Consider the following 72,089-nt stretch of genomic DNA (forward strand, 5'->3'; position numbering starts at 1 on the left):
TAGTAGTTATGTACTGTTTTAACATTAATTAATTGCCTTTTATCTTGATAAAATTAGCAAAAGTTCTTCATTTCTTTTGTACCTTTGTTAGTCTTTCAAACTGAACAAGTTACGATTTTTTATGAATATAATTTTAATATGAAAAACAAAGAGAACCATTTATGGTAGATACATGTATGTACTGTTTTGAACAGCAATATACAAATATAGACTGGGGTTGAGGGCAACTTTGATTATATTAGCTCCATAGGGATGAAATATTGCCCGGCCCGAAGCGGAGGGCAATATGTTCGTCCCACGGGGGCTAATATAATCAAAGTTGCCCGAAAACACAGTCAACATTTGTTTTGTTATATGAAGAAATAAAAACCAAAATTTAAGAAAGTAATTGAAAACAGATTGCCGTAATTGTCTCAGTTCAACAAAGAATTCACGTATTCAATTTTGTGCAAAGTTCATTTCCAAAATATCCTCAGCATCAAACGGTCACTGGTGTTATTCCACCGACCAAAAGAATCAACACACAGATTTTCTACTTGATTTTACTTCACAGTAATTCGCAAATCCTTGTATCCTTTATGATAGCAAACTGTCGCATTGCGCGTCTGTTGTTTACTTGCTTTGACTGACTGTTTATTATGATGTCACCTTGTTTTGGAGTCGCGAAGAGTCATTCACGTCATCGTTTACAAACCAACAAACCAGAGGCGATTATTAGAAATACAGGGAATGGTCTCTAGATATTATTCCTAGCCGGTCAATATCAAGAAAATATTGACCGGTCAATACTTTTCGGACAAGCTAATATTACAATTATTGACTATTCATCTATATAGATTTATATAGTGAGAATATACTACTGAATATAACAATTAACCTTTTCTTTTCTTGATAAAATTCGCACTCTTTTCTTAATTTCGTTTGAATATTCATTTATGAATTAAACTTAACAAGTAACGATTATTTATGTAGCAGGTTGTTTGAAAAATAAATCGTTGTGCATTTGCAATGAACATATATTATTTTTTTTATTTTTTTTTAAGGTTACAAGACCTGTTCCAATGACTTTGTATATGTAGGCAACTGTATCAGAACCTACACGACACAATTTACAACACAGTTTACAGGTTTATGTTGATAACAAACAACTCACCACTTCCTGATGAAGTAAAAGAAAAACACAACGTGAACATCCGGAAGTCAAATAAGAAGGAATAAGATATAAAAATGTCACTCCATTTTGTTATCATTCAAAACTGGTGATCACATTTAAGAGAACAGGTTTCTATTCTTCAAATCAATAACCATCGCTTTTGTGCTTTTCTGTTGTTATTTTTTTTGTTTACCTTTGATTTTTTGTTTTCAGTTTGTTTAAGCACAATTCTGATGTGCCATTATATTGCTTAATGTTTGCTTATATTTGTTATCATAACTGTTGCTTTGCATGTACTTGTTACATGTAAGTAATAAAGTAGCAATAAAGGAAACATAAAGCTGGATACCTTACAGTAAATATATTACAAAGAGTTCACGATACATTTATTAATTATATTATGTTAAATCAAGGCCATTGAAGCTTGACTTATAAATAGTCATCTGAAGTTAAATCATTCCCCTTATTTACAAATGATCGTAACAGGATATATTAAAAGTGTTTAAAAATATAATCGAAAATGTTATGCCGATCAAAATCATGAAAAACAAAATAAAGTTCCCGAAAGTTTAAATATGTAACATGATAAAAAAAGTCAAACTTGGTTTCATTCGCAATTCCAACTTCTAAAGTACATTTCACCAATATAGAGCGTAGTTTCGAGTAGAACAGGAAATGTTTTCATTTTTCTGTTAACAATGATGAAGTAATTTTTTTATCATGATCATTTAAAATGTGGGTGTCATTCGTATATTTCTAAGCATTATACATGTCACAAGTCTTTGTAATGTAAATAAAGATGTGTATCTTGTTTTTGTTTACTTTAGTCAAGTATACCGATAACACTTTCTTGTAGGATTTCTTTTAATCTATAATTGGTTTTAAACAATAAGTTAACAATTTGTTACAATTATTTTTTTTAATGAATTTTGTTAACGTTAACAGAATTGCGAGCTCTGTATCCTGCTAATAACTCGACAACTGACAATCATTTTTTTTTCTGACAATTAAAGAGACCTCACAATGCAATTTAAACATGACAGCATACGCTTGAGGGGTCATGTACCTACAGAGCAATCACTTTGATTAATCAAGATTGAAAAACAATAACCTTCTATTACAAGATCGAGAGTGTTGACAGCTCAGTGTTTGAAAGATAAAGAGGGTAAATTTATTTCGTAATTGAAAAGATTGCAATCGGTACTGTCATTTCACAAGAGATTAAAAAGTTCAAGCCATCGAAAATAACCTGATACACAATAATATATATACTGAGTAATATACGGCGTTTGTGATGTTATAATGATGATGATGCTCATGTTGATGATAATGATCCATAAATCAAGTCATAAATTATATAAATCATGAATTATTATTATACTGTTGTTTTTTTCCAACACTTTTTTTTATGTTTTAAGATCACGTTTTCGGTCCGCAATTTTTTTTTTTGGTTATTATATATACCATTCTATGACATACATTATATAGCCTTTATGTTAATCGAACAAGGTTAACGTTATACCTTTGTTCAGATTATCTCTGAATCAGTTAAAGTGCGTGTTATCACCTACATACTTGTTGAATTACCGAGTTATAAAGTTAAAATATGAACGAAGATTAAATATTTCCGTGCAGATATTTGGCATTTCTATCTATCCGGGTTCTTAGTTCAATAAACTTATATTAAATAAATAACAACGCATCAACAACATTACTTCCAAACTGTATAGAATGATTTTTTTTTTCATAATAAGCATCAATATTAGAAAATTCTATCAATGTACTCACGAGGTATTGTTAACCGTGAATTGTAAATTCTTATTGCCATTACAGGTATATATCTAAACACAATGCCTAAATTAAATCATTCAGAATCAAAATAATTTCTTCAAATATCATATTTGTATAAGTTTATCTTTATAGCCTTTGTTTACTTTTTTTAAGCAGTATAAATGCAATCTGTTTCAAAGTCATATTATACTTAACTGCTAGCTTTTTTTCCACTGACCGTATCTCCATATTTGATGATAACTCCATCAGGAGCATGTTGACCCTTTATTATAAAATTCATTCAGCTTTATCAACTTGACTTGTACATCAATTAATTATTTACATTCCTTCTCTTTAGTTTATCCTATTGTGTAGTTCACTATTTTTCTTTTCGGAATAGTAGGCTCTTCAACATTATTTTTGTTGTATGATAGCGCTAAACGATTTTGACAACGACTCAACACTTTCAAGAAATCAGTTACGAAAAGCAAAACCATCAGTTGTATGTTCACTTTGCCTTAACCTCGATAGTACTGTAGTAAATATTCCTTAAATATGAAACATACATTTTTCAGATTACTTTATATATACTAGCGGAAAAAAGAAACTGTGCATTATAAACAATTAGTATAATTTTTCTTTATCAATTGTTTGTATTTATAAAATTTAAACAATAGATAATGACAATGTTTTTGACAATATCGGATGGTAACCTTCTGTGTGAACGGACTTGTTCATGGTTAGTGAGCACCTGTTGTTTGTTGAAGAATTTGTACTCACGAGTTTTACTTGCCAACACTGTTTAGAATAAAAACTGTATAGGATTTGTTTAAACTTTTTTTGGTTAAGGAAATCACTTTAGTTTCAACAAAATTTACCCCTTTACCATGCCACGACTCAACGAAAACCAACGTATTCGTGGTGTTGGGATGCTACAAGCTGGAATGGCACAAAATACTGTAGCAGGACACTTTGCAGTTCATCGGAACACCATCCAGTCATTATGGAGACGTTTTCAACAATATGGCAACACTCAGGATCGACCGCGCTCTGGGCGACTTTGTGTGACGTCAAGTCGACAGGACAACCACATGAGACTTGTGCATCTGAGAAACCGTTTCTAGACAGTTAGTTTGACTGCCCGTAGCATTCCAGGGCTTCGGCCAATTTGTCAAAGAACTGTGCGTAATCGTCTGCGCGAGCAAAACATCAGACCAAGACGTTCAGCGGTGCGCTCAGCACTGCTTCAACGTCATCGTATCGCCAGACTAGCGTGGTGCACACGATATCTGCGATTCAGAATATAGAACTGGGCCAATATTCTGTTCACTGATGAATCCAGATTTGATTTGGATAGCAGTGACGGCCGTTGTAGGGTGTATCGTCGCGTTGGGGAGCGTTACCTGGACGCTTGTGTTGTGCAACGTCGACAAATTGGTGGAGGTAGCGTTATGGTGTGGGGTGGAATATCAGCATGTGGAAGAACCCCTCTAAAAATTGTCAATGGAAATTTTACCGGCGTACTCTATCGCGATGAAATCATTCAGCGTCGTGTGATACCCTTCATACAGAGACACTCTGCAGCAAGACAACGCAAGGCCACACGTTGCACGTGTAGTAAGGGACTTATTTCTTCAACAAAATCTAGATGTCTTGCCTTGGCCAGCTGTTTCCCCCGATTTGTCGCCGATCGAGCACGTCTGGGATGAAATGGAAAGACGTTTACCAAATCAGCCAGTGACATTGGCTGATTTAGGCCAGGCTTTAATCAACATCTGAAACAACATCCCTCAAGCATTTCTGAACACTTTAGTGGCATCAATGAGGCGGCGCTGTCAAGCATGCATGAACGCAAATGGTGGTCAAACGCGTTATTAATTTTGTTAATTCAATTTCAAATAACAGTGACTTTCGAAGGTGCTGAAATTGACGTTATTCGACGTTGACATTAATGTGTTATGAGATGTTGTTACGAATATATGTGTTAACAGTATTACAAAAAAATAAAATCTGTTCATTGTTATTTTTAAATGTTTTTTTTCATATATCAAATAATGCACAGTTTCTTGTTTACGCTTGTATATCTCTCGAGCTAAATTGTGGCATTGTCATGGAAGGAAGATTGTAACTAAAATCTCTTTAACCAGCAAAGAACAAACGGCAATATGGTGCACACAACGTCGTTAACATTACTTTCTGCCTCGTATGCGCTAGTGTTAACAAAATGTCTTTAGGGTTTGAATCTGACTGTACATGTGCCATTGATCATCAAATGGATATTACCACCGGAAAAAATGCCGTAGACTGCCAGTGACAAAACAAAAGGTTATAATTACATTGATTTATTAGGTTACTCTATGTATACGCATGATAATAATTCTTCTTTAACTTTATTGAATGGACAATGAAACATGCATTCGACCTTTCAAGTTTGTTGTTCTTTTGAATTGCATATTTTTAATTATTTTGCCTGTACAATTTACACTTCAAACATATTGGCTGTACAATTAACTGTTCACATTGCAACCTTGCTGATGCACCTTCTCCCAGTATCTGAGAGTGGATGGATGTCGACATCCTCGCGGGCCACCATTGTGGATTCGTGCATAACTTTCACAGTTTGCTGGACAGCCACTTCCTCCAATATAACGCTTCATGTAGGCTCTGACACAGTTGGATGCACACGTGTAGTCATTAGCACACGCCTTAAAACCTTTTTCAAATACACAAAGAGAAACCGGTAGGTCAAGTATGTTGATCAAGAACCCATTTTAGATAAATCATTACAAGGTTTTGTCAGTCTTTGTCAGTAATTTGATATTTTCATCCGTATATATAATACTATAAAAATTGTTACAAGTAAAATATATATAAAACATTCAGTACAAATTAATAATTGGGAAAAAAAATTTGATTAATTACTTGGGTATTTCAATTTTTAGCTTTTGTTTGTTTGATTGTTTGTTTTTCATTTGTGTTTTGTTTTGTTTTGTTTTTGTTTATTTGTTTGTTTGTTTTTTTTCGGGGGGGGGGGGTTGTTGTTGTGTTTTTCTTACTTGTTCCAGGTTTTCCACAATCTTCCCAGTAATTCTCTTTGATTTGGAAGTAGCCACAGGAGTATGAGTACACGTCATAGCGACAACCAATGGGTCTGCATCCCGATTCCACCTTACATTGAAAGAAAGACACAAATTGTTTTATATGCTCGTTTTTCATTTTTTTTTTTTTTTATAAAAAGGTAAAGCATTTTAAAATTAATTAAACAAATTCAGGTAATATAAACATACGTTACAAATACACCGCAAACATGCCGAAGATATGGTAGCTGCAAAAAAAAAAAAGGCAGTTAAATTTTCAGAAAAGATATATTTAGGGAGTAAACACTTACAAATGCAGGTTTAAAGAATTTGTTTCGAGAATTTTGGTGTATTACATAGTTTGTTAGGACAATGAATAAACAAAATGATGTTGCTCTTGCCCGTTGGATTCTTTATTATCAAACAATTATAAAAACAATTTTCTCTGACTAAGCCTTAAACATCCAACCATTTCTAAAAGAGGCCAATCATCCCTAAACCGATTTACATATAGTAAAAACTACTTCCTGCTGTTTTTACTTTTGAAATGTTTATATTTGTTTTGTACCACTCTATCAACTTTCACGTTAAAACGAAATATGGTCATAACGAACAGTGTCAAAATTTAAATTAATTGTTCAACGGAAAAATTCAGAACAGGAAACAAAGCAAGCATAGACCTCTACAAAACTACAATAAAAGGATGTTAGTACAGGTGCCAGGGAGAAAGCATTCTCTGCTGACCGGTCATACATGTCTTTTGCATTTGCCGTGAGCGGAAAAGCGAAATATTCCGTAAACAATTCAGTTTGTAGCAGTGGCTTAACAATAAAAAAAACTGCAGTCAGCATTTGATCTAGCAAAGGATTGTATTTGCGAACAAAGTCGTTCTTTATTTAAAATGTTAAAATTCCTATACGTTGTTGGCAATTCATGAAGTTTAATCGAAAAGTTTAATATACAAGTATATAAAGAAAATGTGTAAACATAGTACATCGTTAATTTTTATCTAATTTTTTGCATTCAATAAACGTTATTAAGTATTCAATGATTTTTTTTTTATTATATTATATTGTTTGAATTAAAAAAACAAAAGACATACCTTCACAGAACGTGAACACAGTCGCTAGAATAACGATGGATCCAAGTAGGCGCTGCATGATTACTTGGTGCTTTAGACAGTTCTTCAGATTGCAAATCCCCTGTTTTATATATGTATGAAGGAAAAACCCATCTCATTTCCTTATTTTAATGGCATGTGATATTGAGCACGTGTTTTAAACAATACGTTAATATCAGCTCAATATGTTTTATGAAAATTGTGGAAATAAAAGTTAACAAAAATCCGGTAAGCAATTTATAATCATTCTTCGAAATACTCATAGCATTAAGACAGAAAAGTGAAATGAATCAGAATTAATAAAAAAAAGTAGAGGTACTTATTGGGATTGCTATTTTTGTCTAAAGTAGATGGTCATGAATTGCGGAAATAAAATTTACAAAAAATCCTGTTTGTAATACAGTGTATGACCTCGGAGCAATTACAACATCTACTCCAAGTTTTCTGAAGGCTACATTTTGATTGCATACTTTTATAGTAGATGATAATTGACAATTGTTTTTTAAATCCTTCACCGGATTTGGGGAAGATCTACTATCTTATTACAAGATTTATTTTTTTGACACGCGAAAACACACTGATGTTTTCCAATCCAATTAAGAAAAGTGTGTTAGGGTCTTTTAGCGTTCCAAGACTGCATAGAGGATAAACATTTGACAACCGACAGCCACTAGTTAAAGCGATAATAGTTTCTCCTTTTGAAGTATTTCGAAATTCTAGGAGTGAGTACATATTCTAGACATTGGACCAATTATAACATTTTTTTTATTAATTTGTGTCAACACACCATATTTTACGAAAATTATACTCTTTTATCATAGGATGTTTAAATCATGGTTTGTAAAGTACTAATGAGTAGAGTGCATTTGTATTTTTTTGTAAAAACTGAAAACTTAATTGTACTGCCACCAAGAAACAACCACTTAAATCAAGCACTCTAAAATTGTTAGAAAATACAGAAAAATTATTTTTTTTAGAAACTGTTGAAATTTAATGCTGTGATACCTAATAATGCCAGAATTTTATATTACAATATCCTTGAAAAAATTAGTATAAGTTACCTATTTCAGGTATTTATATCAATGATATAATTCAATCCTTTTTTCAGGTGTTATGTGGTTTATCCAGCTCAATCTTATGAGATGAATTCAAAACCATTAAAAAGCTCGTTAATTATGATTTCCTAAAGTTTGTTTAGAATTGTCCTAATATTAATTGGGATTGCAGACATAATGGATTGAATTTATCCCAGCTATTTCTTATTTATTAACGGTAAGAATTTTAAAACTAACCTTTCATTCATATTATTACAAAAAAATGCTTTAGATATCTCACATACGTACAATTTATGTCACGACAATGACTGCAAACATATGTAAACGATTTACGTTTGTACTATGAAACACTGACAATAAACAAAAATGTGTGAACCATCTCAAAAATCCATTAAACGAAATACAAATTCAAAGAAGAATTCGATGGCTTATACACAATTTCTTAAAGATTTATGCTATGTAGAGTTACTCCTCCTATGTTGTCAGAGTAGATAGAATTGTACAAATTGATATGAAATTATATTATAGAACTTTCAAATATCTTAATGTTGCTCAATTTTTGATTGACTAAAACGTGTTTATTTTGATTTTTAAACAAATGTTCCTGATATAATACAAAGTAATTGATTGAAATTGATAAACAAAATCTGCGATTTTGATTTTAAAGTAGTTTTTGTTTTAAAGCATCACATTGCCGGTTTTTGTGTTTTTTTACAAACATAAGTTACGCATTTCTTTATATAAAGAATATGAAAATGTTTAATTAATTTCATTTAGTTATATCTGGATACTCATTCATTAATAACTTTGTTATAACTTTTGTATGGTTAATTGCAGCGAATATTTTTTAACATTGTTCGATGTTCCAAACTGTTTCAAAGCATATCATCTGATTGACTAATGCATAATGTTTAATATTTTTGTTGTTTAGACGATAGTAATCTATGTTATAAAAACCAAATACGCTTTATGTCATTCATAAAATGACATTTGCGTAAGAGGTAATGTACTGCTTTAGTTAATTATGAACACAATTATCCAAACTGACGAAGGAGATTCTTGTTAGCAGTATCAAGGATAGTAGTAGTAAGTTCAGTATAAATACAAAGAGTTTGCAACACAGCTCTGCTAAGATATAGCTTAAATATATTAACAAACTTTCAGAAATGGGAAACAACCATATCGTTTGACGCTCTTCATTTCAACAAATTTAATAAATGAAGTGAAAGTTCGACATCGGTGATAAGATATTGCTTGCTATGAGAGATATCATGTGTTAGTAGCGCTTAAAACGTAACACAATATAAAAGACTCTCTGTTTTATATGTCGATACTATTATCAATATACCTAAAATCAGGAAAATCTTTAAGAGTAAGTGAAAAAAATAAATGTCTAGTAGATAAAAATACATCGTCTCAAGTCAGTCCGGAGTCTGCATAACTACATGTATCTCCTACCCGCTGCCTGTTTACCAAAATCACCGACACTTTGAGTATCTACACTCGAAAGGAGACGTCAATTTAAGGGTGTTATTTACTCAGGGTTTGAGCTCTCAAATTCTGACTGTTAAAAAGTTCAATGTAATGATTGAAATTTGTTCTAAACACAAAAAGTATTTATGAAATGAATTATTATTGACAAAACATTCAATAGTTTTACTTTATTATGGAATTATGCTCAAACAAAAATTGACTTTTAGCCAAACAGAGGAAATTCGGACTAAATTTTGCAGATTTTGTTTTCTGCTAAAAGTTTTTTGGCAGTAGTCTAATATTAAAAGTTAGGATTTTATATTTAAGTCTACGTAATTTTGCATATTTTCCGTTGGTTTTACCTCACTTATTCATTAAAATAATCTTATGGCACGAATAATAATAATATTGAAAAATGCTTAAAAACGATAAAAGACATCATATCTCAAAATTTTGATCATTGACCTCATATAAATTTTATGCCAACAGAATAAGGTCAATATAAGTAGTTCAATATCATAAATGTTTTTGTATTATCATCATTCAATTTTTTTGTAAAATTGAATCAAAAATGGGTAGGGATTTGAAAACTGATAGAGGAAATTCGGACTGAATTATTTTTAAAAATTGATGCTGAAAACTTTATGTTGTGTACTAATTTAGTGCCACTACCATTCGTAAACTGTATCTTATTTTTTTAAAGTGTTTATTTATTTGTAATATTTTTATAATTAAGAAAATCTCAATCGTAGTGTAAAATTTTATGGGATTTTTCTTGAATTTTCAATAAATATTCAATGGCCATTAACTCAAAGAGTAGGTCATTGACCTACTTTTCTGAAAGTGAAAAATAACAATACAAGCAAAGGTCTATAACACACAATAGATGGTTTTTCATTATCATCAGTGGATTTTTTTTTCATTCTGAGTAAACGTCATCCTTAATTGTTTTTTAAAAAATTGACGTACTATGGAAGAACGTTCCGGAGAAAACGTGGTACGGAAAATGCACGTGTTTTTTCTTCATCCAGGTAATTCATAATTAGCCTGATAAGAGAAACGTTGACACCAGTGTCAAGAAACTCACTTTTCACAGAGTGTACTTTTTTGTCGTAATCAATTATCAATTTAAAGAAAAGAAAGAAACGAAACAACAACAAAAATAGAGTCGCTTCAGCCATTATCAGAGGCAGGAACTCTTATAAAATATATGCCAAATGCAAAAAACGTATATGACGAAAAATGTGACAAATGTTAATGGCATTTTCATAAAGAGCGTTATTGAGGTAATGTACAAAATTATCGATATATATAAATCATAAATCGAAGATGTAAGAGTTCAAATCACATGAACAGTCCCCCCCCCCCCCCCCCCCCCAAATAATTTGAGATAAGAGAACAAGATCTTTCAAAATTTGGTGATATGTTTGCATACTCTTATATTCCACCTTGCCTATGAGGCCACGGGAGTGGCGTTACTAAAGGGCCATACATTTTAAATTTGGTAACTAATGACGCACGTCGAGGAATGGTCATCAGTCATCTGAGTGACTCGGGTAACCTTAAAACCTCCAATAATATACTTAACATTTACCATCAGAAACCATGAGGTTACAGGTTAGACAGACACAGCATACAGTGAACTACGTAAAAGTTTTTAGTAGGCGTTAACACAAGAAAAGCTTCAACGTAATGTTTTGACTGACCTTTGAAATAGAATGTTTTCAACAACAGAGATGAGAGAGTGTTAGAAAAAGACGGACTTTATCTGATCAGAACAAATCTCCTCAAGAGCCATGTTGAGCTGTCTTTACCTGAGCGTTGTTATTAAAAGAATGTTTACATACTTTCAATTGTATGATAGGGCTGATAGCCAAATACATGTAAAAGTAAGATTATAAAAAGTTAAAGACAAGTTTTCCTAATATCTTTGATAATGTTTTCTTCATTTTTTATTTATGTGTGTGTGCATATTGCAACAATTATATTGTAATTGAAATTTATTCACGTCAGAAATGTTTCTTGTCTAACGGTACAATTAGATTCTTACAAAGTTATGCATCTTAATGGTTATGCATTTCTTTTATCTACATATTTTTTCTCCACAAATCTGTGTTATTCATTTTATAAAATATAATTAAAAATAAGAGATTTAGTCCATAAAGGACTATTTGTTGCATATGTTGTGTATTACTTTAAGTGTTCTTTGTTGTGAGTCAAACCTTTAAATCAGGCTTTGTTAGCTTTGGAATTTGATAATACTAAGACGACTATCGATGAGACTTAGAGTAGGGATTATAAATAATATGATACTTGCAACACAGGTTTTTGTGCCCTGGGTACCGCTAGAACAAGACGTGCATTCGGTCCGTCCTACATTTCTTTTGGACATGTAGGTTATTTCCAGGGTAAGGTGGTAGCACAATATGTAGTTCGATATATATATATGGTAGGGTAAAACACTATGGAGTGACTGGATCAGCAAGTGCTGGTCAGCCATGGGTAATCTCCACCTTTTAAGTAAGGTCCAGTTCACCAGTCGGACGTTTGAAATTTTGTCCGCCTTAAAATCAATCAAGGGGTTCCCACCGCCACCGCGTTCTCATATGATCCTTTTTCCAAGGTGTGTCTGTGCTGCGAGGGATGTTTCCATTACTGAAGGAAACGTGAGAGGTAATTACCAACAAACAGATTGAATGTTCTTTCTGTGTACAGTCTAGTGGAACACTGACAAAACCAAGGACGGCATATAGTCCAGATAGCGATGATCCTGGGTTCTGATGTTAAACGATATACCAGTTTACCGCTTAAAAGCTCATGCTAGGCATTAAAATTATAAATATTGTTTATTTGTCTTTGAAAACCTTCTGCCGCAAAATATAATGCCTACTCATTTCTGTAAATATTTTATTTTCTTTTGACCACACTATTCAATATTGTTTATTTGGCATTGTAAAATATAATATTAAAAATATAATTGATATACGATGCACAATATTTAGACTAGAGGTGAAGTAAAATCGTTACCCGAAAACAAAGGAACGAACATCTTTAACACTTTACATATTAGTGGTATTGTATATTGAACCAGATTTATTTTGGTACATACTGTGTCTAATTCTCTTCTAAATTGTTATACCTCGCCTATTTGGTGAAATTGATATCAATTGGCAGCTGACTTGATATTTGTTCATTCAGAACTAAACTCGCACAGAAAAGAAACGATTTGGCTTATTAGATGCATTTAAGATTTCTTAAGTCCTTTCTATTTGACCATCCTTTGTCAAATCCTAGTCTCTTCATTACACCCTATAACATTTCCTGGTAGATATACTTACTCAACGTAGTTGTTCAAAATAATTCCATTGAGAGTATATATTTTTATGCTGATCCTACTGATTTGGGTCTTCCAAAGCGTGTCCATTACCTTACTCTAAATGTTTATCGGAGATTGAAAAAAATCTTGAATAGTCTGAAATACACATTCTTCTAAACGTAAGAGGATGTTATAAAATATTATAGTGCAAAGGATTTAAATCTATACATTTTTATGTTGTTTTAAAGTCGTTGCTTTTGTTAGTTGTTAGTTTCGTTAAGGGAGATTCCTAAACGATTGATAGTCCTGTATCAAACGTTTATCCAAGGATCAATGTTTTTTTTTTTAAATTATATTTTTTTCTTTAAGGTTTAACAGAAAAGAGACACGTTCATAGCAACTCAGTAATTTGTCAATTGTCATTTAGTTTTTGACAGATAATTTCTGTTGAACGTGAATCTTGCATAATAATGTAGTGCATTCTGTCATTCAGTTGTGTAATGTTTTTGTATATTGTATGTAATGATGATAAAATCTTATCGTTATCAAATATCAGAATTTTGGAAATGGTTTAAACATTCATGACATAATGTTACATTTATCGGTTTTAGAAGTCTCATTTATTGCAATATAAACAACGAATTATTATCACTTAATATTCGTTTTTGGTCGTGATATAAATTTAGTTGGTCACAGACTTGTTAAACAGTTTTTCTTGCATTGTGTGACCAGCACAATAACAACCTTGTACCAAGAAGAGTTATAGGATTGTTAAATATGAAACATTTACATGTTGGTATAGAAACGCTTGGGAATCATTTAAAATCGCTAAGGCCGAATTTTCAGTTTTTGGGGGGTTTTTTTGTTTTGTTTTTTTTTTTGCTTTTTCGTGGCGATGTAATTTCAAGGATGCGTCTGTTTTCAGTTTGAGTAAAAAAACCAAACTGTTCTTCTTTTTTCATTTGTTTTTGTCGAGCTTGTAAAGTTCGTGAGTAGCTACCAACAAATACCACAAACCTTGAGCTATCATTTATTCCAATCATTCCACAATAGATAGAATTAGACAGATATAAAGTCCGCAGAATGAAACCAAACATCCAAGTTTGGTCAAATGAAACAGTTGAAAAGTTTGTTTGTAACAACTTGTATGAATCGATTGGTTTATTGATATGTTTATTTTCAATCTTCTATTGCACAGCAAAGAGAATCCTCATTACGATGAATAGAACAATGTCCAATGCATTGGACGATCGGGAACCACAAATGTTGAAGTAGATGAGCGAAACACTCACTCCATGAATTTGTTCAGCGAAAGGCATCGTATATTTTTCATTTATCTGTTCACCGCCTTACTCATCTTTGTTGCAGTTGTGGTATGGTTTGCTAGAAAAATACTGACTTTATCCGATCAGAACAAATATCATCAAAATCCATGTTGAGCTATCTTAACCCAAAGGTAGTTATTAGAAAAAAAACTTTACATACTATGACTTATATGATAAGGCTGATAGCCAAATACATGTAACACTACGATTATGGGAAGCTAATGACCAGTTATACAATTATCTTTGATAATGTCCATCTCATTTCTTATTTATGACCTTTGTGTGAAAATTTAGATTTTGAAATTCAATTGTATTCAAAATTTATTCACAACATTACAGTTTGTTGTCTAACGAAACAATACCATGTGATCGATAAAACTACGAATACTCGATATGCTTTTTCCCACAAGTATATATGTTGTGTTATCAATGTTTGTAAATAAAATTAAATAAAAAAGATAAAGTTCACCATAAACAGGCTATTTATTGCATAAATTGTGCATTCCAGTACGTGTTCTGGTTATGACTCCGTCTTTCTTTTAATGCTTTGTTAGCCTCGGAATTGGATATTAGTAAGACGCCCAATGATGAGTCTGATAGTAGGAATATCGACAATATGATTCCTGGCACAAGTCTTTGTACCCCGAGTACTACCAGAGAAGGACATGAAATCAGTCCGTCCTGCTCTCCTGTAGGTTACTCCTAGGGTAGGGTGCTAGTACAATATGTAGTATCACAAAGATATGTTCCCGATATATATCGTAGGGAAAGCACTATAAAGTGCATTGGTCAGCAAGTGCTGGTCAGTCTTGGGTACCTTCGACCTCTTATGTTCACCAGTCGGCCACACTCTCACTAGCAGCTTGGCCTCTTGATATATCCTGGTCTTCTGATAGGTTGTAGTGAGTCTACGTGAACAAATATAGGGGTTGTTCTCTTTTGGAGTAATCAAAGTGCGGTGCTGTTATCCGACGGGAGCCGCTGCGCGAGCAGACGGATCAGATACCCATATATCAGTTTCTAGAGTTTCTAGAGGACAACAGCTAGCATGCATACATAAGTTTCACACTTCTATGTTTTTGGGAGACCAGTACCTTAACTTAACTCGTTTTAGTGTACTAATATTATAACCCAGTAACACAGCAGACTTGATGAATATATTCAAGGGTAGAAAAGAAAACTGTCAGAAAGCGAAATCGCTAATAATTTTGAAATCTTCCATAACGATACATGTAGCTAATATGAATGTAAGTTTCTTGCTTGACTATAGTTTGATGTTTACTATAGCACCCACAAGATACTGTCGCGCCATAACATACCTAGCTATGAGACTCGAACTATATGATGCTTTCGATCATTATGTATTCATCAAAAATATTTAGATTTGAGAACTCATTCTTAGTGGATGCATATTTCATTTCAAATAGTTACATCTTATTTAATCCAAATTAAATGAAAATCATCAAGCCCTAGTTGATAATACCAACATCTGTGAAAGCTTGAGTAAAATCTGCAGCACTGTTAAAATCTACTTTGTAGTTGCGCCAACCAAGAAGTACGGAAATGTTAAATATGACATCACATTAAAGAAACAAGTCATGAAAAATGCTCAAAAGTAAATTTCTACCGGTTATTATACAAACACATTAAACCACATTAAAAATGACTTCTGCTTGCAACTGTGAAGTCAAATAAATTCAACAATGTTAGATATTATATACCTGTATGCTGGCTATTAGGACGATAACAAGTTTATTGTCCCCAAAGACAGCAACTTTTTTACGAGGCGAGCCGAGGAAAATAATTGTTGTCGAGGGGAACAATAAACTTGATATTGTCCTCATAGCCAGTAAATTGGTATCTTATTCTACCAGAGAAAACTCTATCTGGCGGCGATGCAGAATTTCTTGATGACAAACAGAATAGATTTATCGGACTTTGAATTCAAAGTAGCGATCAGATTACGTCAGATGTGTTTAAAGTTTATAGAGAAGGGAAATCGAATGCTGCCGTTATATAGTTTCGATGACAGATAGCACGGACACTATTTCAGGGTTAGATAAAAAAGCATGATTATTCATGGCAATTTTACATAGAAAATATTAATACAGGTAAAATGAATAATAGAAACAACTATCTGATCGCAATGCACTTGTCTATGTGAGTTCATGCCGTACATTTTTGACACAATTATGAGTAGAGAGTTGGGAATTAATCAATTGTTTAACGTGGGAAAAAACATTTCATAGATAAACAAGACATATTCTAAAACAATTATACCATTAATTTCTATTAAATTTGTTGTTTTTTTTTTTTTGTTTTTTTTTGTTTTTTGTTTTTTTTTTATCCAGCATGTCAATATTTATAGGGCGTGTATTATTTCTTCCTACAGTGGTTAGTATTACTGTACACATTCGATGTGTTTGACATCGGGAAGCTTTTCTCTATCCTCTTTTTACAAGGACATACACTTAACAGATTATTTTGATCTTTATGGAACGCCATAGCTGCCTTAAGGTCAATTTCATATTAAATGAACTGGTATTTCATTTATATGCAATAGTAATATCATTATATGCAGTGGTAACATCATTACATGCAGTGGTAACATCATTACATGCAGTGGTAATATCATTATATGCGGTGCTAACATCATTATATGCAGAGCTAACATCATTATATACTATTATTTCACCATTATATTCAGGGGTAAAATCTTTATATGAAGTGGTAACATCATTACGTTATGTCGTAAGATCATTATGTGCAGTAGTTTATTCATTACATGCTATGAATAAATCTTTATATGATATGATAAACTCATTTCATACAGAGCTAAACTCATAATGAACTATTGTTCAATCGTTATGTTATATGGTACACTCTTCATGTGCAGTTGCAAAATCCTTTTATGCAGTGCAACTTCTTGATATTAGGTGAACAATTCATTATGTGCAGCATTAACATCATGTTATGGTGTATTAAAACCATTATGTATGGTGGTAAAACCTTTATGTATTGTGGTGAAAGCTTTACATGCAACTGTAAATGCTTTATATGATGTGACAATTTTATTATATGCCGTTGTTGAGTCATTATATTATGAGGTCAGTTCTTTACATGATGTGATCATTTCATTATATGGAGTGGTAACTTCTTTATATATGCAGTCGTAACTCTTTATGATGAGGTTGTAAACTGGTTCTCGCTGAAAAGTTTTAATGGGGAGGAGGTCCAGTTTTATTTTGAAAAAGATGCCGCGTTCATTGTGACGATGCACATTTCCTGGTCAACTTGTTGTTTGTTTTGAAGAGAGAGAGAGAGAGAGAGAGAGAGAGAGAGAGAGAGAGAGAGAGAGAGAGAGAGAGAGAGAGATTTTCTCTGTTCTTGTTACATCGATGTGTGATAAATCGAATGAATTTTTAGTAGAGTACGCGTTTAATTTTAGAAGTAAAATAAATTTCAAAAAATAATAGTACTTTGTAGAAATTTAATACCCCCCTCTGCTTCTAGATCTTTGTAGAAATGTAATACCCCCCTCTGCTTCTAGATCCGCGCATACAGTTAGGAAGATCACTTTATGTATCTTGATATTAACATAGAACAATTTGATTTCTACTTGCTATCGTGTTTTAAATGTGTATGTAATTCTTTGGAGCTTTTTGAATTAATAAATCTAATTCTGTCTCTTCAAAAACGTTTAAATTGAGGAGTTACTTTGCTCTTGATTGTTATCCAAAATAATTTACATAGCATCCATATAAACCGTGGTGCTTGGAACAAACTTATCCGTATTTTGCTGATTCATTCATTATTGCACGGCTTGCTTTTAACGATGTCGAACAATATGTATATATATTTTGAAAACGACTTTATCGATTAATGCGTTACTTCCTCGTTAAGCAGCTAATGTTTTAGCTGCAGATCTGTAGCTCTCTGGTTGAAAAAATTCGGATAGACAATTTGTCTATCCGAATTTTTTCAACCAGAGAGCTACAGATCTGCAGCTACAATTTGTTTATCCGAATTTTTCAACCAGAGAGCTACAGATCTGCAGCTACAAATGTTTATAATGTGATCAAAGTCGGTAACGTTGAAAAAATCAGCACACATGTAAAATATTACAATGACAAGCGTTTTGAAACTTATTTATCCCGACATCATTTATTTTCAAAACCATCGGAATAAGGGTATTACCTTTTCAAAAATTAACTTTAAAAATACCAAGCAGTTAGTCTCGGTGATTATTCGGACATCCTCTGTAACCACTCGGCTATACTAGACACGATGAAGTTTGCTAAGATTTAAAACACCGTGTTTTAACTTCGGAGGTTTTTTTTCGAAGTATAATCTTTAAAAATATGCCACTTCATAGGCGTCGGAACGGGGGGGGGGGGGGGCTAGGGGGGCTTAGCCCCCCCCACTTTTTTTGCAAAGTTATACCTAACCATTAGAAACATAGCATGATAGAGGGTTCAGCCCCCCCCCCCCCCCCACTTTTTCTCGCAGGAAAGATTATTGTTCCTAAATTTGCCTTGAAAGATTGAGAAGTGGGATTCAGAGCCCCCCCCCCCCCCCCCCACGGATTAGGATATTCATGATTTTGGGGAGAAAAAAATTTAGGTAAGTAAGTTTTTTTTCTTTTGGAAGTATAGGTATACCCCCCCCCCCCCCCCCCCCCCACGGATTTTTGGAAATTACCTTTTTCTCAATATTTCTGAGGATTAGTCTAGCCCCCCCCCCCCCCCACTTTCAATTTGCTCCTGACGCCAGTGTACTATCATCTATCTACTGTGTTGGTAGTAGTGCCGCCGGGATTTCAGAAAGATGCAGACGTTATGCACTCTGTATGAACAACACACGTGTTCGATGTGCATGCAACGGAGGGCAGCACTATCTGTGCAAATTGGTACGGAAACCTGGAAAATTCTTTCAAAGAATAATATTTTGTGTTTTATTGATTGAAGTTGCCTTTATTCTTTATTATACAATTATTTAATGCTGTCAATAGAACCGAATATTTTTCCGAAGGTGCAGGGAACAGCTAAGTATGATTTATTGCCCACGGGCAATAGATCATACTACATACTTAGCTGTTCCCTCATACTACATACTTAGCTGTTCCCTGCATCAAGGGAAAAAAATCGGGTCTATTGACTGCATGCTCAAGCATTTAATAATTATACCGATATGTGATTCCCATAATTAACCCATATGTAAAATTCCCGTAATTAACCAATGTGTATATACTGGTATATACCGATAAGTGGTTCCTGTAATTAGCCGATATGTATATAAAGATATGTGATTTTTCATAGACGTATTTCTTATGCATGAATTGCCAATGGTTTGATACATCGCGAAGAAACAACTTTGTTATACAGACACCGGATGACAAACCCATACAATATTAAGTATATACCGACACCAAGAACAGACTAGCTCAAGAATACTTTAAATATTCACATAAAAACTTGTGGGTCATTATAATCCACCATAACAAAATGCTTTTAAATATTCATGCACATACCACAGGTCTTTAAGTCGCCCCCCTTCCCTCGTTATTTACTTATTCATAAATAGATGAGGCATATATAACTTTACACATTTGATGACTTAATTATTGATAGAAATTAAGAGGCGCTTCAATAAGGCATTTTCTTATTTGTCTACTAGTTTCTATTAGTAGCAGTCAGCGGTCATTTGTTCAAAGTTAAGTTAATAATTATTATATGTTATTTTGAAACTATGTACAAACACAGATCGAAGGAAAATGATTTCTTACCTTTTACTTTGTTGAGAAATATCTTCAATGCCGCTATCCTTCTTTACACTCATCATGAAATTTGATTGCCTTTTATATGTATATTATTTTGTAAATCAATATGTACATCTGTGGTCATAGTATATGTGGTTCATAGCATCGGAAATTGAACACAATTTTGTGCACGATTACAAAATGCACTATCTCAAATTTGTTTTTCACTGCACAGATGGCATCATATGTCACAAATTCAAGACCTTGATATAATCTACTGCATGCATGCTTACATTCAAACTGCGCAAAAGACTAGAAAATAAAATACCGCGCGTGTACCATTTATATTTTCGACTAGGAGGTTTGATGTATCTTAATTTTCAACTATGCAGAGTATAGAATTAACCTATTAATCGAGTATTTAAAAATTAAAGTTTTGCCGAAACATGTTCTTTTCTATAATCCGTTCTCTCCAAAAGATTTTATAATTTTATATACCTGATAAGCGGTGATCAGTCTTTGAAACAAAATTCGGATATGCCATGAAACCAGTCACATTTTTCAGTGAAACCATTTTACAATTTGTTTAATGCATGGGGGTTTTGAATGGGGTTTGGGGTGGGTCGCGGGGAGGACCCCGCCCCAGAAAAATTAAAATTTCTATGAAATTTGCCTCGGACCCACCTCCCCCACCCCTTCGGCAAACTTCAGTATTCATCGCACCCCCCCCCCCCCTCCCCCTTGAAAATTTTGTATTGATCTGCGTATAAAATGATCTTATAAAAATGATATGAAGATATCTGCAACAGCTTTATGGAAAATAGCACAGGACGTACTGCAACACCTTCTTTGTAGGATTTAAAATACAAAAATACATGCCCGGTGAGATTAAATTTTATACAGTGGATTAAACAACCATAAAAAGAGGTTAAAACCAACCAATTTCATTATTATTTCTTAAAAATCAAATTAATTTCAAGAAAAATGAAAAAAAACTTTTATTTATGTCTATGAATAAAAATCTGTCTATTCCTTTTGTGTTGGAGGCATTATTCAGCGAGGAGTAGCATCTACCTGGTACATCGAAACAAAGGTCTTTCGACTTTGATTTTAAAACGTTTGCTTCATTTTTTGTAATTTCTTTTACGCTTAAATTAAAAGAAAAAAATTAAAATTAAATACATTCGATTTTTCACACAAAATGGGTTCAATGATTGATATTATGATATCGATGTTAAAGGACAGATAAACTATCTCTCTCTCTCTCTCTCTCTCTCTCTCTCTCTCTCTCTCTCTCTCTCTCTCTTTTCAAAACAAACAACAAGTTGACCAGGAAATGTGCATCGTCACAATGAACGCGGCATCTTTTTCAAAATAAAACTGGACCTCCTCCCCATTAAAACTTTTCAGCGAGAACCAGTTTACAACCTCATCATAAAGAGTTACGACTGCATATATAAAGAAGTTACCACTCCATATAATGAAATATTTGCATTTCCATTGTTCTTCCCCACTGTAAGCCCATACGGAGGAGCTGCAATTATTTCTCTATAATCGCAATTGCTCTGTCAGTATACTATGACGTCATAAAGGTGTAACGTTATATATACTTTTCCATGACGTTATAGATTTAAACCACTATACGATACATCATGTGTTTTTCTCCAACTCCATTAAAATTGACGTATTTACATGTAATATTAAACCATGTTTTTGATAACATTTTAAAGGAATTACTGTTATAACATATCATTGATTCTGTTACGCAGCACAGTTAAGGCTGTCAATAAACTCCGTTCAGACAAAAAGTACGGGAAATGTGCATTATGACATCACAGTATATTACAAACAGGGATGGGGTCAATTACATTTGAAAGTAATTAATTAAATTACAATTACTTGCTTAAAACCTTCAATTAAATTACCATTACCATTACAAGGATTTCCAAATGTAATTAATTAAATTACAATTACTTTGCAAATGTAATTAATTAAATTACACATTACATTTGAGAAAAATACATTTATTGAATTAAAGCAGATATGACATGTACAAATTTTGTCATGAAAATTTACTAATTATTTAGCAACAACACCTACACATGTTTACAGTTTCATTTAATGATTATTAATTGTTCAGTATCCCTTAAGGTTCTCCGATTCTCAGCCTCAAAGTATATTTTTCATCATTAAAATGTTATTTATCGTTCAAACTTTATAAATGAAATAAAATAGAAAGATATTTTCTTTATGGTATCCATGCATTTTATGAAGTTATTGCAACTTAGGCCACGATAGATAAATATATGGAATAAATATACAAGTTGAGATCAAATTAGAGGAAAAGACTGTTGTACTGGTGCATCGATGGTTCAAACCCCTTAACCTTTATGTAGTAGGTCTCCGTGGAGCCATTAAGCCAAGCAGTACTTTGAAGAGTTAAGTGTAATATTAACACTACAAGACTTTGTCTAGATATAAAAGGCAGATCTACAGGTACAAATAAAAAAATTCCAAGTTATCAAAGATTGCTAAGGATCGGAGATCGTTAACCTATACACCTATCATGTCTACATTGGCAAGTCTTTTCTGGGACACTGAAAGTAAACATTTATCTCAACTAAATTCTTATTTTAAAATTTGAAAAATACAGGTTACTAGGTAAATCTGGGGTTGAGAGCAGACTATAATTGCTAACAAAACACAATTCACACCTATTGGTCTATTGGCCATTAAGGAAACCCACCAAGATTTGGCAACAAAAACTTAAAAACCTTATTGAAGCCACAGCTCTAGGCAAACTGGCAATTAAAAAACATGACTTAATAGTTTATACCATTCAAATAACATTGATTTTATTTGTAAAATAAACATATTTTTTTAATCAACTCAGTTAATAATTGGAAACATTAATTATTCCAATAAAATAATAAAAATTTTAGGTAAAAGAGATTGAGTATACCATCAAAATTATTTGGTCCCTAGCAAATTAATGAATATTAAAAACATTGATATTCATATCTGACATAAGTTTAGGAACCTAATTATTAGATAGTGAATATGTTTATATAAAAAAAAAAACTACAGGTATATTTGATAAAAGTTAAATGCATTTAAGTACTCTTCCTAATTTGATCTTTTATACTTTTGTACTATTGGAAGTGTGGGGGACAATGGATAGTGGACAGCTTTCTTATTCATATTAACACTCATCAGTGTAATTGAAAGTAATTGAAAAGTAATTTGAATTACATGCCTTTTTTGAAAGTAATTAATTAAATTACCATTACATGTAATTGAAAAATATGTCAATTACACATTACTTTCAATTACATCAAAATTTGTAATTAATTACACTCAATTACCATTACAAATTACCATTACCCCATCCCTGCAGAACACACAGTCAATTCATGGCTACTGCATCAGTACAGCTACTCAGAACACACAGTCAATTCATTGCTACTGCATCAGTACAGCTACTCAGAACACACAGTCAATTCATGGCTACTGCACTACTCAGAACACACAGTCAATTCATGGCTACAGTACAGCTACTCAGAACACACAGTCAATTCATGGCTACTGTACAACTACTCAGAACACACAGTCAATTCATGGCTACTGTACAACTACTCAGAACACACAGTCAATTCATGGCTACTCAGAACACACAGTCAATTCATGGCTACTGTACAACTACTCAGAACACACAGTCAATTCATGGCTACTCAGAACACACAGTCAATTCATGGCTACCTCAGAACACACAGTCAATTCATGGCTACTCAGAATACACTGTCAATTCATGGCTACCTCAGAACACACTGTCAATTCATGGCTACCTCAGAACACACAGTCAATTCATGGCTACTCAGAATACACAGTCAATTCATGGCTACTCAGAATACACAGTCAATTCATGGCTACCTCAGAACACACAGTCAATTCATGGCTACTGCATCAGTACAACTAGTCAGAATACACAGTCAATTCATGGCTACTGCATGAAAATTGCAAACTCATACAGGTATACACTGTAACCTGTTACTTATGCAGGTAAACACTATATAGAGTAACCTGTTACTTATACAGGTAAACACTATACACTGCACCCTGTTACATATACAGGTATACAATACACAATGTAACATGTTACATATACAGGTAAACATTGTAACTTGTAAACTCATACAGGTATACACTGTAACATGTCATTTATACAGGTATACACAATACAGTGTAACCTGCTACTCATATAGGTAAACACCATACATGTAACCTGTTACATATACAGGCAAACACTGTAACATGTTAAATCATAAAGGTTTACACCAGTACAGGTGTCAAGTCTTCCAGGTATACATCATTAGTAGTTAAGTAATGCAGGTATATAATGTAATTTGCTAAGTCATACAGGTATACAATCATATCTTGTAAGGTCAAAGACCATCGTCAAAAGCCACAGGTTTTGTGTCCATTCTATGAATAAAATGGACACAAAACCCAAGGTATGTGACGATGGTCAAAGACCTACGAGTAGAGTCTATAACCACATCTTTAAGATGCATACATTCAATTCACATCCCGTAATCTACTTGCAATTAAAGGTTTTTTGAACTAACTCTGTCATCTTACTGATTTATGTATGTATAGATTCTGCATCTCAAACTTGTAAGACTTGCCTCAGGGTTTTATAAACATTAAAGATGCATGGAAATTTTGTGCAAATAAAACGGTTAGTTATTCCTTCATGATGTTCCAGAAAACAACAAACCTATACCTTATAAATTCAGCAAACATCAATTGCTACAATATAAATATCATGATAACTAATAGCTGCTTTTCTTGTTAATAGTAATAATTTGACTTTAATGCATTGAAATAGTACACTACAGCCAACGCGGATCCCGTATTTTCCCGCGACACCGTGATGGTGTTTTAATCCTTTCCGCGATACACCGTCGCGGTATTGTCATCGCGGTGATCGCGGGGCCACGATTTTACCGCGATGGTGTAAGACACCGTAACACGCGTGTTATCTGTATCAGGGATTAAACCAAGAAGGAGAAAACAAGCGCTGTTTTGAATATTGTTAGAATTTAGATATAAATATCATTAGAAGAAAAATTCATTATTTTCTTTGAATTGTTTTTAACAAAAACTTCTAGAAAACTATTGCTACATGTATTTTGTTAATGTTGTTCAAGAGTCCCAAAAATAGCAATACAAACCTCGAAAGTACTTATTAATCTATTTATTAGTAAAATTAACTTATACTAATCTTTTAATTAAAAACAACAAATGCTATTACTTACAATTATGATGTCCGTTATATCGTACACACTGAAAAATAAGCGAGATGTCGTTCTCGCTGTACTACAAAATATGACGTCATATGCTTCAAAATGACGCATTAAGTTAAATCATTGAAGGCTATCGTGCAGTTTTATAGCGAAGAAAAATAAATGTCATACATTAACGGAAAAGTATAAATGAATATTTTGTTTAAAATTATCATTAGTTGAATGCTATCTATATAGTCTTATTTTTTTTTTTGTTAAAAGTATGCATCGTATAAAGAAGCCACCTCGGTTTTGTATGAAATATCGTATATCTAAAATCTGAGTACCTAAATAAATCACTTAATTGCAAGGGCATACACTTACCTGATCCCGACAAACTTTTACATGTGAATTTGAAATATGCTATGTAACTTAACAACTTCTACGATCCTTGTAAATTCTTACAAATTAATTATTTTTTAATGAAATTAACCCTGTGACCTTCAAAATTATTCAACATATGCATTATAAATTACGGTTTCTACTAACAAATATTCTTATCTTAAAAAGTTCGCACCGTTTTTCAAAATCTACGATATAACATCAAGTTATTTCATAATTCAGTTGTGAATTTTGACATGATTATGCCCTTGCAATATTGACTTTTTTAAATGACCTCAAAACCACAAATACATCTGCTTGTACCATGCGACTGCCATATCACGTGACGACTATGAACATAAAATATTGTACTGTTATATATATATTTTAGAAATATATTGCATTTGAGTGACTGTTATTGATTTTTAAAAGGACATGCCAGTTTAACTAAAGTATACGTGTTTTCATCACAAAAATTTGCCCATATTTTTATTGACCGCCTTAACTGTACTGCGTAACAAATCTATGTGAATTAAAAAGATACATTACAGTCCAAATGTTTACTTTTAATGTAATAGCTAAATGTCAAGGTCTAGGCTAATACAGGGTATTTGCGAGTGGTAAAATGCAAATATAAGTAATAAACAACGATTATTTAGTGAACATGGCGTTATGAATAGCAACTGCTCTGCTGGCATATTTTCCATGATGCGCTAGCGCGCATCATGGAAAATGCCAACAGAGCAATTGCTATTCATAACGCCATGTTCACTAAATAACGTTGTTTATTTCTTAAATGATCACATCATGTAAAGAACTGACCTCATTGTCACAGATTTTCGAGCGGAATTAACTAAAATTTATATTTACTCTAAGACAAAGACTAAGACAATATTTTTACATTGTTTTTACATATTTAATATAGTTTGAATTGATACACATTGAAAGTAATTGTCCTAGTATGTCCTAGTATGGGAACTGGTAAGGTCCTCCACTGTTGTCTATTGCCACTTGGTCTTGACAAGACTGGACTGGTGAGGTCCTCCAAGGGACAATGTTCTCTACTGGCCACACAGGACGTCACCAATATTCGGCCACCATCGATGAAAGTGGTTTACACGATAAATGGAACAAGGGACCTGCGCCAACATAGTACATAAACACATTAAGTACATGACAAAAGCAACTGTGGCTTTTACACCAATACGCACCGTACTTTACTTACAGGCTATACGGTCATGAATGACACACTTAGCATAGACGCTTATTACACACAAAATACTGATACACAGTCTTACAGAAGACTTACTATAAAGCATGTTAGCTTTTACACTCACAAAATACTAACTCAATTACTTAAATGCAGTGTTGCATAATACTACTCATGACTACAAAAGGAATATGACTATAATAGTCCGCCATACTTATAATAGATTCAAACACGTGTATCTAAACATAGACATTTAAATTCAAACGTAACAAATAAGCATAAAAACGATTGGAATACCATGACTGGGTGTTTTAGAACAGTAATGAACAAAATGACGATAAAATTGACAATTAATAAACCTCACCTCAGAAAAAGCCAGTACTAGGTTCACTTCAGAGTTAGCACACAGCTATTTCAATTAACAAAATACATAGTGACTGGATGGTATGCACGAGAGAAGTATAAGTGCGTCCTTCCCTCTGGACTGCCGCGTCCAAACTGATACTGCACGGACTGGCGGGTTTAAGGCCCGGTGAACTGAGGTTCAATATGGGTATTTACATATACATATGACTAAAACACTAAGGGGCTCACCACGGGATATGTGGTAAAGTTAAAATACGAAACTAAATATATACAATGATGAATTTTAATGTGACATTTACCTCCCTTTTTAGAGAAGTACGAAGTACTGAAAACCCATTAAAATTTAAAATACTGAAAGTAAACATATTTACATCAAACGACTTAGGTAGTCTGCACCCACATTGTCTTTACCTTTAATTGCATGTATAGTAAACCTGTAAGGTTGCAAACTAAGCGCCCAGCGCATAAGTCTAGGGTTAGTGACCTTAGCCTTATTTAAGTACACAAGTGGGCTATGATCTGTCTCTAAAATGAACTCATGTCCATACAAATACTTCTGGAATTTCTGAATTGCCCATACAAATGCCAAGCACTCTTTCTCAACAGTTGCATACTTGCACTCACTCTCTCTTAGCTTTCTACTAGCATAAGCAATTGGGAGTTTCTGACCAAGTTCTTCTTGTAAAAGAACTGCACCTAGACCTCTGTCTGAAGCGTCCGTCTGTAGAATGAAAGTCTCCTTGATATCAGGAAGTTTCAATATGGGACACTTAGTAAGTGAAGCTTTTAACGTCTGAAATGCTAAATTGTGAGCATCTTCCCATTTTAACTTAGTGGGTAAACCTTTTTTGGTCAAGTCAGTCAATGGTGACGCGATCTGAGCAAAATTGGGCACAAATTTCCGGTAAAACCCAACTAAACCAAGGAATGACCTTAACTGTTTTTTCGTAACAGGGATAGGGGCATTACATATAGCTTCAACCTTGTCAAAGTCTGGCTTCAACTCCTCATTACCCACTACATGTCCGAGACAGTCAATATTTGAATAGGCCAGTGAACATTTACCTGGTTTTGCTGTCAGACCTGCTGTCCGCAATCGCTGAAAAAGCTCATCTAATACAACAAAATGATGATCTAGAGACTTTGTGTACACCAAAATGTCATCTATGAAATTGTCTACATTCTCCATTCCATGCAAGACTTTGCGCATTAATCTTGAAAATGTGGCCGGAGCCGTAACTAACCCAAAGGGCATGACCCTGAACTGAAACAAACCCTTACCTGTTCTAAAGGCTGTTTTTGCTTTTGAATCATCTGTTAACTTAACCTGCCAGTACCCTTTTGATAGATCAATTTTTGAAAAGAATTTATGTCCTGCAAGTTTGGAAAACATTTCATCAGCATCTGGCATTGGCTCTGAATCAAATATGGTCTGATTATTTAACAGGCGAAAATCTATACAGAACCTGTTTGTTCCATCTTTCTTGGGCACGATAACAACTGGTGAACAATACGGGGAGTCAGAAGATTCAATAATGTTCATCTTCAACATGTCACTCACCTCTTTGTTTACTGTTTCCTCCATTGAATATGGTATCTGACGATTTTTGACATGAATCGGTTTGGCACTTGTCGTTCTAATTTCATGTTCAAGTACACTTGTGATACCAGGACGGTCTTGAAAAACATCATCAAACTTAAAAAGCAACTTCATCAATCTGTCCTTGCTCTCTAATGCTAATGATGGGTTAATGTTTACTGTGCTTACACTAACCTGTGATTGAGGATACTCATCTAACTGTCCATCTTGGTCCTCATCATCCACGCAATCAACTACTGCTGCGTTCACTAAACCAAGAACACCTGCATCTTCCGTCACTGAAGCAACATCTGAAATTGGTCTCTCAATGTACTTTTTCAAAAGATTTATATGAAAGGTTTTTGTCTTACCTTGCATATCTAACTGATAATCAACTCTGTTGACTTTCTTTGTGACCACAAATGGTCCTTTCCACTGAAGCAATAATTTGTTATTGTCAGTCGGTAAAAGAACAAGAGCTCTATCTCCTACCTTTAGACTTCTAGTTCTAGTTTTCCTGTCATAGTGTTTCTTGTATCTGGTAGACGACTTTTCCAGACTCTCTTTCGCAAGTTCAGCCATAGACTGGAGTCTGTCTTTGAGATCTAACACATATTGGTAGGTTGTCTTGACGTTTGGATCTGGTATGTCGTTTGTCCACAACTCCTTCAATATGGAAATAGGTCCACGAACTGATCTACCATATACCAACTCAAAGGGTGAGAATCCAAGACTCTCCTGTGGCACTTCTCGGTAGGCAAACAGCACAGCACTTAGGTACTTGTCCCAATCTTTTGGTTTCTCGGAACAGAGTCGCTTCAACATCTGCTTTAAGGTCCCGTTGAATCGTTCAACCAACCCATTACAGCTAGGATGATACGGGGTTGTTGTCCGCTGACTAAGAGAAATAAGACGACTTACCTCTGACATTAATGCGGAAGTAAACTGAGCTCCCATATCTGTCAACATTTCACGAGGTATACCAATTCTCGAGAACATTTCAAATAGAGCCTCTGCAATTCTCTCTGTTTCGATGCTGGGAAGTGCTATGGCTTCAGGATAGCGAGTAGCATAATCCACTAAAGTGAGAATATAGCGATTACCTTTGTCTGTGATTGGAGAAAGAGGGCCCACCAGGTCAACAGCAACTCTCTGGAACGGTTCGTCTATGAGTGGCATTCGTTCAAGAGGTACTTTCTTAATCTTACCTTTGTGAACTGTGCGCTGACAAATGTCACAAGACTGGCAAAATCTTCGCACATCACTCTGGATTCCTGGCCACCAGAATTCTGACGTTACTCTCGCTAAAGTACGCTGTGTTCCTAAATGACCTGCTAGCAATGAATCATGTGCAAGTTTCATTACCTGGTTTCGGAATTTATCGGGAACAACTAACTGAGAATAACTCTTTTCCCTATCTCCCACATGAGTACTATACTGTCTAAACATAAGGTCGTTTTTCTTAAACCAACTCACTTTACCATTTTTCTTAACCTGAGAGAGATTGTTCTCTACATTTTCACGTACCTTTTTCAAAGAATGATCCTCCTCCTGCGCATCCCTAATTGTCATCGGATTAATATCTTCAGTAATCATGTCTGGAACCCTAAGTTGAGGATATGGTTTACTCTTGTCACGTTTCTGTTGCCTAGTCTCAACAGCATTTACCTGCCAATCTGGATCTGGTTGATCTGCTGGTTTGGCATCTGGAACGTTACCAACTATCAAGTCGTACACAGGATTCTCCATACACCATACCTCATACTGACCTTTCAGAAATGGCGTGTCGATGGACACTTCGGCAATCGGGACAGATACCTTAGAACCATCTGCTAAAATACAAGTCTGTTTCTTACCAACTATAAGGTTTTCCTCCTGTATCTTGCTCATTTTAACAACAATACCACTACACCCAGTATCTCTTAGTACCGTCACAGGGACATTGTTAACATACCCTGCAGATAAAGGCATGTTAAAAGACGAGTTCTTCTGACAAGATGATGACATTGTCATTGGAGAAGAAGATACTCTGGAATCTACAATAGAATCAGTAGGCATTGTGCTAACAAAACAAACCTTTTGCTCTGAAGATCCAAAGTCTTGCACTGCATTAGAAACGTTATTAAACGATGTTCTAGACTTACATTCTGGTGCAATGTGTCCGTATCTATGACATTTGTAACACTTACGCTCTGTCTTTGGAATGAACCTTTTCTTATCATTAGGTACATGCTTGTTCTCACCTACATCTGTTTTCTTCACTTGATCAACTTTTTTTGCTAAAGGCATCTTACCCTTACCCGTAGCTTGGAGTGCATTCAGGTCACGAGCATCTTTATACTGATCAGCCAAGTTTGCCATTCTTGTCAAATTCTCGGGTAATCTTTCCTTTAAAAATAGTTTCAAATCTTGACTACACACATGTAAAAATTGATCGCGTAACATAAGATCATACAAGTCTTCAAATGATTTGGAAACCTTTGCCATTTCAATCCACCTATCAAAATAACTACTCAACCGAACAGCGAACTGGGAAAATGTTTCACTAGGATCTGGCCTACATGATCGAAATTTCTTTTTAAAACCGTCATCTGTCAATTCAAAGCGTCTGAGTAATGCTGTCTTTAGGGTATTGTAGTCAAGGGCGTCAGTTTTGGGCATCAACGCATAAACATCTAAAGCTTTCCCCTTTAATAAAGCACTAAGATTTATTGCCCAATCCGATCTATCCCAACGCTGAGCTTCAGCGTACCTTTCAAATCTTAAAAGATAACTATCCATCTCATCGTGAGAATCGTCAAAGAAAGGGAGTTTGGGAATCTTAGCGGACACATGACTATCGTAAGATTTTGACTCACTTGCAATGTAAGAGTGTTGCTCTAATTTCATTTTCTCAATGTCAATCTTCACTTTCTCTCTCTCTAGCTCAAAATTATATTTCTCTCTCTCAGCGTCCGCTTGAGCATGCATCTTAATCTTTTCCAACTCTCTTTGAGCTTGTCTCTCATCTCTTCTAATAGCTTGCTGTTCTTTAATAAAATCTGCCAGAGCAGTATCCTTAAGACCTAAACCCTCACCAAATGCTTTTAACTCATTCAAATCATCCATGTTTGACATGAAACTATAGGTACAAGAATAAATTAACTTGAACCTCACTTCACATGTGACTAACTCAAAACCACCAGTAGCTATGATACACAATACATCGCGAAAACAAATACATCCAGTTTCACGAAACACAAAATAGCTTACTACTCTGCAGTTACCAGAAGGTTCCGACTTACTGAGACAGGTCCAACTCTGGTTAGCATTTTTCCAAGGTCCCAAACAACCAGTACACGGCTGATTTTGTACAACACAGAACACACACAAAAGGACAATGGTACACACAAACTGAAACAACATAAAGAACAATGAACATGAATAACATGGAACAAAACAAAACGGTAAACAAACAAATTGAACACTGCGTAGTTTTTTTTTCAGAAAAACTTTACAATTTTTTTTCTTGTTTAATACAAAGATTTTGGGGAATGTATCCCACTTCTGACACCAATTTGTCACAGATTTTCGAGCGGAATTAACTAAAATTTATATTTACTCTAAGACAAAGACTAAGACAATATTTTTACATTGTTTTTACATATTTAATATAGTTTGAATTGATACACATTGAAAGTAATTGTCCTAGTATGTCCTAGTATGGGAACTGGTAAGGTCCTCCACTGTTGTCTATTGCCACTTGGTCTTGACAAGACTGGACTGGTGAGGTCCTCCAAGGGACAATGTTCTCTACTGGCCACACAGGACGTCACCAATATTCGGCCACCATCGATGAAAGTGGTTTACACGATAAATGGAACAAGGGACCTGCGCCAACATAGTACATAAACACATTAAGTACATGACAAAAGCAACTGTGGCTTTTACACCAATACGCACCGTACTTTACTTACAGGCTATACGGTCATGAATGACACACTTAGCATAGACGCTTATTACACACAAAATACTGATACACAGTCTTACAGAAGACTTACTATAAAGCATGTTAGCTTTTACACTCACAAAATACTAACTCAATTACTTAAATGCAGTGTTGCATAATACTACTCATGACTACAAAAGGAATATGACTATAATAGTCCGCCATACTTATAATAGATTCAAACACGTGTATCTAAACATAGACATTTAAATTCAAACGTAACAAATAAGCATAAAAACGATTGGAATACCATGACTGGGTGTTTTAGAACAGTAATGAACAAAATGACGATAAAATTGACAATTAATAAACCTCACCTCAGAAAAAGCCAGTACTAGGTTCACTTCAGAGTTAGCACACAGCTATTTCAATTAACAAAATACATAGTGACTGGATGGTATGCACGAGAGAAGTATAAGTGCGTCCTTCCCTCTGGACTGCCGCGTCCAAACTGATACTGCACGGACTGGCGGGTTTAAGGCCCGGTGAACTGAGGTTCAATATGGGTATTTACATATACATATGACTAAAACACTAAGGGGCTCACCACGGGATATGTGGTAAAGTTAAAATACGAAACTAAATATATACAATGATGAATTTTAATGTGACACTCATAATATAATGACTCAACAACGGCATATTATAAAATTGTCACATCATATAAAGGATTTACAGTTGCATGTAAAGCTTTCACCACAATACATAAAGGTTTTACCACCATACATAATGGTTTTAATACACCATAACATGATGTTAATACTGCACATAATGAATTGTTCACCTAATATCAAGAAGTTGCACTGCATAAAAGGATTTTGCAACTGCACATGAAGAGTGTACCATATAACATACCGATTGAACAATAGTTCATTATGAGTTTAGCTCTGTATGAAATGAGTTTATCATATCATATAAAGATTTATTCATAGCATATAATGAATAAACTACTGCACATAATGATCTTACGACATAACGTAATGATGTTACCACTTCATATAAAGATTTTACCCCTGAATATAATGGTGAAATAATAGTATATAATGATGTTAGCACTGCATATAATGATGTTAGCACTGCATATAATGATATTACCACTGCATGTAATGATGTTACCACTGCATGTAATGATGTTACCACTGCATATAATGATATTACTATTGCATATAAATGAAATGCCAGTTCATTTAATATGAAATTGACCTTAAAGCAGCTATGGCGTTCCATAGATCTTTTTGATATAAATTATGGGTATGTTTAATTTATCAAGACAGTGCTGTTACTTCAATAAAGTATATAGGAGGAATTAATAAATGCATAAAATATTAAGCCAAGGTCATATAAAGTTCAACCGGAGCTGATTTGTTTGATCTCTATTGTAGTAAAAGATACTCTACATGAAGCAGCAGCACTTTTTAGAACATACTAGATAAGTGGAATTTGATTGTTATTTAAACATTTATTTCAAGAGTATGAGAGTATGTCCTCGCGATATTGAAATTTTTATATGACCTTTATTCGAGATAATGATCATCACAAAGCTTTTTTATCATTCAGCCCTGTCAAGGGTCTGGGTTTTTAAATGAGTGACTCAGGTAGAAATAAAAAACAAGAGACATCAATCTATAGGCGCCAATGTATCGCATTCATATACCAGGATATGCATTGATTGCATATGGTGTTAATCGACTAAGAAGGTATGACTATATGAAAAGCTTAATACAATGTGCGGCAAATGAAAAAGCAAACTAGTCAACGTTGTACTTTGTGCATTTTATCGGGAAGTAATCAGAAAATACCATCGTACCCTTTCAACTTTTCCATCAACTCGGGAGTTCTTTCTTGCTATCATATTCGTGAAATACTTAATGTTTCGGCGAGAGACATTCCTTAAACAAATTACGTTAGCAATGTAGTCTTTTATAATTAAATCAGAGAGGAAAAAAAATTCATTTTACAGTCTTCAAAACAGTTTATTTTTTTAAACGATATAATAATGTCAGATGAAGAATATGAGTCCGTTTTTTTCCGATTTGAAACATCCCTACATTTGTTCTTTCTGGCTCTGAAAAATTATATCATATCGTACAAAGAATGGTCAGATATAGAAATGATTACAAAGCAAGATTTGTTCACTTTGAACAGCTTAGAAGAAACATTATATTGAATTAGTCAAAGAAGGAATTCCCACCTTGATGGAGTTCAGAAAAAATAGCAGTAAACTGAAAGAAAGGAAGGTTAAAAAAACATGTAATAGAATATATGAAAGAACAAAAAAAACATGAAATAAGATATTTTTTTAGTTTTTCTATGAGATAAAACGTCTTTCCTACAGTATGACAAAAACTGGCGGCCTTTTAAATGCTTTCAAATCTTTCTACCCATTAATTCATATATTTATATAGCAACTAGTGTAGCAAAATCAGTGGTATTAGTATCAGTTTAGTTTAAATCCACCAAAATTCTCCGGGAGAAGCTTCATAACTCGGTAAGACTATTTTATATATACTTTCTTTTTACATATGTGCATGTTATTTACTGAAACAATGCACATTTGTTTAAAACAATTTTTACTTTAATAAATCTAGATCTCAAATAAAAAATATGTTTTCTTATTGTTTCATTTAATATTATTGTTTTATCGATTGTTTTTGTTGTGTCTAATTTTTATAAACTATAAAAAGAATATGGCTTGCTGTTTGATAAATCGATACATGTTCGTTGAATATTCTGTCATTAAGTGTACTGCAACAGCAAGTGTTACATACCTTGAGACTAAAATGCATTAAATTTTTAGCTTTATTTGTTGTTGATTGAAACAGAATAGCAAAATTTTATATCCCATTACTATTTCAGAGTAATAAGTAAAATAAAGGCGATTTATGTCCGAGGATCAGGTTACAAAATCATCGGACGGTTTGCGAACCTTAGTACTGGAATTGATGAAAATGGTAGAAGTACGCAATCACCGTCAGAAGATCATATAAAGTCATATACTGAGCATATATTTGTAATATACCTTTGTATTGCATTGATCATCTTCGCTGCAATTGTATTAACAAGGTTTGCCAGGAAAAAAAGATACATATCATCTGATCCGACTACGGAAACAACCAGATGCAGTCTGACCAGCGAGCCTATTTGTGACTACTGCTGAGTTTCCTAACAATGCTTTTCAGACACTCCCTATGTTACATTAGTCTTCTTTTATATACTTATACCGTCGTGTGAAGAAAACATTGTTGTACTAGAGCATTAATTGTATAATAATTCAACATTCATGTTTTTATAAATTTAAGTCTCAGTAAAGAATTGCAAAAAAGAGTGAAGAGTTTTTCCCTCTCAGAATTTGTGGTGAAAAATTAAGATAGCATATGATATTTGCAACAAAGATACATTTGTACCAGTGACATATCAACATAAAAAGGTCATTATTGATTTTTCGCTCATATAAACCGAATAAACGTTTCAAATCACCTGTTTCCCAACGTCCGTCTGACCGTCTGTCTTTCCGTCTGTAAATTTTTTCACATGTTTGACGTCTCTAGGTGGCAGGGGACAGTTTTTTTGATACAATTCATTGTAGCCAAAGGATGCATGTCTTCGGAACTCTGTAACTAGAATTTTCTCTGTTCCCATTCAGCACAAATACTTTTAATTCACTCTTTATGATGCCAATCACCAATTTCTGAAGAAAATTACTAGTCAAAACCTGTAAAATTCTCTACATACTGGTTTTTATGAGATTTTGACCCTTTCATAATTTGCTCATTTCTCATGATTTTTCAGCTTTTTAGACATCCCCCAGCTAATTCCCTGCAGAGAGTTGACCTTCCTTACCTTGTGCATGTTGCACTATCACATGTCAGAAACTTACCGGTCCCATCCACCTACTTTTCGTGTTATTTTACCTCCCGTCTGTTACTTGCAATTTCACTGTGTAAAGTCAACACAACAGTCATAGCAGCAGGTTTTGCATTTTACTTCTGATTATCATGTACCTAACATAAGGGGCCTACATATTGCATATCAATTTCAACAAGAGACACCCTTCTAACTAATGATAATCATTTAAAATCATTTCATGAATTTTAGCAACAATCATAAGCCTTCAAGTACAGCAACTCTCAGTTTTACAAAAATATTGACGGGTACTTTATTCGAAACTGTCCCTTGCTACCTCTATACTATTGCGCCAAATTTAACCAATCTTAGTACAAAGCATCCTGAAGGAAATGTAATGCTAAATTATATATAAATTATTGCAAAATATGAAAATCCGGAATGATACTAGGGGTCCAAGAGGGTTTCAATGTCAAATACACTAATATATTGGAAAAACTTATAAAACAATTCATTTCAAAAACTACAATGCCTCAATTTGTGAGATTAAAATGAAAGCATTCTTAAAAAATGTATATTAGATATGTTTAACATTGTGACCCCAGACTAATACGGTGGCTCTAATAGGGGATCAAAGTTTATTTTAGAAATGTATGGGGAAATTGATGATAAATTCTCAAGGCCAGCAATGCTATAATTTGCGAAATTACTATGCAAGCAGTCTCAAATAATGAAGATTTTAAATCTTATACTAAGGCCCAAAGAAATGTTCAAAATTTTACACAAAAAAAAAATGGGAAAATTTCCTACTCAAGAACTTCAATGCTACAATTTCAAACAATTTGGATTTTAAATTGTTAAAATCAAGACTTCCGAACTAATACGAAGCTCGAGAGGGGTTGAAAGTTAAAAAAGAAATATGTCTGGAATATATTTTTAAAAAGTTCTTAAGAGCTACAATTACTACAATTTGTGAGAATACTATGCAAGCATCCTCAAAAAAATGCAAATTCTAAATTCATATAATCCAGATCCCTGAATTTTAATCGGGCCTAAAACAGCTTTCAAAGTTTGACCTTAACAATATCTGATGAAAATAACTGTTTTAATTTTCTTCTCAAGAACTTTCATGCTACAATTTCAAACAATGTAGATTCTAAATAACTAAATTCATGCCACCCAAAGTAAAAATGAGGTATGAGAGGGGTTTTAATTTCAACATAGAAATTCATGGAGATCATTATTTACTTTCCATATTTAAATTTTTGGGGATTTTTTTTAATTTTTATTTGTGACCCATGACTCTTACTCGATACCAAAGCGGGGTTTCAAGTTTATCTCAAATATATTTAGGCAATATATTTAAAAGCTGCAATAAAATGATACAAGAAACTGCTGTTCAGTAGAGCAATTGACCCCTTAAACCTTACAGACCTGTCGTAAAAACACCCATGCTCATCCAATCATCTCTGCTGCATTCTTTAGCAGTCAGCGGTATAGTATTACAAAGATGATAGCAACTTGAGCCGATGAAGAAGCGATTAAGGTACAGATAAAAATGGGGGGCACAACAAAAAGAACAAGTGTAGTCTTTGTATAATCTAGATATCTGGAGAAAAAACAACAAATTAAACGATATCTAGTGAGTTATGACTCTATCATATTTTCAGGTGTAACGTGAATCATATGGACAAGTTACTTACAGTTATAGTTGTGAACAAGTATACACAAGATATATTTCTTGCAGACTCTTGAAACCAGGAATGTCGTTACTTAACAGCAATTTACACCCAGCGTGGAATCGGTTACCTATTACTTAATAGGGGTTGAGATCTTAAAGTCAGACTGAATTTTAGTATTTTGTGTTGTATCCATATAGCCATACAGCGGCATCTCATGCTCCTAATCAGGTTTCGTACCTCCTGCATTGTGGTCGGGTTCCAATCATGCTGCAGGGCAAGGGCCAGCTCCTTAATAGTCTCAATAGACGATCAAGAATGTCCCAAACGTGCTCAGTAGGTGGCAATTCTGGCGACCGTGCAGGCCAATCCAAAGTATCATTATTGTTGTGTTGAAGGGTGGATTGTGTGTGACGTGCAGTGCGCGGACGGGCATTGTCTTGCTGCAGGATTCTTGCAATATCTTGGCGTAAAAAGGGGACAACTACAGGAACGACAATCTCTTCGCATTATTTTTAGAATTTAACGTCTCATTAAATGCCACCAGCACCGTTTTACCCTGATGGCTTATTCCATCCCAAACAATGACACTTCAGCCGCCCTTATGATTATGTTGGATAATGTTTTCTGGGTCAAATCGCTCGTTTCTTCGTCTCTATAAACGAACTCCTCCATCCGCGAAAAATACGTTAAATCGAGACTCTTCGATGAACAGTACCTCCCCAGTATACATTTCAACGTTTAAACAGCGTGTTTCAACGTCAGGCATCAACGTTGAATCAACGTTATAAAAAAGCTGCATATGAAAGTTGAGGCAATGTTGAAAATGTAACGTTGTTTCAACGTCAAAATTCAACGTCGATTCAACGTAGAAAAGGTGTTGAAATCTGGTTGAAAATATGTAGATATGACGTTGAAAAAAAAGTTAAAATTAAGTGACTTTTGGTTAAGTTTTTCTTATAAATATATTTTTTAATTATGTTGTGTTGTTTCATGTGTTTTGACCTTTATTAAAAGAAGATGTGATCCAAATGTAAAAACTCGATCTCCATTTAAACCCTTGTAATATACGAGGACATCCTTCGCTAAACAGCTTTTGTATGAAGGTCTTGTTAAAATATGGAACGTTGCATTTCATAATGTTTTACATAAGGCTATGGGAAAATGAACACAAAGAAACCAAGCGTACATTCCGCCAAATGGTAGCCATGCTTGTTTTCCATGATATGGAACAAAGGAGGTCAACACAAAAACGTAGAATCCACAATAATCAGTTCATCATTTGCACTCTGCAGACTGTTCTAAAAATGACTCCCAAAATATTCAAATTTAAAATATAAAATAGTCACAATAGTTCAAAAGCTTAGAAATCCGGCATTTTACTGTACATAAAATCCGTGTTTGACTGCACGAGTTGTACCTGAGAACTGAATTTCTTTGTTCACCAATAGCGTCTTTAGTGGTCAAGCTGACATAGAGCAGCCTGGTAAATAGCATAATTCCCAAGATCAGCAGTGCTTGCAGTATCCCCTTATCACTGACCTTGTTAAAATGCAATTAGCCAGTTGCTGTACGCACAGCTCAATCTCAATTTTCTTGTATCAAAACTATCTTTTGTTTTAAAATGTAATGGAAAAAAATTAACATTTCATTAAAAAATCTTTGATATTAAAATTGGAAAAAAAATATAATAATTTACTTCGAAATCAAATAAGATGAAGATATATTCAAATTAACATTAATATTTGTAAAACACATTATTTCATCCTACAATTGACAATATATAAGTACATGTGAAAGCTAGATTTTAAAAAATAAAAAGGAAGTTTCAAATTTGAAAATATGTGGCCAGTTTCATTTATTAAACGTTGTTTCAACGTTGAAAAGTGGTTGATGTCTTCAACGTTGAAAGTGAGTTGGGTCTTCAACGTGGAATCAACGTTGATATACGGTTTGGGTTTCAACGTTGAAACCTCAACGTTGAATCAACGTTGAATATTGGTTGATCAACGTTGCAACTTGATTTCAACCTTTCCTCAACGATAAAACAAAGTTGCGTACCCACTGGGTCATTTCATTGTCTCTGAATCCAACAACAATGAACATTGGCCCATGCGATGCAGGTTACTAGATAACATTGTGGTAATGTTACTGCAGTGAAAGGTCTTTGAGCTCGAAGATTTGCTGAACGTAGCCTATTTCTTACTTTTTGACCACATAATCTTACTCCAGTAGCTCGTCGCAACTCTTCTGCAACTCTAGGACCAGCCATGAAACGGTTACGTCTTAGTTTTGTTACAATGAAACGATCTTGTCAGACAGTCATCTTACTTGTAAATGCCCCGGATTTCATAATTCCAGAAAGGTAGAGTTACCTCCCATGAAACATTAAAAAAATATAAAGGGGTACCTTCAAACGGCCTAACTACAGAAGGATTCCCTATCAAGGGCCTCTTGACAAAAAGATAGGTATAGCGTGGATACAGACATAGGAGCTTAATCCAATGACATGGCACTTATTGAGAAGATTGAATATCAAATAAAATTTCAAACTGAAAAGCGATTTGTTACGTACTATTTGTTTGACCATAACTAGATATATAATTCGCTCGTCGCCGTGATAAATGTGAATATTTACAAAAAAGATTATCAAGTGATAGAAGCAATTCTTTGCGCTGGAAAAGGTTTTATATTGAAAAAAATAAGGCACGCAACAATCGATTGTTGAAAACGACAAAAATAGATTTTTAAAAACCTGAAAATTTGTGTGTTGCACTCTGCTACTTTTGTGACCTTATTATTTAACCAAATTTGGTTTGAAAGAATCAGGAAAATGGAAATAGATGATTATATTACAATAATTAATAAGTTATAATATCAATCATAAAATTATGAATATTTTTTTCTTTATGCCATAATATTTTACAACTAAAATAATCCATAACTCCCATTACTCATGTAATCAATAATGTGATTGATGCAAATCATAATCTTTGTGGACTGAAAGCGCCATGCTTAATAAAAAATGAAAATACACAACAATTTTTTCTTTTTTTTATACATGTTCATGAAAAAGGAAAGTGGAGGGGTGGAGGTGGTTTACAGATCGCTTTGAAAATTTTCAATGCTTAGCTAACGGCGTCCTGAAAGAAATTGAGAACTCACTCTATTAAAATGACGCTTCCAAAATTTTACTGCAAAATAAACTCATTGGTTGCATCCGGTGACGTTGATTTTGTGTCCATATATGAAGATGCTATTTAAATTTGATATTACCGCAGGAAAGATAACTCTCGCAAACTTAACAGAAATGTTCAATATGCATAAACTATTTCAGGATATAAGAGATAACAAAACGTGTTTATCTTATCATTTGGTACATATATTTATAAATGGTAAAGGAAACACGTGTTGTTTCCGGTGTTATTTATTACAGTATAACGATTTCGATTGGCTCATTGACGAGTATAAGGAATTAAGTGTACTCGTGCGTGGTTTACCTGGGTCCAGGTACTGGGGAATTGAAGCCATTCGAGGTTTCGCTGCTTTACCTGCAAAAGCCCCCCCCCCCCCTCCCTTTATGTTTACTGGGAACATGTATCTAATTTTTTATTTTGTATATTGTGTAATGTTGATAATGAATAAGAAGATATAATGAATATGCTCGTTTTTGTAAAAATTTGAATTAAATTGAAGTCTGTTGCACATACGAAGGCAATGCAGTTCCTACATATGTGTTTGAGTTTATAAATAATTATAAATACAAATAAATTTATAAAAAAATTATGTTCGTTTGAACTGGTGAAAAAGATCATAAGCATGAATATGTGTTATTTTCACATTGTGAAATGCACTGAGTAAAAGTGAAAAATACCTTAAATATGTATAAACTTACAAAGCTGCATGTAAAATGATTTACAAAATAGTTTAAAGCTAGATAGTATATTTGAAAGCAAACGATATATAAAGATAAATAATTAATTTAACGGTATAAAGAAACAACGCTCCTGGCTGTAATATGGCAAAATGTAGTAAAAACTATAATTTTATTCTAAGAAAAATTATCCATATGGTTATTATTATATCGGCCTATAATATAAAATGGATTGTATACTTAACTGTTTACATTGAATTCTTGTTAATGCATCTTTTCTAAATAACTGAGAGCGACGGATATCTTTTTTTCCAGTGGACCATCATTGTGGATTCTTGCATAACTGTCCTAATGTGTTGGACAACAACTACCTCCATTGTTATAACGTTTCATGTAGGCTCTGGCACAGATAGAATGCACGCCTGTAGTCGTTAACACACGCCTCAAAACCTTTTAGAAAAAAGGAAAACAACATCTTTACCATTTAATCAAGTAGTTTTTTCTCGACATATTTTAACTTCTTGTTTGTAAATCATCATCATTTAGTGAGTACTAAGTAAAATTGTAATTATTTTTGTTTATACAAATCATATCTGTCTCTCAAAACTATGCTGTGACGTTGTAATTTCATCATTGATACATTGATACATGTATATGCAACAAATAAAGAAAATTGAAATAATTTGAAAAAAACTCATTCTTAAGAGTTTATTGTATTGCCAACAAAACACTACAAAATAAAAAAATCCATGTTCTTTCAGAATAAAGGAAAATACAATATAATCAATCCTCGTGCAGGAATTTTAGCAATTTTATAATCATAAGTCCTATCTAGTTCAAACAATAACATATTGTATTTCAAGTTGGTGAAATACAATCTGCTTGAAAAACAGAAAAAAGTGCTTATTTCAGGTATTGATGTCAATAATGCCATTCAAATAAGTTTCTTTTTTTTCGATGTGATGTAATGTGGCTAGATCCTACAGTGTATCGGATGATTTTACAAGAAGAAAATTGATATTATTTATCTAATCTTCTTTACTCAATACTGAGATATTGATTTTAAAATTATGCTACTTGTTTGAAGAATCTCGTGATTATCGTCACCTTCGATCCTAACAGAGTATATTCATACATCGGGTTTATTTGTTTTAGACTGTCGCTACCAGGTATTTTCTATTAATTGGTGGCAATTAATGACACGGGTGAGATTTGGAAATTCTAATTTCGGTGTGACAAATGCATTAATGGAATAAAAAAAACAACTTTCTTTTCCTTTTTTTAATTGTTTTTCAAGCTATTGTCTGAATAATATAGATGTTGCAAATTCACTTGCATATCTATTCTTTAAAAAGAGAGAAAAGAAAATTGGAGGATGATTTCGAATTTGTGTTTAAAGCGACGACTCTACTCATGTTTCAGACTATGCTACATGTATTACACTTTTTGGAAAGGATCTAATACCTTTCTACTTAAATTTACTTGTTATCTCGATACACGTCTGTTCCTACCATTTATATTACCCCAACCCTCATAGAACACTTACAATAACACGCAAACCCGGACAATGTACATAATCTTTATACAATAATACATAAAAGATAAGAATTAATTGGAAGAGAAAAATGCTTGAAAGTGACCAGAAAATAGTTACAACCCTGTGAGCATGTATGCCCTCTTTAGTAGTTTTTCACCCCAAATTTTCGATCGCTTGTTTGATAAAATAAACAAATATTTTGAACATGTATTCAATAGTTACTTAAACAAAATTCGGATATTATTTATTATTATTACACATTCGACTACGCTCGATACAGAATCATTAAAAAATGATTGTAGCGTCAAACATACGGCGAAAAAACAATTTGCTTTCCGAACAAAATAAATTAAAATGAATAAAGTCAAGTTTTCAATTGATATGAAATGCACGGAAAGGTCAAGCATGTCAAAAATTTTACCATGTTGTTTTTCGTCTCTAAAAGTACTTCCGCAAGTATGAGAGAAAACCTGATATTGTAGCTATACAGACCAACTAAAAGGCGTATGCCAACATTGTAATTTTGATGTGTTCGAGGGAAGAATATTGACTCTGAGATGGAGCAAAACTTTACTTCTGAAAATGATTGTGTTAAAAAATGTCTCCGCTTTCAAATCAATAAACACGAGAAAGAAAGAAAATATATATATATATATATATATATATATATATATATATATATATATATATATATATATATATATATATATATATATATATATATATATATATAACGAAAAATGATGATATTCAACGAAAAATATACAATCAAAGTATGGAATATTTTCTAAGGACACAGTTTGTGTTTGAATAATATAAACAACAATTAAACTCTTATTTTTCATTATTGTTCAATTTGTTTTAATTTGCCAAAATGTTTGCCTCTATCTATGTAAAATATTTAGATGTATCAATACAATTAACTCATACTGTATATTACAGTAATTAATATGGAGTCATTCATACACATCTAGATGCAAATACTCGTTAACGTTCCTACATCTACGACTAAACATATCTGGTTAATGACGTACTTTACATTATATCTTTGCTCTTTTCTCTTGCTGTTTGTATTATAACAGCGTATACGATAGGTGAAAGTTACAATTGCAGAAAAGTATTTTTCGAAAACAAAGTTCATATAAATACTTGGATTTTGTTTATTTAATAAATATTGAATTTAGACGGGAGGAGGGTTCACAATGAGCTAATTAGTTTAATGAGTAAATATCTTTTTACAGAAACAAAGTAGATGTACCCATGTATGTATGCCCTATAAACACCAATAATATTTGTTTTGTAAAATAAATATGTATAAATCAGAAAACGGGCGGTTTAATCGCATCTTTTGTTATTGGCAATCAAGAAACATTTAATTGTTTGATATTAAATAGTTCTATGCTATAATTAACTGTAAATAAACGTGATTGGAAATACCTTACAACAATAAAAATTCACCAGTGTTGGTCAACAAATCAATACTTTAAAGTTCTATATCAACTTATTACCAGAAATATAACTTACATATAAACTTCGATGTCGCATCACATGAACATAAAGTAGGCATGGTAGTAAAGTCCTATTTCGTCTTAGTATGTGTGTATTTCAGCGTTCAACTTTTATTTGCTGTATCCGGCTCTATTCTACAACAGCAATTTGTTAAAACTTATATTCGACCCACATCTTCTTGTGTTGAGGTCGCTAATCGAACTCCAAGCTTTGTCCATTGCTCGGCGAGTTGTCTAAAGAATCATAAGGATAATGTTGTCTTCAGCCGTCATGCTGTCTCCACTAGGTGTGTTTGCTGTAGACCTCTGCTAACAGGGCTGCATTATTTCGATACGGAGTGGATCACTTATAAACAGGGTACCTTCTTTTTATTTTGGTTTTCTTTGCAAAGTGTGTTTATACCTGTAGTTGCAACAGCTATATTTATATGTAATTCGTTATTATAGTTGTGGGTTTCATGTAGTTAATTTTGTTGTTATTTACTGTAAACCAACTGTTATTCGCGACGACTTTATTTCCCGAAAAAAAATGATATAAACTCCTTCAGCGACTATTTTCGTGACTAAGCCTTATCTTCAACCTTGATGTTATTTAATCTATAGGGCAAGTACCAGTTCGCACCGAGAAATTTTCCGCGAATAAAAGTAGGTTTACAGTAAGTTGCGTGACTGTTATACATGTATATATTCAACATGTTTTGTCAACACGGTATTTAACCCAATCCAATAGCGGTATACATGACCCTGGCAGTATTTTAGCCAGTAATACTGCAAAAGCAATGGTCATGTTATAGCTACGATGCATATGTTCACTGAAAAAAAAGTAGAGAAGTGTAATCCCAACTTAAAAGAGAGCGTAAATTGTATAAAATATCTGTTGTTCAGTAAAAGTTTACATCAAATGGTTCAACATCACATGCTGATGTTCTTTGTAACACTCTTTTTTTTAATTGTAAATGTTTCGAGTTTACAATGTTGAGGTGTAGAGCAGGGAAAAGCACTGTTTACAAAAATTGTAGAATTTACCTTAAGAGCGTGTATGACAGCTAATCTAAGTTTGGCCTCTTCCAACAATTTCATATATTAACGAAATCAATATAAATTTAAATGCATACCTTATATGAGCACAGAAATTCATCAATAACGACAAAATGTGTCGATTTAATATGTTAGAATGCAGTTCTTATGAAAATGTTTTACTTGTACATCGATGAGCCCAATTGTATATACTTTGAGTCATTTCGTTGTATGAAGTAAAGTTGTTGGTTTTTTTTATCCAGGTGGAGCCAATATTGTGTATTGCCCCATAGGATACATTGGTGTCAATTCATCGACAGTCAGGACTTGTCTTAGGTTAGAATTGATGACAAAACAATACGATGAGGCCGCCACAAGTTGCCAATCAGATGGTGGGGATTTAATCCGAATTGATTCTGCCGAGAAATATGCCATCTTTCAGCAGTTTATTACCAGTGAGTTATCAGAGAACCAAGTTCATAACAAACGTTGCTATTTAAAACAAAATCCACAGCATAATATTATCTTCGTTAATTGTCGATTAAATCATTTTTTTTTTTACTTTGAGATTATTCACATTTTCTTTGGGTAACAAAATTCATTGTTAATGAGTTATATTTATATTTTCCAGTTTCTTTGCCTATGATAACACTACGTATTGTTTTTGTACTATAAAACCCATTAATTCAGATGACGTATAATTGAGGCGCCAGCGGGGTTTGCTTATTTATATTTAAATAAAAATTATATAAATATCAGGAATAAGGAGTCATTCTTTTAATATTATAAGGTGTTATTTTCGGTCGAGGCGTGATCGAATCTATCATAAAGCCCTTCTGGCTTTATTGGATTTGATCACGCCCCGACCAAAATTATCACATTATAATACTCAAATAATCATTCCTTATTCCTAAAATAAGTCAAGTTGATAACACACACAGATTATAAATGATTTATATTTTAAACATAAGTATACATTCCAGGGCAATCACATATTTGCTGGTAAAGGAGTTTAATCTATCTTTATGCAACTGCTTGTCCGGCAATTTTGTATTGCACTGCTTACTATGTAATTTCTATGATTTATTTTTTTTAGTTGACAATTGATTATGATGCTTCTTATAATCATTTTACCTGATTTACATTGTTTATTTCTCAATATTGATAGTGTTGGGTTTTAGTGGGCATGATCTTAATCAATTTATGATTACGATTTTTTTTTATAAATTTGATTGACAAACCAGTCGAAACTGACCACTTTTATCAATGTCAGGATTGTATTTAAATTTGTTTTTAGAATGTTATGATTACTTCCTGGTAGTTATTGTTCTTTTTTAATCACCCGCCTTACCCGGACTGAGGGAGATCGTTTTTATTTCTGGTTATTCTTTAAATGTTGATAATTCTGAATGCATATTTCTCTAAAGAGTTAAAATCAATTTAGTTTCGTCAGCTAAAAAACTCAGTTAAAAATATAACTTCCAAGGTGATTTTGTTTTGTAATGCAATGCTAGATGCATGTAACTAAACAAACTAAACCTGAGACTTACAGACAGGTAAAACTTGTCATATCTATATTTGCTTTAAATTCTCGGACTTTTGTATGATTTTAAAGTGGAAAATGTGGACTGGTATCCCTATTTTTTTTCATAGTACAATGTTGGTGTAATGTGACTTTTGTTAAATCCGAAACAGGTGCGGAAATAAAAACCAGAGTCCGCCTAATAAAGTTTAAAGTGTAACATTTCAGATTATGTCCCACCTGCTGTTGCTGAAATCTGGATTCAAGGCTTCAGGGACTCGAATGAGATTTGGCGATTCCATGATGGCACAGTTATGCAAGAACACTGTCCGTTGGAAACAATAAATTATCCAGGTCAAATTCGAATTCGATTCACGATCGCGCAGAACCGTTGTTACGATCATGAACCTACATTTTTCTATAACTCTGTTTGTGAGATTTGAAATTGAGTGAAGTGACAGACAATCATTAACTTTATACTAGTAGATGCGCTTAGAAATGATGTGTGTCTTCTATGATTTAAATTATGCCTTAATTATTAGACCCATGTGGTTTATACGTAATTATAAAATAAAATTCTTTGGATCAATATCCTTCCCGGGAATAGATATAAAAGACTGGCCTCAAGTAATATTTTAAAAGCCTACATGTCAATACATTAAATCCATGTGATAGATACGTAATTCAAAAAGGAAGCCTTAGATCATTACCCCTTTCCAGGAACAAATTGCAAAGAGTGGCTTTAAATCATATTTCAGAGTCATACATGTCAATGTATTTAACGAACAAGTGTAGTTAATTTTCTTCTTTTAAAATAATAACTATTCTATTACGATAGTTTTGAAAAGTATTGTTCTTTTTCATTTCTTGCTTTCAGTTTATTTAAATTAACGTGCATATTTTAAGGAATAAAAGGAAAGAAAGAATGAAATCCGCTCTCATTTTTAAAGTTACTTGTAAAACAATTATCGTTAATATCAAAAAATTGTCGGTTTTGAATTTATATCATTTTTTTTAAATGCATATAAAAGTAAAAATAAAAGTATTTTATATTAATTTGATTTTTTTTTTTAACGGGCCGGTCAACAAACGCCAAAATTTGAAATATTCATTAGCACGTGATCTAACAAGCTTATTTTAGAACGTACACAAGAGGTCGATGCGGAAACGTGGTCGGACCAGTGGCAGTGGAATAATGCGTTCAAAGAGAAAAGAAAGAAAGAAAGAAACAGGCTGACAGAAAACATTGTAAATTAGGAATTTATATTGAAGACCACTTTGAGCGGTGGACACGTGTTAGAAACGTCGTGTTTTAGCATAAGCTTGTCGGTTTCTTGCTATAGACAGATGGTTCACGCAGCTGTGTTTTTCTTTGTTTAAAACAATATTTACTCCGTAAGGAAAAGAAGCGTATGTGTATGGTACGATATTCGTTGTCTAAATATGATAAAACTTGTATAGCTATCACTCGAATACTTAAAATCTATAAACTGTATATGTTTTGAGTCGAGGGACCCAAGACAGGATAATTTTGACGTTTTATTATGATAATAAAACACCCCTGCGAATGTTATTGTCATTACAATTTTAGACCACGTGGTTTTATTTGACCCTTTTTAGTTTCGCAGTAAAAATCATGCCTCGTGTTTATAGTCTATTTCATAGAATTTAGATATTTGTAATCAAATATGAAATCTAGAAGTTTATTGATTTTAAACTTTATCTTCATTAATTGATGGATAAAATGTGTTCTAGAAATAAATGTGACAATACAAAAAATAGCTCTTGTCTGCTGTTGCAACAATTAACATGCTTTAATGTAAACTCCCCATAGGATTAATTTTCGATCCGCGCCTGACCAAGTAATAGCATCAAGAGTGAAACAGACTATACTATTTTATGCAGAATATTCCTTGAAAATGGCTCGATATACTACGTTTTTATGCAAAACAGACACCCATTATTTTTTTTTAAAACATGGTATTGCACACCACAAGCATCAAACATGGCTATGATTTTATTAAGCTACCCAATGTTTTTATTTTCAACCACTCTAAACGTGGTTGAACACGAACGATAACTCTGTTCTGAATATTATCGTATAATATAAATAATCGCTTGATGGTAAAATAAGACATACATCTGAAAAGATTTTCATGTTTTAACATAAATCAAAGTAGGATATGATATAAAAACGACTAGTACATACGTATTTTGAGAATATTATCCGAACACTTATACTTCCGCTCGAAATTTCACAGGAACTGAACAAATCTCGGTGAAGTCTCGTGAACTTTCATTCGAGCACCTCTGCATTTATTACATACTTAACAACAATAAAGAAAACATTCCGAACACATTTGCAGGGGAGAAAAAGTTGTCAACGTTTAAACATAATGGTCAATTGAAAAAGAGCTTTCATCGATTGTCTTCGACACCGAAACGCAACCATCCTCGTAAAATACAGATGACAATATCTAATATTTTTCTGTTAATAGAACACAAACCTGTTCACATGAATTCAAACAATGTAAACAAACCTGTCGTTTGACCTCGTTCTGCATGCTGCTTTTCTAAATTACTTTTCCCGCGAACATGCGAAAATCCACCTCAAACGTTAATCTTTTATGAATATGATCTGTAAATCCCCTTTATTCATTTTCAAATAATGGTCAGTACCGTTAATATTTATAAAAAAAAAAAGTTGCAAAATTTTCGGTATACTTCTTTTTCATAAACCTATTCATGCTGACAAAATTTGGGTCTGGTTTTAACATTGCAAAACTGTCGTTAAGAACGGCATACATTGTATATACCTTCAAATTATCATGTGCAATATTACGATTATACATGTAGAGGAAAAAGTCATTTCAGCCAACATTACTTTATTATGAATATTCTCCTCCTTGGTTTTGTCATTCTCACTTGTTCCAGGTCTTCCACAATCTTCCCAGTATCCTCTTTGATCTAAAAGTAGCTACATTAGTCGGAGTACTCTTAGTAATGACAACCATCCTGATAAAAGAAAAATATCAACACAATATCAATTGATTTATCATTGATTTGAATTTAATTGCAGCTTGATTTAATTAAGAACCATGTAAAGATATGAAATAAAAAAACATATGTTGGAAATACTTCTTATACGGACTATGCAAACTTAAGTTGCAAGTCTTATGAAGAGTATATTATTGATTTAAAAAAGTTTCTTTTAACATTAGTATGGAAGCTAGCACAGTTAGCTGTATACAATCACATTTTTATTGTAAAAAAGTTTCTTTTAACATTAGTATGGAAGCTAGCACAGTTAGCTGTATACAATCACATTTTTATTGATTAATTGTTGTGTATGTTTTTGTTAACTATTCGACATCATGAGCATACATCACATGAAAGGAAAATAAAAAGTATAGTTTAGTCTTAGAAAGGCCTCTACATAATCTTTACACATTACTTTCATTGTGTAATTCAACACAAGCCTATGAAATACACTGTACTTACTCCAAAGTACACTATTGACTGTATGCTATTATTCGATCATAAGACTTAGTCTACATCCATGTATTAAATATTGAAAACATTTATCTTCATTCACAAAACTGAAATCGGCTATAATGTAGAAGTACTATCCAGGTAATGTTTAGTTAATTTAACTCTCAGTCAAGGCCACCTACATCACACCTACTCGAAGAAAAGTTGTTTGGTTGCTTTTTACGTAGATATTGATAATATATTTTACAATCTTTTAACCTTAATATTAAGAAAAGAGACTTGTACTATTTTGACACAACATCGTGAACAAATATTAGATAAAAGTAACATAAAAAGATAGATTTACCAAAACTGTGTTTTTTACCCGATGAAAATCCTTTACATTAATGATCGAATCCATACATACAGTTTTTTTGTTTAAGTCCAAATGGATAAGTTGAGGCGAAATAGTTTTCTTTTTTTTCAATTTTCGCCGAGAAGCAGTACATACATTTAACAAAACAAGTATTTCAATGCATAATGTACAACCAATTTTAGTCACTATGTATTTGTTTAAAGTCAACTGAGATTAAAAAAAAAAAAAAAAAAAAAAAGTCTACAAAAACAATTTTTAATGTCTTTTAAACTTTATATTTTTTCCACGTTAAATGGCCCGGTGAAGAATAAACCTAAAAAAAATGAAAAACATTCGAATTTTTAAAACACGAGTACATTTTTAGAACATGGGCACATATTGTTAAGAGTCTCTGCTCATCATTCTAAGCATGCGGAATTCGAGCAAATAAACGTAGCTACATATATCAATATAAAATTGCGCTAGCAAAATATTATTTCTTTTTGGAAAAATTATCTTCCACGTTTAGAACTTGAAAAGATTGTGAAGTATTTGCTTTTTGCATCGTTTGTAAGGGAAATAAATTAAAATAAAACACTGTCTGTTGTTTGTATCACTTCATTTCTATTCATATTAAGCATAAGTTTCCTGGTGGCATGGATATGTTGGTTTTTTTTATTTCGATACAGCATCTAAAACAAAAAATTAATATATTCTTATTCAAAGTTGCTTTATTAGTTGTTATTTTTTTAATTATATCAATTTATCTTTTCTTTGCAATACAGTTTTTATAATCCGTTATTAGTCTGAATTTACATTACATGTCTATTATTTATAGAAGATCCATCTAGATAGACTGTATTTTATATTAATGAAAATCCAATCGATGCACTATCCCACGCGAGGTCTATTTATTTATTTTTTCAGACAATGTTAAAGGTTATTCAGTTTCTTTAGAATGCAACTTGTGTATTTTGCATCTTTAAAGTAAAAGACATGTAATATCAACACGTTTTTTTAAAACTCTGTTTATCATTTTTAAGAAGTTGTGGCACAATTTTTAAAATAAAACTTGGGTTTGCAATTTAGCGAGGCCGAGTACAGAACGAGTACGCACGCTTTCGCGCATCATTTCATTTGTATTCTGACGTCATCTTGTTGCTTTGTTGACACCATGGCGCGATAGTTTCAACTGCAGATATTCAGCGAAATTTGTTGAAAATAGCTCGATTGATACAGAATATTGATATTATATTGTGGAATAAACATAAATGTCTCGAAGTACATGTATAAGCTATTGTTGGCCTCGGGTCGAAAACGTGAGGAGAGTTCATCAAGGCTAGCCCTCCGTCACGTTTTTTTTACCCGCCTAAATAAAGCTTATTTCAAGATAGTAACCATGCATTTTATATTAATGACCCTCAATATGTGATGTTCTTTATTTATTTATTGCTTAAATATGTCTGAATGTGTTAATGATACTATAAAGATCACCATTTCCGCCTTTGTCAAATAAAAATAGCCATTATCTGATAAATCTGGGAGGTTGGGCATACAAAAACAGCTTTGATTAAACGCCTGGAACAAACCAGGATGTAAAAGTTTTTTTTAATTTTACCATTTGATGCCTTTTAAGACTACATTTATCGTTATTAACATCTTACAAATATCCGAGAAAACTATGCGGTAATTTAAATAACCATTTCATTGTAGCTACATTGAAGTATACATTGATTTATTCAACATGTAAAGGAAAATAAATCGCTTTGAAATGTCTTAAATTTTATTCCATCGTTCCTAGAATACCATCGGTCCAACAATTCAGCTAATGCAGTATAAAAAGTTTAAGAAAATACAAAATAATCAATTGTCATGTATAAATTATCACAAATAATTATTCTTATATTTTTTACAAGCAATACCTGATTATTGTTCTCAAGTGGAGCACAGTCTGGATAAAAGATCATCCGTTTCAGGATTCGTATTAATAATGTATTTCAATTAAGTTCTTCTTCTTTGATATGCTCTAACAATGCTTCCCTTAATCTTCTTTGCTAGGGTCGTAATTAAAGTTAAGATATTGATTTACAGATTTCTTTACTTGTTTGAAGAATTACGTTGATATTTTGTCATGAGTGTCGTTCGGATGTGACAGTGTACATGTATACTCCTAATATTTTTGTTGAAGACTGTTTCTTCCAAATGTTGCCATTGATAAGCATGATGAGACTCAGATACGTATATTGCATGTTGGTAAGGCCAATGCAATTTAACCAATAAATCAATGATCATGTAAATTGTTTCGTACTTTCATAGTGGTTTTAACTGGTTACTAAAATATTACTCGTAAGCTTATCTCTAAATATTAAACACAACATATTTTCTCTAGAAACAGATTTTTATGTCGTTCATATCCCGTACATTGCAGGAGTTCCCAAACAATTTACTAACAGTTTAAATAATGCTAAAAATACTAGTAAATGAAACGATGTTAAGATGTTACAAGAACACTTAAATTAAGATGTAACCAGAACATTCAGTTTACCACATAGTGCACATATATGTTGTCTACATGTTTATAAAGCCTTTACCCCAGAAATTCAATTATTGTTCGATTAAAAAAAAATGAGTAGTTTTTATTTACTTGTGTCAGAAGTCGCTTGATTTGAAATAAACAAATTCTTGAATATATAAAAGATGGTATCAAAGAGACCTTTGATTTCATCAGACACCTATAATAACATGTTTATAATTAATGAAAATCATTCATGTAATAAAAGAATGTTCATTTTGAAATAAAAAAAAAATGCTTTTACTTTTTTCGGGTTTTAGCTGTATCCATAAAAGAAATTTTTGTATATTTTAAAGATTAAATGACGTGTTTAAACCAGATGCAAACTTCATAAAGGAGGCTGAATGGTAAACAAAAACACTGTCAGATTTATCCAAAATATTCAGAATTGATGCGTTTGCTATTTACGTTTTGTAGTAAAGAAGGATTACATGTATTTCCTTTTTAAGTTTGGTATTTTTAAATATTTTTATAGAGATCTTCCTGTAAAGAAGATTTATCTAAAATATTAAAGATTGATTTGTTTGCTTTTTACGTTTTGTGGCAAAGAAGGAATACATGTATTCCCTTTTTAAGTTTGGTATTTTTTAATATTTTTATATAGAAATCCTCCTTTAAAGAAGATCCATACAGCCCAAGTGGCCAAGACCGTCAAACTTACTTAACAATTTGTATTAAAAATACGTTCAGTTACTAGATAAATATTGTTTTTGTGGGTTTTTAACTTTATTTCAATAGAAAAGCTTATTAGAAAAAACCTGAATAGTGAATTTAATTGTAGCAGAAGTATTTTTCAAAATATATTAACTTAATATAATAACAACTGCATCAAAATTTCGTGTATGCTAGTTCTGAATTTGAAATTTTCCCTGTTAATTTAAAACCGAAGGCTTACTCTGTACAGTGAATCAGTTGATAAACTAAATGATTGTTTTGATGAAAAGATATCATATTTAGAAAAAAAGAACATGTATGCTCTTTTTAGAACAGATGGATTTGATTTGTTAAATAAATAAATAAATTAGACAACTAGAGAAAGATTTCATTAATAAACATTTGATATTGAATTAATCCATGCTGTGACCATTGAAAAAAGGGACTACCAATACTCAAAAGCTATTAGAACTCTTGCAATTTCTAGCCTCTAGCATGGATCTACAAATCGATACAACAAAGTTTTATATAACACAGTTTCAAGGACTATCATTTCACACATAAGCTTCTGTGTCGCAAGAGGCAAACAGTTTAAGCATGAGAGGACAGTTTTATTTCTTTGTAACAGGTGTGATTTTCAGCGCTTCAGTACAATGCACATTAGCAGGCTCTGCATTACAACAGCGATTAGTTAAAAGTAACTTCTTGCCAACATCTTCTTGTATTGAGGTCGCAAACCAAACCCAAAGTTCCGTTCTTTGCTCGGCGACTTGTCTGAAGAGCCATGAGGATATTGTTGTCTCCAGCCGCCATGTTGTCTCCACAAAATGCGTTTGTTGTAGAAGTTTGTTAACAGGGACACAGTTTTCCGACACTAAGTGGATCACGTATAGACATGGTAGATCTTTTATTCTTTTCTCTTTTTTTCAAAAGTGTCGATAGAAATGGTGTTGAATGTTTAAGAACCACTTCGTTTATCATATGCATTTTGTTATCATGATTGTCGTTGTATTGTTGTTGTTATAGATCTAGCTTTTCTTTGATTTTGATGTTGATTACATGTATGGTATTAAGTTTAATTTAATAACTAGACTTTGACCGTTGCGAGCACGTGTTGGTATACAGCATATGATATTGGACATTTACGAAATAGATACCTCGACACGCCGTATTGTTGACATTTACATAAACAAGCTTTAAGCCTACAATAATGCTATTAATTTTACTCCACTCTGCTTAGTTAGAAAAATATAACTGAAAAATCTCGGGACGGGCTTTCACAGTTCAAACACCTCCGACATTTACACCCGTATTAATGTAGCAAAAAGTTGCACAATCGCTCAGGAACGATTTTGGAGAAAATTAATGATGCTGCATTGTAAAGTACAGTCAAAATATTTCCAAAAACCATTTTGAGGCTGTAAATACCTTTTATTCTAAAAATTTAATTCATACTTATGAAGAATTTAACACTTCACCAAAATTTTTCACCATGTTGACATTCGGAACTCTCGGGATTTCTTATGTTAAATGCACTGAGTTAGAGTTATCTCCCGTATTTCCTTTGATGAATATATGACAAATTTAAAATGCAAATTTACACGTAATATCGTTTCTGAGTTTATCCATACAAATGTCATATTTTAGAAACATAATCTAAAGAACCTCCCGTGATTATGCGTGAATGTAATGCGCAAGATTGTAAAATCCAAAAAATTCCGATGATTTCCGGATTTTTTTAAAGGAATTGTCTTTGATTTTTATTTAGCGAAGCTTGATATAGAAAAAATAAAAACAAATTGGTAATCTTCAAGTACCAATGATGTTTAAAATATATAAAACAAAAGACAGCACTGATCTGATTTCTCGTTATTATAGCTCAAACATCGAGTCTATTATTTTAATATAGTAGTATAGATGTTATATAAGGTCTCCTATGAATAATTCGTGTAATAGCATTGAATATATTAAAATGACAAATGTATCAGAAAATAGACTAGAAAAATAAAACAAACATAACAGAGAAATATGGATAAAAAATAAAACTGGAAAATCAAAATTGATTAAAATATTACAATTATTCAACTCCTGGGAAAAGAGAAAAATTATCTATATCTGGAAAAGAAAAGAAAACTATTGTATATACTTTAATTTTTGTTTTAATATTTACATACAAAAGCAAAACAATATAGCTTGCTATAACTTTTAACTAATAGAATAGTGATAGGGAAATAAAATAAAGCAAAACGATCGCTTTGGCGTTTTCGGGGCCTCTGTCCTTCCGAAATGTAGGTGTAGAAAAATACATCTTCGTCTGAAAACCATAAATTATACTGTGTAATCATTATAATTCGTTGAGACTAAATTTCCGTGGATTTCGCGAGTAGCTCTCACCCCCGAATTTACATCCTCGACATAAACGTATTATAGTCATGATTGGTAACAGTTATAGTGTAACGTTGTAATCATAACCTGTACTAGTATAACGTTTCCACTTTTTGTTGACACAAATACCGCTCAGTGACACACATTTGATACATGTGTCATTATATGACAAACATTTCAAGATTACATTTTTTACATGATCCCTCTTTATATCCGGAGAAAATAGCAAGAATAGGGGAAAATACATTTTATCGCGGATAGATAATGAAAAGGATACTCAGTAGTATAGGCATTTGTTTTCCAATTCGGAAGACAGTTTGATAACTATACATTTCTTCCGGGATTGATAATGGAAAAATAGACAATTTGTTTCCATTTGGAAATCACTTAGTTAACATTTCTTTTTCTATTATCATTCGGATACTGTTCATAATGTTTCCAAAGGACAACCTCCGTATACTTTTTATTTTTTATTTGTGGATGTGTATAGAAACCTAAAGCGCTGGAGGCTGGCATGATCTTTATTGCAGTTGATATATATATATATATATATATATATATATATATATATATATATATATATATATATATATATATATATATATATATATATATATATATATGGTTATCAAAAGTTTTTATATTTGATTTGGTGTAAATAAAATTGTGTTCTAACAAAAGACTATGTGCGGTATGGTCAAATATCTGCCCCCGATTTCAACCAATTTTTAAATAGTATCGTATGAAAATGAAATCTTCACAAATCATTGTATAAAAGATGCCTATAACTTTAATCTTGATTTTAGTCATCATTGCTCACTCGCTGTTTATCTATGACGTCACTTAAATGACCTATTTCCCGCAAATTTGCTAACAAATGAAGATATTCTCATTTTTGATCTATATTTTGCATTCGGAAGTATAGAGCGCAGGTCTGCTTAAGTGCGATTTTAACATATGTTTTTCTTCAGATAGTTATACATATTATACTAAAAAATGGTACTTGAGCAAGCCTGCGCTCGATGTTTCCCAGTCGAAAAACCATCGGAAAACACCCATATTATGCTACAAAACATCAATTTATCAAAATAATGCAATATTCATGACGTCATTTCTACATTATGACGTCACTGTGATGATAACCTTTTACACCTTTATTTCCAATATGATTTTAACTATCTTTCACCTTATTTTAAAGCTCTTTCTAAAACTTTGATTTTGGGGGGCAAAAATTGCATAAAACCGCACTTAGTCCTTTGTTATAGTTGTTGTGGCTGTTGGCGTCGTTGTTGTTCACAGGAACTATTAAAAGTATCACTTTTTCTCAAAATCACACCATTTCGACGCCACTACACAGCAAACATCTTACAAATACACTTTTTTGTATACATTTTTATTTGACATACTTCAACCAGTGACGTATGATTCTAGAGCATTACATAATTAATCAATGCATGCTTGTTTAGGGATGCCGTCGGTCCTATATAACAACAAGCCATGCAGACAAATTGTACACCGCGCGTTAGCGCATTTAGATAATTTGATTGCATGACTTGGTGTGTTTAGGCCCGACGACATCCAAAAATAAGCATTTAATGCTTATATTCTATATTTCTTTTAATTTCTTGCCTTGTCTGCAAATGTGATTTATACCTCAAAAATACTGTATTATCCTTAGGCTAAGTTCATTTTATGGAAAAACTGTTGTAACATCCACAAGTGTGAAAACTGATTTTCGCTTCCGATGTGCTCTTCGACGTTTGTGACGTCATAATAAAACTCATCATCTCATCTAAGTGTGTTCTTAAAAAAATGAACGTCGCAGATTTCCAATGCAAACATAAAGGGAAATATATATACTGAATGTTAATATTGAAGAAATGGTTTGCTTTCAGATGAAACCCTTATTGTGTATTCATATTGCCCAATAGGATACATTATTATCAATCATTCACCTGTCACAACTTGTCTGAGGTTGGAGTTGATGACAACAAATTACAGCGGCGCAGCCTTAGGTTGTCATGCAGACGGAGGGAATTTAGTCCGAATTGACTCTGCTGAGAAGTATACCATATTTCTGCAATTCATTGCCAGTAAGTTATTTTAGACTATTTGCCAATTCAGATTGACGATAACAAAAACTCTTTACTTTCTACCGAATCATATTTTCAAGAATTTATTGCTGGTGTGTTAAATAGAATCACAAAGATTTTGAGGATTACGTTAGAACAGGGTTTGTGTTTTTGAAAAAAAAAATATTTTTACTAGGTTCAATATCTGAAGTCATATCCATTTGTTTATTTTTTAAAGTAGTCTGAGTATCGCACTACGTCATAATACGGATTTTACAATATTGGTTCGACTTTTACGAAGCGTTTTAGATACCCGGTATTGATTTTGCTCTACATCGCTGTTGTAAACAATGGCAATAATAAGCAATTAGAACGGTAATATATGTATTCTATGAGAGATAGAAATGATTAATGTTGAGAAACTCGATTCTGTTAAAGTAAAATGAAAAACGAAGTTTCTGATTAACCATGATCTCAGGTATGCTTATATCTTCTTTGTTTTGATGCCCCCCCCCCCCCACCCGAAATTTTATTTTTCTTTTACTAAAACCGGTTTAAATTTAAAGACAGAAGCTATTTAGAATTTAATCAATCGTCAATTAATTAATGTTTAAATGATATCTAACTTTGTTGACAGATCTAGGCAGAAAACTGTAGCAAAATGTGATTTTTACGGATTTTTTCGTCAGGGTCTGCTTGGTTTAGAGCTTATAGCGTGAAAAGTAATCCGTCAACATATAATTTTTTTTACCAAATCTTTTTTCTAAGATGTCAATCTATAGAATAAACACCATGAATTTTAGTTTGAGTCCATAAAATAGTAAAAAAAAATACCAAACGCGATACTAGCATCGCATTTTTTGTATTCTATTTTGATACATCAGGTCCATAAAGCGTACTTACTTACAAAATGTTGTGCAAAACTATTGATAATATATGGCTTAAATAGATATTTATACTCTATTTTGTATGTTCAGTTCTAATTTTCCCAAAATTGGTGATTATTTTTAGGAAAACACGGACGTCTGGCAAATTTCATAATTGTCAATAATTTTCGCAAGGGGGTACACCCGTCTGAGAGGTGATAACAAACAAACTAGAATGTAAACATGCATATTTCCTTTTGTATATGTATTGCTAGAATGTATATTTATCATTTAAAGCTAAGCTTTTAATGATTGAGCCCATTTAGTGCCGAGTATAGGACTACCTTAAACACACAATAACAATGTTATAAATAAATTTCAACATTCAAGTTTTTGTTTACTTGTTGATAAGGTGGATATATACTGACAAAAAGGCTATCTATCTTTTTTATTTTCCTTTTTAGCCTGGCATTTTCTTTTTATTCAATATAATAAAAAAACTGAAGTTTCTATGTGTATTAGTACACATTGTTACTCTCGTGTATAATTTCTTATTATATGTACAGACACACACCAAAGCATTAAAAAATACACATCATCGAATCCAGATAATATTTTTCCAAAAAGTGATCCTAATTATATTGACCCTAAACATTTTCAAAATTAACAAGATGCAGACATTTTGAAAATTAATGGTTTAGTGCTACAAATTATTAGATTTGTAGTACTGAATCAAAAAGAAAAAAGGTAACATTTTAACAAAAAAACGATGGAGGAAATTCGAAATCATATCAATTATAATCATTGGTAAATATTTACTTAAATGTTTTATGAAGCAGGGATAGCTTGATTAAGTAAAAAAAACCTGTTATATTTCAGGTCATGTACCACCCTCAGTTGCTGAAATTTGGATTCAAAGCTTCAGGGACCCGAATGATCTAAATATGATTTGGAGATTCCATGACCACACAGTTATGCCAGAACATTGTCCTTTAGAAACTTCAGATATGCCGATTGAAACTCGGCTTCGATTTATGATCGTGGAAGGCATTTGTAACGACAATACACCGACACATTTCTACAACTCTGTCTGTGAAAGAGAAGCAACAACCATCTCATATCTCTAGTACATTTGTTTAGAGATAGTGTGTGTTTGTTTAGGTCCAGGCTATACGTTTTATTAAATCCATCTAATATATGTTGTTATAAAAACACGTTCGTTCACGACCCTTTCTCTGGTAAAAAAAAATGTAAGGAATCGGCCTCGAGTATTATTTCAAAGACTTACGTGCCATTGCATTAAACCATTTGTAAATAGAACTAAATATGTGTTCATTATGATATTTTTTTTTTGGGGGGGGGGGGGGCTGTTTATCGATTTTTTTGTTTGGTTGGGGGTTATTTTTTTTACAACATGACATGGATGATTTAAAATAAGGATTTTGTATAATTCGTATTAAGAAGACTCCGCCATGTTTTTCTCCTGTTTTTTCTGTCAAAGCAATATGTGGTAGCACACCCCTGTGTCAAGCTGTTAAAAAGTTATCTTTTTTTTAGAATGTGTCAATAATAGTAAACTTATAAATGATAGTTCTTATTATAAAAAAAAGATAAATACGATTTCTAAATGACAAAAATAGATGGTGCATGGTCTTTCTTTTAATGAACTACTTTTAAATATAAACTACTTTTAAATAAACTGAAATTTTTCGAACAAAATATACATGGATATTGAAACTTTCCTTTTTACTATTTCAAAATTAAAGGTATTTGTAAACCATTCCAGTTGAATATAATTGTATTATCGGATATGATGTGGCAAAGAAATTAGAGAGAATTTGAAAGAACAGCTAGTAGTGTACATACCATGTCAAACCATGTCATCATAATCTTAAATTTAAACAAAATGTTTCATAGAAATGTCAAAATGTAGAAAAATCAAAGTTTGATATCTAAAGCAAAATATATGTCACCAAAATATTGACAAATCATGAACACCACAAACGATTCACCTTAAATTGCATGGTCTTTACATCCATTGAACAATGGAACTAAATCACTGAACATGTTTTTCATGTGCATTTTACGGTAAAACGAAAAGAGAAGGAGACACACATAAAACGGTGAAAATCGTTCAAATTATAATAGAAGCTACCGACGTGAATTTTATAGTAATCATATCATTTTCCTAAGAAGGTCATCAAGTCGATCTTATACAATGCGTTTGTGTGTAAAAATTCTGAAAAATGAAAGTATAGAAGGAAATTTTACGCAAAGGGTGTACATCAAACAATTTCAATTATTTCCTTCGAATAATAATTTAATTTTAACAATTGATTTTAAAATTATAAATCCTCTTTTCTGACATGTGTCAAACATCCTGATATAAAATGTCCCAATTAACGTATATACACTCTGGAGGTATAGTAACTATTTTGTTTAGAGGCACTACTTCGTTGCCCTACCGATTCTAACAATAGTTACAGGGATATACCCAATATGAAACAGTCATCCTGATTCTTTATAATTCTAAGCTTATATGTTCACTCTAGACACTATACAGAACCATTACTTCAAATTGGGAAAAATTCAGTACATAAATATACATTATACAGCATTGATACACATGCATGAAATCTGAAGATACAGTTCAGTCAAAATTTACCTAAGCAATATCGAGTTCATTGGCATCTGGTTCCCAAAAACACAGATGCAATGTGGAAAATACAATTTGATTTCAAATACTATTGTTAACTAGTCAAAGTTAAACGAAACAATTTGGAATTTGGCAATCAAAGCTTTACATTTAATATGTTGCATCTCAATCATCGACACTTTGTATCATATTGCAATTTAAGTACATGTATACTGTGATATTAAATATCTTTTTAAAGTGGCATTGTTGGTGTTATACAGGTTGTGAAAAAATACCTGATTATATTCTATCTAATTTTAATACATAAGTATGTAATATATGTTTTGTTTTGCTTTTTTCCCCCTTTTTTTCTTTCAGATAGTGTTCAAAATTTAGAATTATAAAGGATGATAACAAATCAAAGTAAATTTTACCTTTGGTTTAAGTTTATTTTTTTTACATTGGAGTGGACACAAATAAATACTTAAGGTACAAATTTGACAAAATTTGAATAACTTTCACTTTTAAGCGTTTGTGAAAAAATACTTTACATTTTACATACGTTTATGTAGAACATGGATTAAATTAAGTGTATTTACTGATATATATATATATATATATATATATATATATATATATATATATATATATATATATATATATATATATATATAAAAGTTTGCCAACAAAACAACGATCGATTTTTTAAATTAATTCTATTGCTTTGTTACGTATTCAATAAAACTGAATAAAATATTAGATACCAATGCAGCGAACTAACGTTGATTACACTAACAATGAACAAAGAATATTCATTGTACTTATTGAAAAGGGACTTGCTGTACAACTTAAGATGTAAATTATGATATTACACGTACATTGTACGTATCCCTGTCCGGTAGCAAACCAGACAGATGAAAATAAGAAATTTCAAATAATCATAGAAGTGTATCAATTTTAACTTTAAAAAAATAAATATCCATACAATTACGCATAAAACTGTAAATATTGATGTCAGTTTACCATTTTGTCACTCGAATATTCGTTGACATCCCTGATAATTAGACGAATTTGAATCCAGTTTTTCCCCGTCAGTTTCCAGACATCAGATATATGAAGTTCACGATAATATGGTTAAGTTTTCCTCTGCTTTCAAGGGCATGTCATTTCTAGCCGCAACTTAGATTATTTCGAACGATCTGGGCTAAATGTAACAAAACAGGAAGTGATATCCAGTGAAGGCTCCGGTTTCGTTCCGCACCGGTCGGGATCTGTTCGTAGTTCTTAACCACTTGAAAGACAGATAAAATAAAAACCCCGCATCAACGGCAACACAGGCGAATGCTTTCTTTTGCCAGAAATGTTGATGTATATAACAATCTTAAAGTGTTTTATTTTTTATTTTTTTTTTTTTTTTTGGGGGGGGGGGTCATATCGGAGGTTGTTTGCATGAAAATTGATTAAATCTATTTGATCAATTTTTAAAGAATACACGAACGAAACATGCGTATTAAGTTACAATATATGAATCCGAGGGTTGGGTTTCAATTATTTCATATCCTCAAAACTTCATAGGATGAATACTTCGAAAGATAGTTTAAAGCATACCGGATTCTAATGTCAGATGTATTAATTTAGCAGTAAAAGAATGCAAGAATAGAATATACTTTATTTTCTATGCATGGTTGTATTACATTTGAATTAGTCTTACTTACAAGTTATATATGCATCAATGCAAAAGTGTTAAAACTTGTTTGTTAATGTTGGACAACTTGATATTGAAATTCTTTATTCATTAGCAAGATATATTTATGTACTTTTTGTCAAAATTTAACAAGGTCTTCAGGCCGCGTTTTATACGCCTCGAAAAATGTTAACTAAAATGTTGTTAAGCTTATTAAATGTGAGGGTTGTTTCTGAATTTTGAATATACTGTAATTGCAGGCCGATTTTGATACGGAATAAACAGTACAGAAGAAAATATATCGAGTCCGGTGGCATCAAATCATCTTCCCAGAAAGCAAAATTTATGAAAACTGAACTTATGATCAAAATCTTTGTTTTCATTTTTATCTCCAGGCTGTATTGGGAGTGACTGAAGTTCAAAGAAGGACAACTCTTCATTCTCAGACACCGATTTTATTTTGGTTAAATTTACATTAATTGTTCTCCCTTCAATCGCATATGCTATATATGTGTTATATAAGAACATAACTGGCTTTACTTTATTGTGGACCTCTCATTCTTGTGATCCACAAATCCACAGCAATCAATCGATTCCGGCCGGATTAAATTAAAAAAAAACTGGTTATTAGTAACAAGGAAGTCAAGGTCGTTTTACAACAGCTGAAAACAGCGACAAGAATATGACCTAGCCAGTTTATTTCTTGGTCAACGTTATCCATCCACTTTGTTTATAACCTGCACTGATTTTTTTCTAATGAACGCTTTTCCACTGACTACGTATTTCAGCCGTGCATTATTGTTTTTGTAAATACGGCGGTTCTAAGCTATACGGGGCATACTGTGTTGAATCATTTTGCATTCATTTAAACATTGAATGCTTATATTTAGGATGTCGTCGGTCCTCTGACTCACCAAGTGGTACAGACAAATTAAATACCAGGAATGATAATTTGTCGGTACCGCTTGGTGTGTTATAGGACCGACGACATCCAAAAATAAGCACTCAGTGCTCATATTTATATTTTCAGACTGATGTCTATTTGTATGAAATATTATGTATCGCCGCTATGAAGCCATTATTTGTGCTCTTAGAGATATGAAACATACATGGAACAGCCATATAAACATGTTAGTCAGTTAGCCTCTGCGACAAAAAATATTCAAGAAAAAATTCCAGAAACTTTGTGGAGAAAAATCTTTTTCATTAAGGAGTGGATATATATAAATGCATCTTTTTTTTAAAAGTACATATCAAATTGGTTATGTAAGATTGAAAGTTTTATCTAAAGGGGCATGGTCACGATTTTGGTCAAAAACTATTTGCGGATTTTAATATTTACATTGCTTTAAAAAGATATTTTAAATAGGCAACCGGAATTTGAGTGTTATTTAGTTGAGTTATAAGCGAGTTACAGAGCTTTAAATTCTTCGCTATGTAAACAAAGCGTTTGTTTACATTTTTTTATATTGTAGTAAACATTTCAGTTTTAAACCTAAAACAAATGTGTAAAACGTTAGGAACCGTTTATTTATGATTAATATAAATAAAAAGATAGACAAGTAAGCTGAAAAAAAGATTTTACTGTATATTGAACCTATGTAAATAAAAACAGGGCACAAGCCTTGTTTGCAAGACAAAGAATTGTTAGCCCTGTATCTTGCTTATAACTCTACAAATGACTCTCAAATCTTATTTGATCATAAGAAATGCATTTCTAAAGCATTGTAAATAATAAAACCATAAACAAAGATTATGACCAAAATCGTGATCATGCTCCTTTAATCATACCAAAATAAATATACTCAAAACACGCGAACACGTTTGTATCGGTGCTCATGGCGCATAAATTAGCAAAGTGTATTCATATATGTAAATATAATGTAAATATTCATTAAAAATTTGTGCGTGAACCTGATAAGAGTCGCCGTGGCTAATAAAATTAGCATACTTGTTTCTCAAAACTTTTGATACCCTATGTAGCTATTTTTTTTTCTTCGTATATATTTGACCAAAAATCGATTTTTCCTAAAAAAAAAAAACCCTCAATAATTACTTATTATTATGGAAGTGTTTATACCAATTAACAATGAACAATTAGTCTCCGTTTTTTCTGATTTTATTTTTTTCTAATGCAGAAGTGCGCGTAGCTCTTGCTGCCCAATTTTCACTTAGACAACATTACGAAATAGCTAGACAACTTATGATTGATTAAACAAATACAAGCCTTGTGTTACCGATAATCAAATGACTTTAGTTACTATTATTAACAATTATAAAGATTTATAAAAGGGTAGAGGAGGGCGGTATTCATAAATTTCTTTTCGTACCCAATACATCACAGAATTTAATTAACTGAATTTTTGTTTGTTATTCTATGTAAATAAGTGTTCATAACAGGGTGTTTAGCATGATATTACACCAGTGCAATTATATAGAAAAATGGAGCTTGCTCAGTATATTGATTGCCCAATAAATGACTCTTACTTTCACTATAAGTCGGTTTTTTTAGTAAATAAATGTTTAATTATAAGTAGTTACGTTTAGATGATTTAGATGAGTTTACATATCGTGACAAAAGTTGTAAATGTTTAAAAAAAAAAATAAACAATAATATGCATATTGCGTGCCAAAAGCAATAGCCTGGTGTTCAATTGCAAAATAAAAATAGCTTGTTTACTGCAAAGGTGCTTGAGGACAGAACCGATCCCCATTAGTTATCTCAAGTATATAGACAAACGGGAACTTACACACACACACACACACACACACACACACGCGCGCGCCCGCGCACTCTCTCTCTCTCTCTCTCTCTCTCTCTCTCTTAATTTAATTATCATTATAACAAATTTCAAATCTAATTCATATACATTAATTGTACAAAATTACCTTAAACAAACATTTTTTTTTATAAAATCAGACCTTCAACATATATAATGGATTAATGGATTATAAGAGCAAACTTATGTATTTATCTATCACACTTTTTGAATGCCAAGATTGTTTGAAGAACATTTGTACTAATGATTTTGTGAATTCTTGTCAATTAAAGTGATTTTTACAATTCTCAATCAAAGTACTGATGTACTGAAAGCCGGGCTCTTTTGGTGTGTCTTTATGCATATTGTGTAGTAAAAGACTGAACACATATTTCTCTCTCTCTCTCTATCTCTCTCTCTCTCTCTCATGCTTTTAATGTCGGCAAAGCGTCAGAGAGCGACCAAATTTTGTAAGAAGCTTTAAACCAAAAAATGTCTGTCTAGTAAAAGTTAAAAAGTTCTGCCTTGAATTTTGCAACAAGCATTATATATTAAATCCCCATTTCTTCATCGCGCAGCAACGTAGTTCATGGAATTTCATGCGCATTGTATGTGTCCAAAATGCATTGTAATGTTTTAAAAACACGTTATTAATAAGAAAACTAAAAAAAAAAAATTCATTCGAAATTAAAAAAAAAGAAACAAAATGTCAACACTTTTGACAAAACATGGTTCTTTGTGTAACTATTTCGTATAGAGGAAGCTTTACCTTGAAGCTGTTTGGTTTTTTGTCTACTTTTGAAGTTGTGCTATTTATAGTAACATTGGCGATTTGCCTGCCTATAGCCAGGACAGTCCAGCTAAAAAATATTTATTATGCCATTTAAAACAGTTAAAAACATATCGAGTTTGTATTATCATAATTAGCAATGGTTCCAAGTAGTTTTTAAGAATTTTCAGATTCTGAGGTTCTTCTGCTAAAATAAAACAAATAATGAGAAAAATGTATGGTTTTAAGGTTTTTCAGTGCATCATTCATTAAAAATATGACCTGCTCTGTATGAAATATTCTTAAGAGAGTATTTTTCCCTTATTATCGCAATTTAAATGTGTTTATAATTAGAAAAACATTATTAGATAGGCATAACATTAGATATTTTATGAATAAGTCATGCAAGATAAAATAATGAAAGCGTACAAAGAAGTCAACTCGAATATTAACATTTTTTTTTAAAAAACATAACAATGACGACGATTAAAGTTACAGAACAGAAAAAGAACTACATCAATTTTTTTAAAAAAATTTCAAGCAAAAAACTGACAGAAAAATGAACGTCAAAACGAACAGGTATGTCTTTTGTCCCCAAATCATGAATGGAATGATATGCGGAAATTATCATTCTCTTGAATGTTATATCATATAGTTGCATCAAATTGAAATAAATACATGATGTAAATAGTCCAAAAACAACAATTGACAGAAACACGAGTATTATGTTCCATAGGGGTTTAACTAATTGGGTTTATTTGAAGGATGGCTTGGTATATATTGAAAAAGGTATGTGTGTACGCCTACATTGGCCATAACATGCATTTTGCGTGCCAATAGTGAACAAGTATTATCTCATTTCGTAATACATGCAGAACATTCTTTTGACTGTTTACTCTTGGTTCAAGGTTTGATACTTAATACCAAAACTGATAGTCAACAGATGTATGAAATAAAATGTATTGATTCATACTAAAAAAAACCGTTTATTTAAATACCTTGTCCGATTCGAAGTAAAAAAAAATAAAACATCATATATGCATGATACTAAAAAAGTCATGTTTTAGTTCATTGCGCTCATGATCATTCTCCATGAAATTCGTAAAGTGTCTTTTTTTACCAAACAAGGTGACAGTTTTTATACATACGGGGAATTAATGATTGGTTGGTCATGTGAAGATGTGAAGATTCCTACAATACTTGTCAAACTTTTTTTTGAAGACGAGCATTACGTAATAAGCCTTTCGTAAAAAAGGTGGGTTTACCTAACAACAGGAAACAAGTTGGGGAAAGCCTGACGTCACTTGAGAAACATTTAGTCATAATGAAAACTTCTACAAAGGACACAGTGTATTCATGAACAAGATTTTTGAAAAAGGGTATGTTGTAGTGCAAAACGAGAAAGTTCATCAGGACGACGGACGAGTTTGGTACCTACCCCCATCATTGAGTATTCCATCCAAAGCAAAATGAGGTCGAGAGTAATGGTTGTGTTCGATTGTGCAACTCAATATCCGGCAACCTTGTTGAACGAACGACTGTTACAAGGACCGAATCTCACAAATACTCTAATAAGTACACTTTTAAGATTCAGACAAGATGAGATTGTGATCATGTGAGACATCGACAACATGTTTTATCAAGTGAAAGTACCACTAGAGGATGTAAAAATTTCATTATATTGCTATAGTTGAAGGTTTAAAATCGTAGAAAACAGATCATTTAGTTCCAAATGTTGTTTCAGCATTTGGCGTCACATCATCGCCAAGATTTGCAAATTTTAGAATCACTCTAAAACGGAAGTGTTTACAACAAGAATTTTAAGTACAATCTGCACTTGTGCCTGCTGACAAAGCCAGAAACAGCGGTGTCTTTGTTTGTTAGGTTCATTATATAAACTGCATATTAGAACAACTTATATTTAATTCCACAAGTTACAAATCAACGTATGCTCATAGCTCTCTTTCTAGGCAGCACAGTCAAGGCTGTCAATAAATTCCGTTCAGACAAAAAGAAGGGGAAATGTGAATTATGACAGTACTTATTGATTTATTTATTAGCAAAAATAATATATGCTAATCTTTTAATTAAAAACAACAAAAATGCTATTATTTACAACTTTGATGCCCGTTATATCGTACACACTGAAAAAAAGCGAGATGTCGTTCTTACTGTACTACAAAATAAGACATCATATGCTTCAAAATGACGAATTAAGTTAAGTCATTGAAGGCTATAATGCAGTTTTTTAGCGAAGAGAAATAAATGTTATAGATTAACGGAAAATTATAAATGAATATTTTGTTTAAGAATAATTTTAGTAGAATGCTACCTATATAGTCTTATTTTCATTTTGTTATAAGTATGCATTGTTTAAAGAGGCAACCTCGGTTTTGTGTAAAATATCGTATATCTTAAAGCTGAGTACCTAAATAAATCACTTAATTGCAGGGGCATACACTTTACTGATCCTGACAAACTTTAACATGTGAATTTGAAATATGCTATGTAACTTAAAAACTTCTACAATCCTTGTAAAATCTTACAAATTAATTTTTTTTAATGAAATTAACCCTGTGACCTTCAAAATTATTCAACATATGCATTGTAAATTACGGTTTTTACTAACAAATCATCTTATCTTTCAAAGTTTGCAACTTTTTTTTTTAAATCCACGATATAACATCAAGTTATTTTATAATTCAGTTGTTAATTTTGACATGGTTTTGCTCTTGCAATATTGATTTTTTTAAATGACCTCAAAACCACAAATTCGTCTGCTTGTACCATGCGACTGCCATATCACGTGACCACTATGAACATAAAATATTGTACTGTTATATATATATTTTAGAAATATATTGTATTTGAGTGACTGTTATTGATTTTAAAAAGGTCATGCCAGTTGAATTAAAGTATACGTGTTTTTATAAAAAAACAAATTGCCGATATTTTTATTGGCCGCCTTAACTGTACCGCGTAAGGGGGGCATTCTTCAAAATCATTTGTTAGTTTTGAATATTTTAAATATTTTCAGAAACCAAAAACAATTTGAATTACCTTTCCTACACTAGATACCAACACTTAATAAAAATCCTTACAAACAAAGATATACAGCGGGTTCCAGTAAATGTTTTACGAAGCTTCTTTTTTCCTTATCAAAGTATTAACAGCAGTAAATGATATAAGTCAAGAGTATAATCAAGAAGCGGTGTAAATCAGATGTGGATACCTAAGAATTCAAAGTTCATTTCCAAAATATCCTCAGCATCAAACGGTCACTGGTGATATTCCGCCGACCGGAAGAATTAAAATACAGATGTTCTACCTGATTTTACTTCACAGTAATTCGCAAATCCTTATATCCATTATGATAGCAAACCGTCGCATTGCGCGTCCGTTGTTTACTTGCCTTGACTGACTGTCTATTATGACGTCACCTTGTTTTGGAGTCGCGAAGAGTTATTTACGTCATCGTTTACGAATCAACAAATCAGAGGTGATTATTTGAAATAGAGGGAATGTTCTCTAGATATTATTCCTAGCCGGTCAATAGCAAAAAAATATTGACCGGTCAACATTTTTCGGACGAGCTAATATTACAGTTATTAACAATTTGTCTATATAGAGTTATATAGTGAGAATATACTACTGAATATAACAATTTCTAATATTTAATCATAAAATTTCTTTTTGTTGATATTGTTTTACTGATGTACGACCTTCTTCTTCATTGCTGCCCTAACAAATCCAGTCAAAAATAAGGTGTCATGATCATCTTGAGAGTTAATATTAATTCTCAACACTTCCACTCTCTCCGACTCCAGCAGCAGTTTTCTTTTTAGAACAGACTGTGTGTTGCTCATCATTTTTCTGCCTAGAGCTTGTCTGTTCTGACAAAAACCTTGGAATAGAATAAGAATGGACGCAATAGACCGTTCAATATCAGATAAACTGCTGACTTTTTCTAACACCTTCTGTCCAAGCGGGTCTCACATAGGAATAATAATTTCCTAACAAATCGGAAATAT

General features: G+C 32.5%; 2 protein-coding genes and 1 long non-coding RNA gene across 5 annotated transcripts; 1 reads left to right on the plus strand and 2 right to left on the minus strand.

Annotated features, from left to right (window-relative positions):
* Positions 1–5,247: 5,247 nt before the first annotated feature.
* Positions 5,248–7,297, minus strand: LOC105332059 (lysozyme-like). The gene is made up of 4 exons (XM_034464672.2): positions 7,103–7,297; positions 6,211–6,248; positions 5,980–6,091; positions 5,248–5,636 (listed from the first exon to the last, which is right to left on the minus strand). Exons 1-4 carry the CDS (start codon positions 7,158–7,160, stop codon positions 5,431–5,433), a joined length of 414 nt encoding a protein of 137 aa, XP_034320563.2. The 5' UTR covers positions 7,161–7,297; the 3' UTR covers positions 5,248–5,430.
* Positions 7,298–26,544: 19,247 nt separating this feature from the next.
* LOC136269622 (uncharacterized) lies at positions 26,545–33,462 on the minus strand. Of its 3 annotated transcripts, XM_066083466.1 has the most exons (4): positions 33,174–33,462; positions 32,153–32,738; positions 27,288–31,256; positions 26,545–26,852 (listed from the first exon to the last, which is right to left on the minus strand). In XM_066083466.1, the coding sequence occupies exons 2-3, from the start codon at positions 32,177–32,179 to the stop codon at positions 27,657–27,659; spliced, it is 3,627 nt and encodes a 1,208-aa protein (XP_065939538.1). In that variant the 5' UTR covers positions 32,180–32,738; positions 33,174–33,462; the 3' UTR covers positions 26,545–26,852; positions 27,288–27,656. The 3 variants fall into 3 exon arrangements, with proteins under 3 accessions (XP_065939538.1, XP_065939531.1, XP_065939534.1); XM_066083459.1 differs by having other exon boundaries at positions 27,288–32,738; XM_066083462.1 differs by having other exon boundaries at positions 26,545–32,738.
* Positions 33,463–45,342: 11,880 nt separating this feature from the next.
* On the plus strand, positions 45,343–48,609 carry LOC117687694 (uncharacterized). The gene is made up of 3 exons (XR_010711344.1): positions 45,343–45,655; positions 46,578–46,769; positions 48,065–48,609. It is a non-coding gene; the product is annotated as an uncharacterized lncRNA (long non-coding RNA).
* Positions 48,610–72,089: the final 23,480 nt, after the last annotated feature.

The sequence above is a fragment of the Magallana gigas genome, chromosome 1, assembly GCF_963853765.1.
Source record: "Magallana gigas chromosome 1, xbMagGiga1.1, whole genome shotgun sequence".
Classification (NCBI taxonomy): Eukaryota; Metazoa; Mollusca; class Bivalvia; order Ostreida; family Ostreidae; genus Magallana; species Magallana gigas.

Coding starts and splice junctions, on each gene's coding strand:
- LOC136269622 (XM_066083459.1), bottom strand. CDS start 32,273: ATGTTGTTTCAGTTTGTGTGTACCATTGTCCTTTTGTGTGTGTTCTGT.
- LOC105332059 (XM_034464672.2), bottom strand. CDS start 7,160: ATGCAGCGCCTACTTGGATCCATCGTTATTCTAGCGACTGTGTTCACG. Junction 6,249..7,102: donor TGTGTTCACGTTCTGTGAAG/GTATGTCTTTTG, acceptor TTTTTTTTGCAG/CTACCATATCTTCGGCATGT. Junction 6,092..6,210: donor GTTTGCGGTGTATTTGTAAC/GTATGTTTATAT, acceptor TTTCAATGTAAG/GTGGAATCGGGATGCAGACC.